Here is a 62,355-nt window from a genome sequence, read left to right as displayed (position 1 = left end):
TTTGGTGTCCCCAAAAATTACATTACAATTACAAATGACATGTCAGTTAAAAGATTAATACAGTAATCAGTTTCATTAGAAAAAAAATGTTTCTTTATTACCAGCAGTCAATAACCTTGCTAAGATTAAACTATGACCTTTAGTAGTATAAGGAAAATATAATGCTTTTTGGATAGGTATTAGTTCACTTTCTGTCCTTTGGGAAAGGAAGTTTAAATAGCAGTGTACTTCTGAAATTGCACACACATTTTTACCACCCAAGTATTATTAGCACCACTGTCTCCCAGCTAGTGCTAAGGGATTGTTAAAGCACAATTAACCCTTAAATAGAACGTGAAATACGAATACAGACAACTCAGAGTCTTGAAGCCAAAGTCTAACTTTATTAGTACAACAAATAATATCTTAACAGTTTATATATTCAGACAGAGAAAAACATTCAGTACAATAATCTCACCCAATCCCAGATGGTACTTTGCTCAACAGAAAAGATAGTCAATCAGTTCCTGGAAGTAAAGGGTATATTGTGGTCTGGGACATGTTGAAGGCTGGATTTATGACGTCAACAACTTTTCTTGCTACCCCCTTACGTGCTTTGCTTCAGCTTCACTCCTTTGATGACTCTTTGCATAGGCAATGCGTGGGGGGGGGCACAGGGAGGAATGTGTGCCCCCTGAGACTGGCCGCCGCTGGTGCGACAGCCAGCCTCTGCAGGCAGTCACTGCTTCCCTTGCACAGTTGACGCAGCTGCTGCTAGCTGCAGGCAGTCCCTGCTTGCAGCTGTCAGCAGTGCAGATGGTGGATGCGAGCAGTCCCCACTTGCTGCCATGGTGCCCCCTCAGTTGCAGGAGGCACCAGTCATTCATGACTCTTTGCCTTCAGATTGATCTCTCTGCAGTCAGCATACTGCCCATTTTTTATCTCATCAACATATTTCTTTGTCTAACAGACCCATCATAAGCACCCCTCTTAATTTGGGCTTTTTCCAGTGTCTTACTTTGGGCATTGTCCAGACGACCTCCTTTATCACCTTTCATTAATATATCCAATCCTTTCAGCCCCCTGATTCAGCTGATTATTGCCAAGTTCAGTTAATTGGAGCTGGTAACAAGGCCATTGCTATGTTATGTTAAAACAACTTCTCACAGTGATAAAAATAAAAGATATAATGAGCACTATGAATTCTACAAAAACAATTCAAAGGCAGCTAATAAGAGGTTAATACAGCTATATAAGACTTAAGCAATGAATAAATAATGTTAAATATAAATACAAGGCAGGCTAAATATAAAAAATATTATAAGCAGGTGCAGCTTCAAAGCATCAAACATAACACACTACCCTAACAGTACTAACAAAAATTCCCTGTATAAACAAAACTTTTCTTTGCGATTCTCCATTTGAGATTAGATCAGGGTGGGCAAGATACGGCCCATGGGCCAGATCTGGCCCTTGAGGCCATTCTGTCCGGCCCGCCGGGGCCCTAGAAATTTTTTTAAAAATTAATATTTATTTGCCTCTGGCTCCAGTCAAAAAAGTGACAGGAGCCAGGGACAGTAGGACCCAGCAGAAGCCAAAGCAGGCCCCTGGAAGAGCAGGGCCTGCCCTGCCCCCTTCCAACCAGAGGGGCCCCATGTTCCTGCATGTGCTGAAGTGGGAACCTCATTTAAGAGGGGGTTGGGGGGCATGCCAATCCTCATCTGGCCTCAGGGCTCGGATCGAAGGGGCAGATGGGAGCCAGCACTGGCAGGGCCCAGAGCAGGGTGGCTCCCCTCTCTCCCTGCTGGGGCAGCCCAGCCCAGCTCCACAGAGCCCAGGCAGATGCACCCCGGGCTCCTGCCACCCTGCTCTGAATCCCGCTGGCACTGGCCCCGGGGCACTGCCTGGTTGTTGCTGGCTGCCAACCCTGCTGTCCAGCCCTGGAGGCAGCACAGGAGGTGCCTGAGGCTGCTGGAGGTGGCATGACTCAGTGGGGATGTGGCACGGAACTTCCATCCTGTGCCTGAGGCTTGGGGCAGCAATTACTCATCTGCTCCCCCCATGGGATGCTCCAGTGGGTGCTGCCACCCTGGACAGAAAAGCCTCGTCTCCCCACCCCACAAGGGCCCAGTGGCAGCTCACTTCCTGGCCCCAGGACAGGCAGGGAGGCTGCACCAGGAGCAGGAGTGGATCCGCAGCCATTTTTCTGCTCCAGAAGTTCCTGTGGCCACGAGGAACCCAAGGGCCCTGGGGAAGCTGCTGGCCAGCCCCAGGGGTAGCACAGGTCACCTCCCAAGGCTGCTGGGGGTGGCTCAATCTGGCAGGGTTCCAGCCTAGGGCACAGGAGGCTTGGGGAGGCCACAGGAACTTTCAGAAGAAAAAAGCAGCCATGCCTCCACTCTGGCTCCTGGCACAGCCTCCTGTCTATTCTGGGGCTGGGGAAGCAAGCTGCCACCAGGATGCTGCAGGGTAGGAGGGGCAGGCCTTCCCCCCTGGGTGATGGCACCCTCTGGGTATGCCCATGGGGTTGGGCAGCCAGGCTGTTGCCATCCTAAGCCTCAGGATGCAACTTCCATGCTACATCCCTGGACTTCCTGCATCCCAGGCCACATGCCACCCCCAGCATCCTCAGATATCACCCCACACTGCCCCCAGGTTTGGCAAGTCCCAAGGGCTCCCAGCTTCCTGGAAGCTTCAGGAGCTTCTAAAGCAGAAAACAACCACAGCTCTGCTCTGGCTGCTGGTGCAGCCACCCTTCCTGTCCCAGGGCCGAGGTGGGGGGTAAGCTTCTGTCAGGATGCTGGGCCCTGTGGGTTGGGGGGACTGGGTCATCCCCCCAGGGTGGTGGCAGCCCCCAGGCCACCTGTAGATGGGGGCAGCCAATCCTTCGCTACCCCAAGCCTCAGGCATGTGATGCAAGTTTTGCACCATCTCCTTGGGCTTGCAGTATCCCAGGCCATGTCCCCACCAACTTGTACCACCCCCAGTGGCTTCAGGAGCCCCTCACACTGCCCCCCAAGCCTGACAGGCCCTTCCCTGGAAGCCCCCAGCCTCCTGGCAGCAGGAGCCACCAGAGCACAAACACGGCCATGAGACTTGGGGGCAGCAAGTGCCCAGCTGGCTCCCCCCCCGCAACCCTTCCTGTGAACCCCACAGCCACAATCACACATCCCACAAATACCACACACACACACACCTCCCCACAAACCCCACATCCACCCACCCACCCACTTTACAAGAGTAAGACTACATTTTCAGCTATTGTGCAATCACTTCTACATATAAAGCATGAACACACAGGTAGCAGGACAAAAATATATTCTGCAATTGAATTTAAATATAATATTATGGATATTTGATTTTTAGTACATAATTTCCACCCCCCTCAGTTCTAAGATAGCAAAAACCCTCTGCTCCAAAGTACTACTTCCAGGGGCAAGGGGAGGGACTTCCAGTGGCAAGTGTCAGAGGTCAGGGGCAGGACTTCCAGTCCCAAGATGGCAACCAGGAGGCAGGGCACCTGTCAAGGGGCAGGGATAGCCAGGCGGCCCTCAACAGCTTGCCGAAACTTGCTAAGCAGCCCTCTGCCCAAAGTAATTGCCTGCCCCTGGATTAGATACATATTGGTTAATACAGTATATTACTTATTGTGAGAGTATATATTTGTAAGTTTGAAAGAGAGCCTGTACAGTGGTCCTAATGTCTGAGAATTAAAATGACATCCTACCAAATAACTGGAGTACTTCTAGAATGGAAAGCTGTAAGGAAAATATATATCTCCATTACCTTTAAAAAGCAAAAACATTGTTTTTAGATAATTACAGTAATCTGTAATTAAATAATTACATAATCAATTACATTGTTGGATGATCCAGCCTGACCTGAACAGGATCAGCAAATGGGCAGATGAGAACCTGATGGTGTTTAACACCGAAAAATGCAAGGTTCTTCACCTTGGGAAGAAACACCTGCAGCATGCTTATAGGCTCGGCAATGCTACGCTGGCTAGCACTACGGAAGAAAAACATCAGATTGGACACCTCATAGTGGATGAAATTTAAACCTTGACCGCTATATTATTGACTGCTTCAGGGAAAGAACAAATAATGAAATAATCAATGGACACCACCATAACACTCTCTCCATCTCAGAGAGAAGGGCCATAGAATCTCTAAGATCCAACCACCAAATAGTAATAAAACCAGCAGGTAAGAGGAGGAACTATAGCTATCCTTAACCTTGAAGGATGCATAAAAGAAGCCAACTCTGACACCACCTAGTATGAAAAACTAGAGGAAAATCCAACTCCCCTTTTACCTTAGAACTCAAAACCACCATCACATCATTTCCATCTGAACTACAAGACTACAAAACGTGACCTGCCCACTACGCCATCCAGGGACTTTTTACATGCTCCTTAAAATCCACAAACAAGCAAACCCAGGCAGACCTATACTATCTAAACATGGAATCTTGAGGAAATATCAGGTTTCATTGAATTCCAAACCTACTGAATCAAACTCTAAACTCATTAATTAGCAAGGATTAACACCTACAAAACCACAGACTAAGGGTGGGTAGGAAAAATAGAGCCCTGGGGCTGGAGTCAGTGGCTGACTTTTCCCAGCCATAGGGCTGCACAGATAATTGTACGTAAGTTCCATTCACTGGTCTAACCTAGGTCGATTCAGTTTGAGTATACATCAATTCAGTTCAATCTTAGCTGTGTTCTACTATTTTTAGCCCAGCCTATGTGATCAGAACTTCTGTAGAGTTAAGGGTTTAGATTAATTTCTGGTCCCTGAGCTGGGGTCTAAGTGAAAGGTCTGCAAACTAAGTTAGATTGAGTGGCCATTTACAATGTGATTTAACCTTCACTTAACCCCCACAAATGTTTGTACTTAGCCTATGAATCTGATCCAAATTGAAAGCAGAATAGTTTTCACAAGCTCCCTTTCCCAGGCATCTTTTGCTCCCTAATAAGATGCACATCACTAAAATTAAGCTTAATGGGGCATACAGACTGAATTAGGAAGGCTACCACTTATCTCAAGAGGCCAGTTCACCAAAGTAAATGGCTACTAGGTAAGCATAACACAAATAATTGAGCAAGGCAACTGAGCAAGGCAGTAAAAATGAATAAAAAAAAAAAACAGTGAAGTGTGAAATTAGAAGCCCAGCTAATAGATACTGCTTTTTTCTCATAGGATAGGTCACCAGCTTCAACAAGACAGTCTTGATTCCTGAAGCATCCAAATATCATTGCCTTTAGAAGCCAAGGCATAAGCTTTCACCTTTCGTAGAAATAAACAGAAAGAGTGAGATTCACAAAAAGGCTTAGTACCGAGTGTGCCTAGGACTAGAGGTTAGGTGTCCACTCTAGAGGTAGAATGCATAAATCCTAGTTAGCATAGGAGTTCCTCATTATTAAAGTGGGGTTAATTAGTTGTCTAGCATTGGCTTTCAATCCAGCCAAAGCAAATGCTAAAGAAAAGGGGTGCCTCTGAAATCCGATATCCATCTGGGGCTCGGATACTTACCTGACATATCAATTTAGTTAGGCGCATGTGAAAATACAATTCACAACCCAACACCTCCACTTAGACCCCACGTGGTCTCTCTATATATAGTTAACCAATTCATTCTTTTATCTTAAAATGCAGCCAGAGGAGGAGAGTCTGTGGTGCTATTTTATATAATAGTTTACCAATAAGAGCACTTCCCCAGGAAGTGAAAGACTGGTGTTTCTTCTTCTTCAGTCTGAGGTCATTCAAATTTACATCTTCCAGGGAAGTAACCTGACCACTAAGCCTTAGGGACTCTTCTCCCCTTGTACTGAAGCTGGGACACTGAAGCCTGAAGAGGAACCACAGATGGACATGGGGACACAGAGCAAGGAAGAGGAGAGTATAGGTTATGGGTCCTTGTCCCTGCTCAACACTGTTTAAGAGTCATTGAATAAAATGCATGGAAAATACCTAGCTCAGCTAACAAAGGTGCTTCTGGACACATTTAGTACCTAAACGTGAGGCACTCATCTAGTTTTCTGACCTTCAAGGTGATTGAGGTTTCTGTGAATCACTCGTGTACTTAAGCAAATGAAATCTGCCCTAAGTTCCATTAGGAAACTTACTCACAAACAACAGATTAGTTCCCTAATGTCAGGATTGGCTCAAAACAGCTCTAATAGTGGTTTCTCTATCCCTTGTGTGCACATGCATATATGGACATAGATCAGTCTTGTGAGAAATATTTCCAGTCCCTCTGCTCCTGGCTTTCAAACAACCCTCTAACCTTCTGCATCTCATCATTAGAAACACATTCTCCACTTCCCACTTCAAGTGGGACATAAACATTTTTTGCTAAGACAAGGCTAAGTTGTCAATATGTTTAAGTTGTCACTGTTGCTGCAGTCAGCACCCCACATAACAATACCGTCAGAATCCATGGTTCTTCCCAAATGTGGTATATCTGATCCAATGCACTGGACTCCCTTGTGGCAACTACATGGGTGAAATTAAATAGTAATTATGAACCAGAATGACATCTCCCAGAAATAAAGGACAAAGCCATATACTTTCCACAGAACACCTACTCCCACTGATCTCTCTATGTTCATGTTCTAGGGAAACTTACCTACTATCTTTAAAAAGGCAAATTTGGGAACAAAAGTGTGGGTTTTTAAACCCAAAAGCTTGCTGAGAATTCCCCCCCCCCAACTATTTAAGTTGGTCAAATAAAAAGATATCAGATTCACCCAAAGAACCTCATCTGTCCATGAACTGTCTTGATATTAAAAACCAAGGACTTAACACAGATATTGATTTTATGGCACATTAATACATATTTGATTCCTGAATTCCACCCATACCTGAGAGGTGATAAAGACCTTTCCCGCTTTTGATAGCCCCCTGTTACACAGACCAAGGCCTTTCTCAGGCCTGTTTCACCTGTTTCTGGGCTAACTGCCTGCCTTCTCGCCCACCACGCTTTGTTGGTAATTAATTAATAGATGTCAATTAAGCAGGAGGCTGTCCATTTCTTGCCCTGTTGCCAGGGGGAGCTATCTGTGGCTCCATTTCTCCCCCACACTGCAGCCCAAGCTTTGCAGATGGCATTCAGACAGTCTCACAATCACTAGCCCCATGCTGGGCCACATAATCCTGGTGTGGAACCCCTCTGTGATCCCTCCATTCCAGCAGCCTAATCTGCCTTCATCCTGGACAGCACAGCTCCCTGAACTGCTTCCTCTTCTGGATGTGGTCCCCCCAGGACTTTTGGCTCACTAGCCCACCTCCAAGCCAGTTGGAACCCCAGGCCCGCAGCTCTTGGGCATTCCTCACAATGAGCCCCTGGCCCTTCGACCCATCTAGTCCTGGCCCAAGCATTGACTAGGCAGGGGAAGTCCAGACAGGTGTAAGCCTCACTCTCTTTCTCTGGGGCTCCAGCCTCCAGACCCTACAAAGGGGTAACCCACCCAGTTATGGGTGCTATGGGTTAGGGCACCCCAACCCACCTTTCACCAGGGTGGTAACTGGCCTGGTATTTCCTGGGGGCTCCCATGCCACTGGGAGCCCTACCAGGCCACCCACTCCCAGCAGGGTGCAGTTTTAGGTCATACCCAGGACCAGGGGCCTCCTGACCATCCCCTACAGCTCCTCCCTTACCTCCAGATGATACCTGCAGTCAGGCAATATTGTTACCTGGCCTCCATCAATAAAACTGCCCTGTTTATCTGGGCAGCTCTAGGTTCAAAATGGCTGCCCTCATCAGGCACCTGGCTGCTAGCTCCAGGCCGTTAAAGTGGCAGGCACAAACAGTGCCCTGCCCTAGTCTCCCAGTAGTTAACCTCCTTTCTTCTGTTAATTGTTTGTCTGCTACTCCTGGGAATTTCTCTCCTCCCTCTTCCAACTGGTTTTAATATGCTGTGCTAGCTTTTTAAGCTACTCAACATGAGAATGATCATACATTTCACTTACACTATGAACTCCTTTGAAATTTGAAATTTTTTTCAGATTGGTTTCCTTGTTTTTGACAATTTATATACCTATAGGTCTGTGCTTCTGGGTTCTTGCATAGTTCAAATGCCAAGTGAGTGCGGGAAGGAGCATTCTTCTAAGACAGTGAACACTACGCACAAGCCATTCTCTCCTTGGGGAAACTGTGATAAATAGCATGTCTTTCTGTATTTGGATAGAAGGATGTCATAGGACTATAATCAGTGCAGAGTAAGCAGAACTGTAGAAGCTGAGTTGTTAGGAGTGCTCAATTTATTTCCAGTATGGCCAGAAGTAAAACAATATATCTTACAACCATTACAATCTTACAATAATCTTACAATCATTCTCAGTAGATTTCCATGCTTATTTTGCAGTGAAATGCCCAGATAATTCCAATAAGTTTTAAAAATATGAGTGGCTAGGAAGCTGATAATCACTGCTTTTTTTAATAATTATAATCATTTCACCTTGTGCTTTGTAATCTTTTTATTGTAACTGCATGATCCTGCAAAGAGTTAGGTCCCTGCTTATTTCTGTGTAAAAGGATGGATCATAATGTGTAAAGTTAAGCATCTCTATGTCTTCATAGCACTGGAAACTAAGATTGTAAATTCTAAGACAGAGGCTGATTTTTGCTCTGTGTGTATGCACTGTGTGTACATGTCTTGGCACCTATATACATAGCTATAGGCCTATATGCTAATGCATTTCAAATAATGAACTATAATGACCCAAACCAAAGTCAGAGTCCTGAATCAAATTCCAAACTTACTGAATTTAATGTATTTGACAGCTAGCCACTTTAAAGCTATCTATGGTCATTGTTCAGTGAGCACATTTTATAAGCCTAACTAATGTTCGCTTCAAGAGGAGACCTTGGTTCAGTTCCTGGCTGCCAGAGCCTCATGGTTTGCCAAAAGCATATCTGAAACTTCTACTGTCTCATTGTCTCAGGTTATAAATTTCAGATAATGATATTCAGCATTCTCTGAAATCCTAGATGAAAATGCTAAATATTAATCCGAGGAAACCTTTAATACACATCATCATGTAACACAGAAATGAAAAATCATATTATTAATCCCATGGAAAGATCACAAGGGAGTAATTGTAGCAGGAGGCTGTAAGGTTCATTGGAAGTCTCAGAAAAGCAAGTGCTCTTTAGAAGTTAGTTCTAAATCAAAATGATTTAAAGTCTGGGGTTTTTTTAACACAGAAGTTCTAAACAGGAACTGCAAACATCAGTTAGAACTGTTCATATGTTAGAAGGAGAATAACAATTAATGTAATTGATTATTAATTTATTAATTTTATTTTGTCATTGTTGTTGCACATAAGGAGATGTGTTTAGGGGCCAAATTTTTTATAACATCCTTGCACTTCCTTTTCTGATAATATGCTGCAAAGTATAAAGGTCAAATTTAATGGAGGTCAAATTTGATGAAGAGGCAAATCTGTGCAGCTTCCAAGGAATCCTGTCATGCATGAGGAAAAAAAATCTTTCAGTCTAATTTTTTTTAAAGATGTTGAAGAGGATTTAACCCCACATTTAATTAATATTTATATCGTAGTTTTTAGAAATAAATTGTAACCAAAAGGGGCAACCAGCTGAAAAATAAAACACAGTAAGTTACATTTGTCCAGGAAACAGAAGCAAATATATTTAAAAACAAATACTTGGGGATTTTTTGCAAATGTATTTTTGAAGAAAAATATGAAAAATATCATTTATACCTGGAAAAGATAGAATGAATACACTAAACAATCAAGTAATTGCTTTTAACTGACCTAGGTTGATTGTACAGGCTGAGGATATGACCCTTTGGCTTTTACAAAAAAACCCTTGCTTTGTTTTATGAATGAAGCTTCCTATTCCTCATCAACAAATTGTTCACAAAGGGCAATTCTATCAGTTTTTGCTGCTTATTGCTAGGCCACAGAATAATCAATTAATTGATTCACTGACAATGACAGACCAGAGAATCAGGTACACCTTGTGGCATCTGCCTCACTCTTTGAATCTGCAACCTGAGTTATAGCTTCTCTTTGGTAAAAGAAAAAATATAATTTTATGTTTTTTCTGTTTCTTTCCCCTTCCACAGCTTGAATAGTTTACTTACAAGAATTGGTATAGGGAATATTTTTGAATTAGACGTGCAATTTCTATGGGGAAGGTGGTTAAGACTGGAAAAACTATATTTCTTCCTCCACTCATGCGTGTCAACCAGTACTGTGCCTTTGGCATAAAATCAAGCATCAATACACCCACAAAAGGCACTCATGGCCAAATGCAGAGTTAAAAAATCATGAAACTTTTCATTAATAATGGCTGATTCTTCATATCTACCAGAGATATTCCCAGAAACACCCATCCTAGTCTTCAAACAAGCACTGAACCTCACTAACCTCATCACCAGAAGCAAACTTCCTCAGGCCCAAAACACACCAAATGGATCCAGACCATGCCATGACAAGAAATGTAAAACCTGCCAAGATAGCTACACCACCCCCACAATTAATACACCCCAGAAGAGAACCACCAGAATTCTTGGATATTACTGCTGCACCTCCACAAATGTAATATATCTCATCCAGTGCACCAAATGTTCTGACAAAAAATACATCGGAAAGACCAAACAACAACTGTGCATTAGAATGGACACACTCCGGAAATCTTTCAAAGACAAGAAGACACAATTACCTGTGGGGGCACATTTCTCACAAGAAAACCACTCTGTCTCCAATCTCTCAGGTCTAATCCTCAAAGGGAATTTACAAAACACCTTTCACAGATGAGTCCATGAACTTCACTTCATCAACCTCCTAGATACTAAAAGCCATGCATTAAATATAGACATTGGATTTATGACACATTATAACCTGCTTAACATCTGACTCCCCAGGTACCTCACCAATATTTACTGGCTACATTCATTCCATTTCCCTCCCTTCCACCCCGACCTGTCTCTCACTCACTGACTCCTCTATTTCCATCTTCACTGACTGCTTTCTTGCATGCATACCAGCCTCTGGCTTCTTTATTATTCATTCCATCCAGGAAGAGCGCACACACAAACTGCAGATGCTTCCTCAGCCTGATAAAGGGTATTTATACCCAAAAGTTTGCTAGAAGAATTTTTCCAACTATTTGAGTTGGTCTAACAAAAGATTTCAAATTTACCCAAAGAACCTTGTCTACCAGAATTAATGGAGTTTTTTTTGTATAAAATCTGTACTTTTAAACCAACATACACTGTACACAAGTACTTTACATTTTGGGAATTTTACTGAGGAGTGCAATAATTAAATTGATGGTTTTATCCTTAGGATGGAATGCTTGAATCATATACAAGTCTAGTTGGATGCTCAACTAATTTACTTTGGAGAAGAGGTCTTTAACTACAAAATTCCCAGTGTCTTGCTAAGAATATTTTTAGTCTTTGGCCAGCATTCAGAGCATAATCCTAAAACACTTTTCTTAAATGATGCAGACAATTACAATTTGATAAGGATATTATCACTGTTGTTTTAATAGTTTTAAGTCTTCTGAAATGCATGAAAAGTTTCACATCATTATCAAAATCAAACTAAAAATTAACATTTGATGACCCAGCTAATTTCAGTATTAAATTGCTTGCATATCAGGGCTCAGATACACAAAATGGTTTATATCAGCTTTGAACCAATATAAAAAAGGAGTGGACACACTATGTGGTACTGTATATCAGTGTAACTTCCTAGAATTTCCCAGTTACTCTGGGAAAAAAAAAAGCAAGAAGAAATATCATGGTAGATGTTATGTGGTTGTAGTTTTCCTGGAATAGCTGTTTGCTCAATGCAAATATGGCATTTACTTGCTCCCTGGTTACTAAAAGAAAGGTGTGGTGCTATCTCAGAATAACTTGCTGTCTGAATGTCAAGTTTAGATATTATGGCCATATCACAGGCAGTCCCTGCACTCGCACATCATGGGAGGGAGGCCCCAGGCATAGGAGCCAGCTGCCTTTCCAGCCCCAGCCAACTCCAGTGCCTTGGGCTTCCCTCCCATGCTGTGCAAATGCAGGGAGTGCCCATGATACAGATGGCCAGGCAGGGGCTGTGTTTCCCTCTACAATATGTAGCACTGGCCCACTGCCCAGGGCCATGCACCAGCATCAAGCATGAGTGTCCCACATGCTGCTGCTGCCCTCTCTGCCTACCAGGGTTGCGCACTATGGTGGGAGTGTGTGTGTGTGTGAGGGGTCCCCCACACCACCCCCCCCACACCCTGCCCAGCTGAGCTTTGTACTGCCCCTGCCCCCTGGGCATGGGCTCTGCACTGCTGCCAGCCCTAGCCCCATGCTCCATGCTCCTGCCCAGCTGCAGCCCTGCCCCTTGCTTCCCTACCTGATGCCTGGAGGGAGAGGGACACTGGGGAAGCTTGCAGAAGCAGCCTCAGCTGTGCTAGTGGGGACAGGTTCTTCCACCCACAAAGGGGGAAGCAAGGATGTAGGCACCTCACTCCCACCCTCATGGGCAGAAGGGCTGGGTGGGGCATAAGTCTTTGTGGGGGTGCAGTGGCCCAAAGAAAGTGACTGGCAGGCCAGATCCAGCCCATGGGCTGTATTTTGCCCACCCCAGTCTATTTTCACCAGTTCATTAGAGACAGGTTCATTGCCATATCCGGTTATCAAGTTTAAATCACTGACACATTATGCAATAATCACAGATTATCTGTGTGTGCAATCTGTATACAGGCGCATTTTTCTTGTAATGCTTCCACTTTTAAATTCTAACCCAACACCGAGTAGAAGGGAAAAAAAAAAAGAAAATTCTAGAAGATATAACAGAAATAAAGCAAATGGGAATGGTTTGAAAGGATGAGGCCCCTAGTTGTTCGCCCTGCTTACTTTTCCTCAGTGATAAACAGGAAATAGTTTTAGTTGAAAGTGACACATCTTTCATCTCAGAAGAGTGGTCTCTGGCACTGTTACAGGCAGTAGTTTCATATCTGAAGCTACAGAGGAAATTGAGCTGCAGCTCAAGAGAGAAATAATTTTGTATGTCTGGCTTCTTGTTTATGGTTGAAGCAACAAAGACACAATCGGTCCATGCATGGTCACTGATCCATATATTGTTCTCTTAAGACAAAAAACAAATATACAGCAGATTACAATGTCTTTACCATAATAAATATCTCCACATGCTTTCTTTATCATATATTCTTATTTTTAACAATTGAAAACAGGTGATTAAAGAATGGCTTTCTCTGAGTTTTTCTCCATTCTCCACCAGTATACCATACAGTAACTATTTTTCATTATTTTTATATATATGCATACACAATATATTCCTTTAGAAATGTCCTTACCACAGTAAAGAAATGCCACCAAAAACTCTTAATAGAAGGAAACTACGAGTTTGCACAGTTAGTTATCCTGAGAAAGCCCCACAAAACAATCCTGAGAAGGTGAAAGTAGACTATTAGAGAAATAGAACAGAGAGAGAAAATAAATCAGTTCATAAGGGAAGATAAAGATGTAGCATGATCATGCTAAAGAAAAGCCAGTAAAAATACCAGAAAATTCAATTTCACTTAGGTTACTTAATTTTACTTATTCTTAAAAAAAGTGTGTATGTGCAGAACTCAATGTTAAAGTCTTAAAGAGCATTGAAATTATTTTAGGAGCCCTTTTCCACTTCAGAGCTTTTGAATACCCAAGGCCTATTAGGATTAATTTAAGCAAGATAGGGTGAGTCTACATGTGCAATTAATATGCACAAATAAACTTTGAAGCTTATTGTTCTAGAGATTTTTACTCCTGGGTGCACCATTTGGATGTACGTCTAAGAGCACAAAACTCCAAAACATATTTATGAGTTTATTTGTGTGCAGCACATGGAATCTGGCCAGAGCAGCCTGGGCTGGCAGGGGACCCAGAGGGTCAGCCTACCAGTCCAGAACTTCTCTGACTGGGCCCCATGTGCAGTAGCTGACTGAGGCATGAAGGTGCTTCAGCATAGGGGCTGCACACTTGTGCCCAAACCAGCCCCTGTGCAGCACACTGAGCCAGGTCAGAGAAGCCCCAGGCTGAAAAACTCCTTTGGAGGCTGGTGCAGAGCAGCCCTGGGTCCCCTGCCAGCCCAGGGCTGCTCCAACTGGATTTCATATGCTGCAGGGGGACTGGCAGAGGTATGAGGGTGCCCTAGTGTGGGGCTAGCTGGCAGGCAGCACAAACACCCTTGTGCCCAAGCCAGCCCTGTCATCACTGTCTACATGTGTGCGGTGGCTCATAAAACAATGTTGCCACAGGCATAGGGTTACCATATTTCTAGGATCAAAAAAGAGGACACCTGTGGGGGGGGGAGGGAGTGGGGAGCTGGGGGAAAGAGGGGGAAGGGTATGTTTGTGGGGGGGAAGTGATATGCCAGTGCCCTGCCTCTGCCCCTCACTCCAGACCCACATCCCCCTACCCCTCCAGCACTGCTGGTGCCCTTCGCTACCCATCCAGAGATCCCTGTCCCTCCAGCCTTGCTACCCATGCAGCTCCTGTGTGCACACACATGCACACACACTTTTGCCAGGCTCATGTGCAGAGCACATGACCCCTGACAGCCAATCACCTTGCCCGCTGCTCCCAGCCCCAAGCATCCAAGCTGCTTCTGCCCAGAAAAAGCAGAAGAAAAGCAAAAACCTGGACATTTGCTTGCATTTTAAAAACCTGCCCAGACACTAGGACAGGGGGCCAAAAAAGAGGAGATGTCCAGGAAAACCCAGATGTATGGGACTCCTGGGCTCCTTAGGAGGCAGCAGTTCTCTCCCCTTGTTCTAGTAACACATGTCTCACATGGAAGGACAAAGGAGAATGCCAGTGCAGACACTACCACTCCTGCATCTTTTTCCATCCTGTGACCCCTAGGTCAGGCAGGCCCATTCTTGCTAAAGGCCTGAGAATGAGTATGAGGGGTTTCACTGGAGCCCCTTCCTGGCCTGGGGAAGGATGGGAAACACTCCTGAAGCTAGATGTGCAGGAAGAACAGCAGAGAGCAGAAACTGGACTTCCTGGAACAGGCCTCAGCAGCCCACAGGCTGTGGCTTACACTAGAACATCATTGTGGAGAATCTGTGTCCTCAGGCAGGCACTGAAAGCTACTGGTGGAAGCAGGCATCAGAGTTCCCTGTTCTGCCCATATGGCAGCCAGCATCCTAGAAACTGTCCCCACTTGGCAGCGGGGAGTTCAAAAAGAAAGAACTTAAAGAAATCATGGATGCCTATACAAATGCTTGGTGGGGGGGGAGGGCATTTTAATTAGAGCAGTCCTGGGCAGCCACTCTAATTAAAATGCCTCACCATCATGTGTATTAAGCCCACGCATGTTTAAAAATGGTTGCAGGATGCTTTATCTAAACTTCAATGCTGCAGCATTCTAATTAGAACATGAAGCAGACTTGATTAATTGTGTCTGCTCCAACACATTTTAACTAGAACACCAATGAACACATGTATAGGCTGCCCATGTTAAAGAAATCAGCGGAGATGCATAGGTAAACACCTGTTGCACCCCTGGGAGCTGAAGACCTGAACACCACACAGACATCAAAGACCCCCCCAGTGCAGAGCCAGGAGATAAAGGAACCAGGGCAAGGAGAGGGTGGGCGAGCGCAGGAGTGCTCTGAAGGTGAGGGTGTGAGCATGAACATGTGTGCATGCATATGTGCATGCAAACATGTGAGCATGTGAAGGCTGCATTGGGTGGGATGCGCTGGCTGGCCAGGACCAGGGAGGGGAACGCTCCCTCCCCTGGGTCCCTACTTAGCTGAGGCCCCCAGGGAGCCCTGTGACTGGAGCCCCCTGAACAGAGCATGTAAACAGGCATGGCTCTGTTTTGGTGTGGCAGTTAGTGTGGGAGTTCATGTGGAGGGATGCATGGAAGGCACCCGGAGGGCTGGGCTGAGTGAGAAGCCCAAGGCCTGAAGGCCAAAGGGAAGCTGCTGGGACTGGGTAGGGATGTGGACTCACTCTCAGCCATGGTTGAGACTTGCTGTGCCTGCCAAGGTCTTCACCCCTGAGGAGGCTCTGATGGAGACACTGGAGGAGGAGGTGGGTAGTCAGCCAACTGCCACCCCCAAGAGGAGATGCAAGGTGGTGGTGGTGGGGGACTCCCTCCTGTTGGGCACCATGGGACCCATCTGCCATCTGGACCCCCTAGCCCATAAGGTCTGCTGCCTCCCTGACACCCACATCTGGGATGTTGCAGAGAGGATCCCTAGGCTCATTTGGCTCTCTAACCACTACACCATGTTCCTCATTCACATGGGCGTGAATGACATGGCCAGGAGTAATCTGGACCACATCATGAGTGACTACAGGGTTCTGGGTGTTGGGCTCAAGACACTGGGGCACAGGTAGTCTTTTCCTCTGTGCTCCCAGTTGCTGACCATGGACATAGGATGGAAGGATGTGTCAAAGAAATAAACTGATGAATCTGGCAGTAGTGCTACCAAGACAGCTTCAGTTTCTTCAACCACAGTGCACACTTTAGGGAGAGAGGACTCCTGGGAAAGGATGGCATCCACCTCACATGGAGAGGTAAGTCGCTGTTCTCTGCCAGGTTGACCGATCTTCTAGATAGGGCTTTAAACTAAGATCCCCAGGCGGCGGGGAAACACTGCTTGGAGCATGTCTGGGGACTGGCACACAAGAAAGTTCTGTTGTTGGGGACATTAGGATAACCAGTATTGCAAGAGCTGAGGGAATAGTTCTCCCTCAGTGTGAAAGGAAATAGAGGGTCTCAGCTGGAAGACTCAGGTGCCTGCACACTAATGCCAGGAGCATGGGGAACAAGCAGGAGAGCTAGCCCTCCTACTCTCCAGTAGGCATTATGATCTAGTAAGGATCATGGAGACCTGGTGGGACCCCTCAGATGAATGGAATGTAGTCATAGAGGGCTACACCCTGCACAGAAGGAACTGAGTAGAGAAGAAAGGTGGAGGTGTAGCTCTCTGTGTGAGGGAGCAGTACACCTTCTTGGAAACTGACATTGACTCCAAAGAAGAGCGGCTCGAAACCCTCTGGGTCAAACTATGGGGGAGTGGGAGGGATGCAGTGAAAGAGACCTAACTGTAGGTGTATACTACAGACCACCAAAGCAGGGGGAGGATGTCAATCTACAGTTCTCTCAAGAACTGGCAGGAGCCGCATGTACATGGGATATGATCATCATAAATGACTTCAATTACCCAGATATTGCCTGGTAGGAACACTTGGCTAAATCAGATCTGTTGTGCAGCTTCCTGACTTGTATTAAAGAGCTCTACCTGACTCAGGAAGTGCATGGGCCAATCAAAGGTAACACTTTCCTAGACTTGGTCTTCTAGCAGGGTTGAAGTTTTTGACTTTTAAAAAGCAAATTTCAACAGGCTCAGGGCAATAGTAGGGGAAGTGCTGTAGGACCAGGGCCAAAGGTAAAAGGAGTGCATGAAGAGTGGTCATTCCTCAAGGAAAATCCTCAAAGCACAAACAAAGACCATTCCTGTGTGGAGAAAAGGTAGCAGAAGGGCTGGTAAGCCCTCTTGGCTAAATAAGGATATCAGGGTCATCTTCAAAAAGAAGATAGAGGCATACAGGCAATGGAAGCTTGGGACAATCCCCAAGGAAGACTATACAACAATGGCCTGCACTTGTAGGGAGAAGATTAGAAAGGGTAAAGCAGCGACTGAATTTAAGCTAGCAGTGGGAATAAAGGACAATAAAAAGTCTTTCTTTAGGTATGTAGCGAACAGGAGGAAAACAAATGGAAACATAGAGCTACTGCTTAACTACTCAGGACAGCTGGTTACCGACACTCAGGAGAAAACTGAATTCCTGAGTGACTACTTTGCTTTTGTATTTCACCCAACTAAGAGGAAAATCATACTAGATATGGTTCAGAATGGACATGGTGGGAAAAGAAAAGTTAGATATTTCTAAGTCAGCAGGACCGGATGAATTTCACCTGAGTGTGCTGAAGGACCTTGCTGAAGTCATCATAGAACCTCTGGTGAAACTCTTTCAAGTCTCATGGTGCTTGGGGGAGGGCCCTGAAGACTGGAAGCAGACCAATGTTGTGCCCATAAGCAAGAAGGGGAGGAGAGAGGACCCAGGCAACTATAGGCCAATTAAATTAACTTCTATCCCAGCAAAAATCCTGGAAAAAATCATCAAGGAGTCTATATGCAATACACTTGCAGAAGGTAGAATAGTGAATGACAGCTGGCACGGCTTCATTGCAGGCAGGTCTTGTCTTACCAATCTCATCTCCTTCTATGACTGGGTAAGTTGCCACCTGGATAAGAGAAAGTCAACATTATATACTTAGACTTCCAAAAGGCCTTGAATATGGTATCCCATCATAACCTCAGTGGAAAATAGGAGGATTGTGGGCTTAACTGCTTGACAGTTAGGTGGGCAGGAAGCTTGATGCAGGGTAGGACCCAGAGAGTTCTAATGAATGCATCCGTGTTGTCCTGGTGAGAAGTGGCCAGTGGTGTCCCTCAGCGGTCCATGCTTGGTCCAGTGATCAAGATCTTTGTCAATGATTTGGATGGGGGTGAAGAGCTCATTGGCCAAGCTCACAGACAACACCAAGTTATGGGGGAGTGTGGTCATGCTAGACAATAGGCTTCAGATACAGGCAAACCTAGACAGGCTGGCAAGTTGGGCAGATCAGAACCAAATGAAGCTCAACATTGAGAAGTGTAAAGTGCTCCACCTGGGGATGAACTATCCCCAACATACTTACAGGTTTGGTAGTGCCAATTTGACTAGCACCATGACGGAAAGGGACCTGGTGTAATAACAGACTATAGTATGAACATAGTATGAGCATGAGCGTGATGTTGTAGCCAGCAGGTCAAACAATACTCTGGCATGCATCATACGATGCATCTCAGGTAAAACCAAGGATGTGATTCTTTTGTTTTACTCAGCATTGTTGAGACTGCAGCTGGCTAGTTAAGCAGTAGCTCTATGCTTCCATTTGTTTTCCTCCTGTTCACTACATACCTAAAGAAAGACTTTTTATTGTCCTTTATTCCCACTGCTAGCTTAAATTCAGTCGCTGCTTTACCCTTTCTAATCTTCTCCCTACAAGTGCAGGCCATTGTTGTATAGTCTTCCTTGGGGATTGTCCCAAGCTTCCATTGCCTGTATGCCTCACACTTCAACAAGGACATAGAAAAACTTCTGAGAGTCCAGAGAAAAGCCACCCATATGATCAGAGACTTGCAAAGCAAGCCATACAAGGAAAGGCTGAGGGACTTGGGTCTCCTCAGCCTAAAAAAGAGAAGGCTGAGAGGGGACTTGGTAGCAGCTTATCACCACTACACCAGGGGAATACATCGAGGGCTCAGGAAACAAGTGTTCACCAGGGCACCCTCGGGGAAAACCTGTATTAATGGCCACAAACTCCTGGAAGACTGTTTCAAGCTTACCTCTAGGAAAAACGTTTTTAACAGTCAGGGTGTCTGCATTATGGAATAAACTGCCTCCAGCCATAGTGAAATCACCTATGCTGGAAATCATCAAAAGGTGATTGGATGGTCACCTTGCTGGAGTCAGCTGACCCCAGTTGTCTTTCCTGCCTAGGGCAGGGGGCTGGACTTGATGATCTTGTGAGGTCCCTTCCAGCCCCTTACAATCAATGAATCTATGAATCAATCTATGAAAAAATCTTCATTATTTGTGGGCCATCCCTAACTTGGGGGTCCTTCCTCCCTGAGGTTTGAATTTTGGGGATAGGCAGCAGTGACCTTGGCAGTACTCCCTCCCCCAGCACCAGAGTAATTCCAGGCTTGACAGAAAAGTAACACAAATTAGAGATGGGTCAGAAATTATTCAGGCCCTCATAGGAGTGAGTCTGAAGGCTTCCCCAGTGGCCCTGAGCTCCTAAGGGGAAGCAAGGGTAAGGAACAGCATCAGTCCCTTCACCTCAGTCCAGACTGGTTCTCAGTCTTGAGCGTTTGCTCCCCTTAGGCAGCTATGCCATGCTGCTCTTCTGCTTACAGAGCTTGGATTAAACCCCAGTCACTGTAACTAAAGACTCAGAAAATTGTTCCTTCTACTGGAGCTGAGAATGATGTGTCAGCACCTGTGATTCTAGGGGCCTTCTGATGACCCTGAGATTCCAGGTGGAGAATGCTGCCATCTCCAAATGGCATTATCTGCTGGCTTTAGCTCCCCTCTCTTGCTAGGTGGCATCTCCAAGTTATCTCAAGGACTAGGGACAGACATTACACATAAATCAAGGGTCCTGGACAGACATTACACATAAATCACATAAAACAGATGTTCAGTGCACATAAACCAGTTTGAAAATGGATGAAACCAGTTTGAGATAAACCTGGATGAATGTAGTATCAGACACAACTGATTTGGGTCAAACCAGATTATGCAAGGTCTGCCCCAGACCCCTTGCTGGTTTAAGCTAAACCAGATACCCCCAGCATCCTGGCATGCTCTCTGAACTGGGTGGGTCTCTCTGCTCCACAGCAGGCTGGCCCCTCCCCTCTGCTCCCTGGGCAGGACTCTGGTGGAGACTTCTAGGCACAGCAGGGTCTGCTGGCTTCCCTATGCCCTCCTCCCTCCTTTTCACTACTTGCTGCTTAAGCAGAGATCCTTTCCTCCTCTCTCCCACAGCACAGACTGTAGCCAGCACATGGTATGCTAGCTAATGCTATGTAAGGCAGATAGAACAATGTCTGCTTAGGACTTTTTGGAAGTAATCAACAGCTCAAATGGTAATGCCCCTGCATTCCTTCCTTTGGAAAAAAGCTGTGTAAGAAGAGCTTTTAATGAGCAAGATTTTGTTTTCTGACGGGGTATTAAATCCTAATAACAGCTAATAAATGCTTTGTTATCAAGTAGGGGACCCCACCCTAATCACAGCATCCTGCTGGGGCCTGGGCAAGTCCTACTCAGGTCAGCCCTGTGCAAGGGAGGGATGCCATAGCACCCCCTGGCTTCTAGCCTGAGCCACTGCAGGCATGCAGCTGCATTTCTGGGATGTCTGTTTGGTTACAAAACTGATTTAGCCTTCCCAGGTTAGACTAACCTGCACAGATTGAATCAATTCAGGCTCAGGCTTTCTGAGTGTCTGTCCTTAGACAAGGAGTTCTTTGGCCCTTTGTGGAACTAACTGCTGGTTGGGCTGGCTTCTGACCTCTCTCTCCAACACCCCTCCTGGGGCACAGCCAGCTACTTGGGAGTGCACATTAACTCCTGAATAATGCATCTTAAAACGAGCCTCCCTCCTCCCTGTGAAGTAGGCCTCCTGTTTACCTTTTCTGTCTGCCCTCTTTCTTGAGTTTAACTACATGAGAATCAACTTGCAAGTGATCACAAAGTACAATTAGCAGTCTCCACCAGAACACATTTCTTTCTAACTCTATATTTTTCATATTTTTCCTAAAACAATTTAACATGTAAGTATAATCTCTTGTGCAACTTTATGACATTTCCTGTGGTACAGTAGGCAACTTAAGAGAAGAGTGTGCACTCTGGACAGAGCATTCAGTATCTTCTTAAAAAAGGAAGATCGTTTTTCTGGAACTCTGCCAGCAGCTGCTGTGGAGAAAAGAAAGCAGTCACTTAATATGGAAGAATAAAGCAAGGCTCTCCAGAGGTCATTTAGAAAATGTCCTCTCTCAACAAACAAGCCTCTCTTGGTGACAGCATTTGATTTTGTATAGGGAAACAACTTTGGATTTCCAGTCCAGGCTTGTAATCATTAAGCCGTTGCACTTAGCCAAAATGGAGTCTACAAGCAAGGTGAATAAGCCATGTGTACTATGAAGATGTGTGTTAGGGTGGGACACTGATAACCAGCTGGTCTGTGTCCTCTGCTATGGCCATTTCATGCTTGAAATCAGGAACTACCCATCTCTTTCCTGCTGTGCTGCATGTGAGATGGTAGGTAGAGCAGCAATGATGGTCTCTGGGTAAGTCAATGAATGTGGATTCACAAGGCCTAGAGTCACTTCCTAGATTAGCTACAGACTTCCCGAGTGACCTTGAGTACATCACCTAACTTAGCCAGTGTCAGTTCCCCATAAATACCTGTATCAACCCCCATTTCTTCTGGTATGGGAGGATCTTTCTTTCCAGCATCTTCAGACAGTGTTTCCAACTGTTCCATGGAAAGAGTGATAAAAAAAAAAGAGCCAGGCAGGGTTCTGTTTGATCTGTGATCCTCAGGATCACACAGCTGCAGAATTACGGGTGGTGGGGACTGGGGCTGTTCTCCCAGCCACGGTTCCTGGTAGTGCCATGCATGACCAGGTGAAGCCCAAGTCCAGGAACCAGCCAACCTGAGCAGAGGAAAGACACAGAACAGGTATCCTTCATCTACACTACTGGGCATCCGGAAAGCAATTCACACAAGAATCTCTAGGAATGAGCAAAGTAGCTAGGGGTTAACAGCATGGGCACTGTTGCAAAGAGGTGTGGATGCCAGGAAAACTTCTCATCTAGAATGAGGGAGGGGAGAGCAATTCTAGTGCCCAGTATGTAAGAAGATGACAGAAGAGCTAGAGAAAGTACAGAGAAGGACTATTCAAAGGATGGAAAGGAGAGATGAGGCACAAAGGCCTCAAATGTACAAAGTATTCATAGATTTGAAGGGTGGAGAGGGAAGCAGAGTGATCACCTAGTCTGATTCCCCACTGAAACTGCCTCCTGAACTTCAGCAAGTGCTATCAGCATCGAGCCAAATAATTTCAGATGATGCTCCCCCCTGTCTTTTACAAAGACCCAGCCTTCATTTCAGGACTTCACGTGAGGGACAATTAATCATACCCCTGGTTAAGTTGTTCCTGTAGTTAATGACCTGTTGTGTAACAAGAAAATAGTGTGCATCATATTCCTAGAATGAATCTCCTCACTTCATAAAGGATATGGAAAAGCTTGAGAGAGTCCAGAGGAAAGTCATGCACATAATTAGAGGTCAAGAGAACAAGCCTTAAGAGAGGTTGAGAGTGACGGGACTCTTTAGTCTGGAGAAGCAAAGGTTCAGGGGTGACTTGTTGGCAGATTATAAGTACACAAGGGGTGTGCATCAGGACCTGGGACAATGTCTGTTCACCAGGGCACACCAAGGGAAGACAAGGTCTAATGATCACAAACTGCTGGAAGAACATTTTAGATGGACATAAGGAAAAACTTATTTACTGTCCGAGTCTCTGGAGTCTGGAATACACTCCCCGCAAAAGTGGTGCAGACACATACTCTGGATACCTTTGAGAAATGCTTGGGTGCTTATCTTGCTGGGGTGATCTGACCTCAGGTGACTTCCTGTTCATTGGGCAGAGGGCTGAACCCAATGATCTCACAAGGTCCCTTACAGCCCTAATGTCTAGGAAATCTATTAAATCTGTCCAGTTACAGGGTGGGTAGGTTGGTCTAAGGACATAGGCAGACAAGGTTCTTTGGGTGAATCTGATATCTTTTATTAGACCAACTTAAATAGGGGAAGACAGTCCTAAGTCTTGCTCTCTGTCAGAGTTGTATCACAGACAGAAGCTGAGAAATCAAAGGTATGACCTTCTGTAGCCTGCATGTCAGGCCCAGTACTGCTCCAATGACAACGCTGCTAGTGATGTCCTTGTGTGCTGGGAGAGATGCACCCAGGAAATCTCTCCTTCTGACAGCTGGAAACATTCAGTGCTTCAGACTAAACAGTTGGAAGCCACTGAAAATATTGGAGGGGCCATGACCAGGCCCCCAGCCTCACAGGTCTTTAGAACTTGGACTTTTGGGCAAAGCCTGCCCTCAGGTCCGCCAAAGTCTTATGGAGGGAGAAAGCATTGAGATCCTTTGTCTGCAGCCCAGCAGCAAGGCAGAATTGTGTATGTGGGGCCTGGTTCTCCAGCTTGGGACAGACTTTATGCACCGTTTCCATAGCGCAGTGGTTCTCACCCTTGTTAGGCTCAAGGCACCTCTTGGAAAATGCAACTCTTAGGCTTCACTTGTTTGAGTACAGAAAAATATTAGAACAATCCTTCTGGTGCAAAGAACTTTGAAGGGCTGCAGTAGGGCAGTGTGGTTTTAACCACTCTGGATTTCTATTGGAAATCTCTGGGTTTATTTTGTGAATCATGTTTGTACTCCTACAAGTGCTAACATTGTGTGGTACCCTGTGGTACCCCTGAAAGGATCTCAAGACACTCCACAGTGCTGTGGTACCCAGTTTGAGAATGTTATCCTAGTGGATTGTGGATGTACAGCAGGAGTAGCTGACAGAGATGCCCTGGCTCTAATGCCCCTCTGCTGAACATGTCCTCCCATCAGCTGTGGTTGTGTAGATTGATCTGGGAATGGGAAGGAAGCATGTATCATGTTAGCAGAATAAATTAGTAAATTGTATGGAAGCTCAGATTCATTGGCACAGTCTGGTCCCACTGTGTTGCAACAGTGAATAGGTCTGGTTACAAGCAAGCAGAGAGTTGGACAGTGTCCTGAGCACCTTCATGCTGAACCTAGTCTAACATAGGGACAGCTTTGTCTGGAGACCCCAGATGATCCCACTCCATCACAGCTCCCATTTTTGCTGTACCACCAGAAAAGTTACCTTAATTGTTCACTGTCCATGGATGAAGCCAATGGGCTCCCCAAATGCAGAGAGGATTCAACTTGAATGCTCTCCTCTATCTGCTGCAGCTCCTATTCTTCCTCCCACTGTTCCTTTGCTTCAAGCTTTTCCTCTATCTTCTCCTCTCCATTCTCATTCTCAGTGTAGTGGGCTGCCAGCTGTGCAAGGGGGTCCACCCTGGGTTGAAGAGCTTTCAGCATGTTCCACACAGACTTCAGCACCTTCTCAGATAAGGTCCAGCTGAAGGCCTGAAATCAAAGAGAAAGCTTTTGAAGAGGACACCGCCTCAGAATCCTTTCTAAACCAGCTTTTCCTACAGGTCACTAATGAGAGTAAACTAAACCAAGCCTCTCTGAGATTTGCATTCAGATCCATCCTATGAACTTCAGCTAAGCACACAGAAAAATCAGGACCGTGCAAAGTTTTGGCAAAGGAAAACTGCTTTGTCCATCTATTACATTTCAACTTTTTGTTTGAAAACATATCAGAAACAAAAACTAAGGAGCCACTATTCATGTCAACTATTAAGACCAAATACTTCTTCTAGGCCCCAGTTCAGGAAGGTTTTTAAATGTACTTTTTAAAGCAAGTACCATTAGTTCCAATTGGTCACTAGCTCAGGCTTCAAGTTATGCAAATACTGAGATTCTTTGTCCTAGGTCCAAACACTGCAAATCACTGAAGCCTGTAAGCACTTCTATTGACTTTGGTTGGATTCCTGTACTTAAGTCTTTTCCTGGATCAGGGCTCTAGTAAGGTCACAAATGAAGTTTTTATTTCATTTTATTTTATTTTTAAATCAACCCACACATGAACCTGTCTGTTTCACAAAATGGTTAGTTCCCACCTTCTAAATAAACACTCTGGTGTTGTGATGAGACCAAACTACTGAATCCCATGGGTTGCTAAATAGACTGAGTCTGGGTTACCTGTCACTGTTTTCTCATCTAGGTTATCTTCACTCATTGCCTGGTTTACACTCCATGTCTAATATCCTTATTTTGGGCAGCAGGACTCAGCAGTAGGATCTTGGAACCATTGTCTAAATCATGCAAAGCTCAGAAATTGGGCTCCGCAAAATAATTTCTTTTGGATAACAGTTGCAGCTCTATGGAGAACTAGCTCCTGAAACCATCCTTATCACTCTGGACACGCATACCACAGCCCCCATATTTATCAGTCTCTAGTTTTGACCCAAACCTTTCAGGGGAGGCAAAGCCCTTCATACTGCCATATGTAGTCTTCTCTTCCTAGTGATCAAATAGCCCTTTTGGCTTGAAGAGCAGCTACCTTTGAACCAGTCTCTGCCATCAGTAAGCAAAGCAGAGAGCTGTAGCTGTCTTGTCCATATGCTTAACCCAAGGGATTCCAGCCCTCTTCTTCTCCTCAGACAGATTTATTGAAAGGATAGTAGATTCAAGATTAGTAAATTAACTGACCGCTAATCTAGAATCCCAGCTAGCGAGGCTCCACCACATTGATGGCCCACTGCAAGCTGTCTAGGAGATGCTCCACCACCTTCATAAGGGCCTTCGACATTCATAGTAGATGGGCTTTCAATGCCACACGAACATCTTAACAAAAGATCTAGTTGAAAGCAAAATAGCATTTTGCTCCTGCCTTATTCTTTCCACTTACACCCCCAGCCTTACAACTGGTTATCCTTTGCTAGCCAGAGAGAAATGATTGTCTTCTTTTCTCTGTGCCTCAGATCTCAAATGTTCATCTTCAAGACACTTCTCAGCCAGCGATGCTCTTAGGTCTCTTAGGCCATCCCCAGTTTGAGCAATGAATGCTTCTTGCACTTTCTCAAGAGATTCTGTTTTTATGGGAATGTCTCATAAATGATCAGACACCAAGTCTGGAGGAATGTGTACATGCTTGATTCTAATACAAGGGATTATTTTTACAGGCAGCTCCTCTGTCTCTCTTTTGGGGTCTCGCTTGCACTTGAACCTGGGATTGCCTCCTCAGAACTCCGTTTTGGGCTCTGCACTAGAGACACTTGGGAAAGAACTTTGTCAGCAATTCTGTCTGGGTTCATCTCACTCTGGCTCAGTGTTGGTGGACTGTCACTAACCGCCTGTAAAAGGGGACAATCAGATAGTCCCTTAATTATTACAGTAACCACTTAATGAAAAAGTGTATCAAAACCAGTTACATCATCATAAAGGTCTTGCTCAGATCCAGAATATTCCTAAAAATAGAAAGAACAACTCAATTAACTGCTTCTTCCTGTTCTGGATGTAGATGTTGTTCTTCATCTGTAGCTGCCACAAGGCTGATTTTATGTTTGAACAGGCCTTGCTCCATGGCCTGTTTAAGGATCTCAGCAATTTCATTCACTTCAGCTCTTGATAAATGTTTTCTGTAATTTGGGCTTCTGCCATCAGTTGAACTTAAGACTTTTGACAGGAAACTACTTAATATTTCTTTCACAAATGTCATGTGTACCACAGGAATATGTGGGTTTAAAGCTGGTTTTGGAATCTTCTTTATCATGCCAAGATCAGTAGGGAGTTTTTCAACAATCCTAACACTTTCTGTTGTTGAAGATGAAGTAGGCAATGTGTTCTCCTCTGAATTGGCTTGACATTTAGGTTTGGCAACTTCTTTTGCTACTGAAGCTGCTATCCTGTGAGCTAAAATATCTTTCTGTTTGTTAGGACTCTGCAAACAAAATGTCAGAATCAGAATGTCCTACAGTGCTTGTGCAAGCCAAATGGAACAAGTCTCCCATAGCCCAGCTGTCTTCAGTATGTAAAAATTCTCTTTCACTGATATGTCCATTCATGTTCATCTGATGTTTTGACAGAAGTACTTGAAAAGCATGTAGTATTTTTCTAGTTGCACTGTTCAGTAACAAAGTCTTTTCTGCATCCAAATCTGCAATGGGAAAGAGGGAAGAAAATGTTGACAAAAGATGTGCTGCTAGTTTTTCTATGATAAGAGGAACTATTTTACCAAGTTCTGATGATAAACTTTCTGGGTAATCTGAAGGCTCAGTTAGTGTATTTTCAACAATATTGTCAGCTTCAGCATAGTGGTGAAGTGGTAATTCTCCAGAAAGAGAGCTCTGCAATGGATTCCCAGAAAACCAAATCACAAAGAGCTTCAGAAATAATCATGTACCCACTTCTTAAATACAGCTGAATGTTGAATTTAGACTGAAACTGTATCAAAAGCTTGTTATAGACTGACTCAGCAATTGTTTGAATCATATCATCCTCCCTGGAATGCAGATGTTCGATATGCTAGCTGGAAGAGTTCTTATCTGTAGAGATTTTTGCCATAACTGTACTGATGACCTTCATGTGAATCAAGTCAAATTCTGCAAGTTCCATTTTCTTTTCTGTCAAGGAAGATGTGCTGGGGGTGGCAGGGAGAATGTTAGATAAAAGTCTGCTGATTATATCTTCCAAAAATCTGTGGCATACCCCCAGAGTAGAGGACGTGGGCCTTTGGCATTGGGTGTTGATTTTGGTAACATTTTCTAAAAGCTTCTTTTCAATTTCCCCAGACTCTAGAGGTTTATACAGAGCTGAAGAGGGTGCTTTTACTATGGGTTCTTCCTATTGGTAATCAGTAATTTCTCTCCTTATCAAAACACCTATGCTTTTTGTTGACACATTTTGTTGTTTTTCATGTCTGAATAAACCAAAACTTTGGAAGCACTTTCTTGCAGAAGATCAGATAAACTGGAGTGAATAATTTTGGCCATCAATGGCAGGGGAGAGACCTTGGTCGTCAGAAGGCTGCAGGTCTGTGGCCTGAAATATGAAAAGTTTGTTTAACACTGAATCAACTACATTTGTACTGATATATGAAGGATCACTTCCAGTGATTGTGCTGTCCTGAACATGGAAGTATTGTGAAGGGACCAATTTGCTCATTAGTTCATCACATATTTCTTTCAAAAAAGTATTAGCATAAATACTGGTCAGTGACTGCAAGGGCTGAGGCTCAATTGCATATGTTGGCAGCGGCTTGCTGCAAGCTCCCTGCACTGCCTTTTGTGGTATTTCCTCTTTGGGAAATATCTTTCTGCATGATGAAAAGAAGGGCTTTCTGGTAAACTGCCTGCCAATCTGGGGTAGTTACTCAGAAGCAGATTGCCCTTGGCTTGACTAGTGTGTCCAGAGGGGATGTAGAAGGTTTGAGCCCCAGAGCTCCTGTGCAGTAACTCAGCTTCCTGATGTGGGTTGTACAAGCTCAGGGACTTGACACTGCCTTGGAATTTGCCCTTCCCTTTATACCTGTTCCTCAGAACATAGCACTCTTCCCTGGACATTGATCCGTGACAAGAATTTTCTAAACATGCCTGTTGTAGGGTGACCACGTTTGAAGTCAGAAGAAATATCTTCCCTAATGAGACAGTTTTATAATTTGCCATCATTTCTTGGTGCTTTGTATTTATTTAAAGTAAGCTTGGCTATGAGGAAATTTCTCAGCTTTGATAGTCTGCGTGGGATGCTCAAGCAGAGCTTCCCTGCACAAACTAGAAATATTGTCAATCTGATGAGGAGATACCACTGCTGGTTCAGCCTCTGGAAAATTTTCTTTCAAAAACTCTCTGCCTAGAGACAGTGCCCTGCCTCTTGTTGGAGACAGGCCAGGTGACTTGAGAAAACAGTGGGATTAGTTTCCCTCTACTCCCTCTCTTTACACATTCAGGTGATCTGCTGGGTGGTCTCTTTCTGCTTGTGAAAGCAAACTTTTTGGCATTGGCCTCCTCATCTCTCATGTCTCTCTCAGCTATTTTTCTCTCTTCATATTGTATTATTGCTGGATATATGACGTCTGTTACCTCAGCCACAAACCATGTCATTATATTTGTAATTCCATCAGTCATTTCTTTGGTCTTCTTTTTCTGTAGCAGGAACAAATGAAAAAAGACAATAAATGTATTAAGTAATTCCTTCATTCTCCCTTCTGTATATGGCAACAGCTGTCTACAGCGATTCAAACTTTTAGGATAAACAATAACAGCCCCTCTTGAAAAGTGACAAGCATCACCAGAGCCCTTTGCATAGGGCGGGATATAAATCTGTTATATAAATATAACAGAATAGATATAGGAAATAAACAGCCAGTTCAGGAAAGGTCAGTGAAGGACAAACTAGGACAAGCATTGCTTTTCCCTGAATTGGTTTCTGAAGGGCCGACATGCAATATGAAGAACGTGGAAAAAAATTATGACCATCTTGAAGCCTAGAGGAGGTTTGTCACTGATTTCAGGAGGGCCAGGGCTCCCCGACATGAGCCTAGAGATAATCTAATTTTGCCAGGTTACCCTATTACAAGTATCAGGGTGGTGAGGAATCTGATACACCTTTGGACACTGTGTAGAATGGACTCTGTGTTCAGAGACTCTGCAACATGCTGAGTGGAAAATGGCAGGAAATCTTACTTCGCGTTAGGGCTGACATTGGGACTGTCTCTACCTCACTCCCCACCACCCCAAGAAAACACTTATCAACTAGCTTACTTCGCCTTATGGAAAAGAATCAATTACTTTTCAGACACTTTCTCCATCTCTCACCAAAATTCAAAAGCTGTGTTCTTCCGAGGCAGTGCTGCTCCTTGCTGTCTCTCAGGATGAGGCATTTAAAGACTCTGTCTGCTATGGAGCTTTTGTTTTTCAAGGATTGTGCAGGCTTTTGCTAATTAACACCCTAGCCCCTAGTGTAGGAAGTAAAGAGTTTTCCCCCCATTTTATACATAGAAGAACTGGGTCAATACTAATCTATGACCACGGGGCTGTGTTGCCTTCTACAGTTTTGTCACCCTGTTGTTTCCCTTGGGCAAGGGACAGAGGGACAGACATTACGCACAAACAGGTTTAAATGATTAGAAACTGGTTTAAACCTGTAACAAAACAGATCTTCAGTGCACATAAACCAGTTTGAAAATATCTCAAACCAGTTTCAGCCAAACCTGGTTGAATGTAGTATCAGACTTAACTGATTTGGGTCAAACCAGTTTATGCGATGTCTGTCCCAAACCCCTTGTTGGTTTAAGTTAAATCAGAGTCCCCCAGCATCCCAGCATGCTCTCTGGGCTGGGCAGGGCTCTCTGCTCCACAGCTGGGCTGCCCCCTCCTAGCTGCAGCTCCAGCAGAGACTTGCTTGGCTTCCTCCTGCTCTCCCCTTCCCTCACCACTCCCTGCTAAGCAGGGATCCCCTCTCCCCTGTGCCTTACACAGACACGCAGCATTAGCTAGCAGATCAGATGGTGGATATGGTCCATGCTGTGGCAGACATCAGCATCTGCTTAGGGATTTTTGGAGCTAACTAACAGCTCAGCTGGTAATGTCCCCCCTCCATTACTTCTTTGTTTAAGAAGAGCTTGAACTAATGAGAGAGGCTGTTTGTTTTCTGATGGGGTGATAAATGCTGATAATAGAGCTGATAAATGCTCTGCTATCAAGGAAAGGAGGGAACCCCTCCCTAATCCTGCGCATACCAGGCCATGCCCCACTCATCTCTGCCCTGTGGAAGGGAAGGTAGGGCTGATCTAGTGCCCCCCACCTCCAGTTCCTATGTATGTGCCTGTATATCTGGGATGTCTGTATGATTAGGAACTGATTTAGCCTAGCCAGGTTAGACTAACCTGCAAAGATTGAATCAATTCAGGCTTAGGTTTTTTGAATGTCTATCCCTAGCCTCGGAGACTCTGTCACACAATCAACCACATCTTCTAGCATGATATCCTGTTCACTTGTTTCCAAAAAGAATGTGTAAGATTGTGTGGAACAATGTCATTTGGTCATGTCAGTGCAACAGTACATGTCATGGCAGGGTGCACTTTGTCTTTCAGTTCTGACATCATCAGATTCCATTTCTGACATCTCCCATGCCCTGACTTGATAGCTTTCATAAGTTTTCCCCAAAGGTGCCCTGGTGTACAGTTGTTTGCTAAGCCCTTGATGCATTCCCCAGATGTAGGGGTAAGCTGATGCAATAAATGAAGCATTGCTATAGTTGTCTGGTGTTTTAATAACTAGTACTTTTTCTCCCATATGAAAAATTACTATAGTAGTCTAAGAGAAGAGATACTGTTCATATCTCAGGGACCTTTCACATGTACTTCTGTATCACCCTATCATTGTGCATAATTTATGTTTTTGGACAAAGATGTCAGTGGCATATATCAGCTGATCTCTATATAAAGAAGACCACCAAAGAAAAGAAAAAAGTGTACCACTGAGTTATATTCCCTAAAACCTGAAAGATCTACAAACCATTATTTGTTCTGAATTTTCGTGCAGACAGTAACAGATTTGATACAGCTGCTCAGACTCAGTTAGACCGCAGTCATGATATAAGGCAATTAAAGAATCATGTGTACATACAGCAGTGTCACAAATAGAAAGCAAAGGGTTAAGCACCATCAAAAACCTGAGATTTTGAAAAAAAAAAAACCAAAAATCCTTCTCCAGGTTTCTACTTGATGCCTATTAGTCTCCTCACCTGGTTTGTGTACACAAATATGTGACAAATAAGGGAAACTGTGCTCCACCTCTCTTTTCTATTAGATCTAAGTCACTTTCTCCATTCATTTTATAGTGAGGCCTTGCAGTGGGATGTTAGATATCCAACTGAGTGCTTGGCAAGGAGCAAGAATGAGTAAAAATGGGACTGGGACAAGGCGAAGTTGGAGGGGAGGCAAAAGTAGAGGTCAGGCTTGTTGGGGAGAAAAAAAAAAAAATGGGCACAGGACCCTAGGGTCACTAGAGTGCACTCCTGTCCAGATCCTGGGATAGATCTGAATATCCATGAGTCTCCCCACTCTTCTTTTGTCAGCAAATTTCTGTGAGCTTCTGCCCTCTCTCTCGGTGGACAACTCATTTTTGCTGTCAGTTCCTGAGGCAACTCAGATGGCAGAACTCAATCCTCCTAACTTGTATCAAGCACCATTTATTAGCCCCTTTTCTCTTTGCCATGTACTACAGCTTGGTCATTATTTGCTGGCTTCCCTTTCTTTCTGAATGCCTAGAGGCTTAGAGACAAAGATTTCTTTTTCTTGAATGTGGAGTCATGGCTCTCTAGCCAGATGGTGAACTATTCCCCTAGGATTCTTCGCTTCCATTTGTATTTTTTGTAATGCTTTTCTCCTATCAGTTGTATTCCTTATTGTCTTCAATTTGGGGGGATTAAATGATTAGAAACAATGATCACATGATGTAATCTCACAGGCATATAATTACAGGTTTAATCTCTCCCCTCTTTGGCAGCATGGAATGTAATTGAATCACACTTACCTGGCAATAAGCAACCACCTGGCCATCATCTCCTAGCATGAAATGCTTTGCCCCATGATTGGTATATTTGTCTCATTTGATTAAAGGCCATATTCTTCCTCCCAGTAGGGTTGGAGTACTGTTGTAGCCATGATGCTCTGGGAAATATGCAAGGATCAAGGTGATTTTAGGGACATTTTTTCTTGGACCAACCATATAGGTGGGAAAGAATTCCCCACTTCAATTTCTATTTTTTTGGTCATGTTTCTCCCAGTCAATCATTTTGCTTAGTTGGATAAGTTTATGGGCACCATGTTGCCCTTCCTTTGTGTCCTTGTCTAACATGGCTCCCAATTTTACACCTGGTCCAATAAAAGACATCCCCAAAAGTCCCCCCCACACACACAGACTCCCACCCTGCTTCTCACTTCCATTGCCTTTGCCAGTCACAGAGACACAGAGTCCCTAGCCCCATGCTTGAATTTCCCAAGCCAGCTCTTCCTGCCCCATATTCTCTCTCCTTCCTGACCCCGAGTCACTGCCACCCACCTGAGAGCTCCCTGGAAGGATCCTGAGGAGAATTCCAGTTCTTTACTGCTTCCTCCCAGATCCTTTTAGGCACAGCTCAGCTACTCTGCAGAAACAGATATAGGAATAGGGAAATGGCAGGAGAAGGGAAGGAGAACTAGAGCAGGGAAGAAAGACCTTGAGCAGGACAGAGGAGTGGTGGGAGTTGTTCTTGTTGGGTCTGCATCTGTCTGTGATTAATCCCCAGTGGCTGAGACTTGGAGCAGCCACTGTTTTCAGTGCAGCAAGTCAGAGTGACAGACAGCTGGAGTGACAGAGCTCCAAAAGAATATGGGGATCAGAGCTTCCCATCCATCAAAATGGTACAACTGGGTATTTTGTCCTGAACCCAAACACTCCAGGGGCCTGAATTGGCTGATATTTGGCAGAGCTCACAATTGGATTTTACACCAAAGTTACTATAACATGCTGTTGCATGCTAGGGGCCTGTGACCTGGGCCTAAATTAGTGACTGAGAAAGACCACAACCCTGAACTCATTAATCACAAGGAAGGGTTGGGGACCAGGCAGACAGAGGGGCACAACTCCACCAATTGTTCCAAACCTCAGAGTTTCTGGGGGTGGCACCTGTGGGGCAGGAGGGGTGGAGAGATGGGAGGAGGCCCTTGGACCAGAAATAGGAATCAGATTGTCCCTCACCTGAATCAGCTTCATCCAGAGAGACCTGTAACTATGAAGGCCTCTGGCCTGGGGTTCTGGAACTTGCCCTACAGACTTCTCATCCCTCTATGAGGTCACTGTCAGCGCCCGAGGCTGGAGATAACAGAACAAGAGAAACCCATCCTGTACAATGGGGGGGGGGGGGGGAGGACTAATCTGGTCAGAGAGAGAACAGTTCTGTCTGATTGGGATGACTCCTGACATCTCTCCAGCACCCCTCCTGTGCCACTGCCAACTGCTTGGGAGTACACCTTAACTCCTGAATGATGCATCTTAAAAAGGAGCCTCCCTCCTCCCTGTGGAGTAGGCCTCCTGTGTGCCCTCTTGGTTGAATTTAACTACATAAGAATGAAGTTACATATAATCACAAAGTACAATTAGCAGCCTCCACCATACCACATATTTTCCAACCTCTATTTTTATTTTTTTTAAGGGAAAAAAAAAATTATATATATAAAAAAATTAAATATAGGTATAATTTCTGGTACAACTTTCCAAAATTTCCTGTGACATGATAGGCAACTTGGAAGAAGAGAGTGCACTCTGGACAGAGCATTCAGTATCTTCTTAAAAAAAGGAACACCGTTTTTTTTTGGAATGCTAGCAGCAACTGCTGTGGAGAAAAGAAAACAGTCACCTAATATAGAAGAATAAAGCAAAGCTATCCAAAGAACATTTAGAAAATCTCCTTCCTCAAGAAACACGCCTCTCCTATGGACAGGATTTGTCCAGGGAAACACCTTTAAATTTCCAGTCCAGTCTCCTAATTACTCAGCCATTGCATTTAGCCAAAATGGAGTCTACAAGCAGAGTGAATAAGCCATGTGTGGTATGAAGGTTAGGGTGCACTGATAACCACCTTATTTGCATCCTTTGCTGTGGCCAATCTCTGCAGAATTTCATGCTTGAAGGTCAGGAACTAATTATCACTTTTCTGCAGTGCTGCATGTGATATGGTAGGTAGGGCAGCAATGATGGTCTCTTGGTAGGTCAATGAATGTGGATTCAGGAAGCTTAGAGTCACTTTCTGGCTCAGCTACAGATTTCATTGTTAGTAGGGTTGGAAGGGACCTGAGCAGATCATCAAGTCTGACCCCCTGCCTTGGCAGGAAAGAGTACTGGGGTCAGACAACCTAAGCAAGGTGTTTGTCTAGCCTCCTCTTAAAGACCCCCAGGGTAGGAGCCAGCACCACTTCACTTGGAAGTTGGTTCCAGGTCCTAGCCACCCTGACAGTGAAGTAGCGCCTCCTGATGTCTAATCTGACCCTACCCTCTGCCAGCTTGTGACTATTATGTCTAGTCACTCCTGGTAGTGACCGGGGAAACAGGGAGTTCCCCAGCCTGTAGGTATGGTGCTGGTTCTTCCTTCCCAGGTGTATCCCCATGCACTTTTCAGTGTTGAATCCCATCCTATTCTCATCCTCCCACCCCGTAACCTGTCTAGGTCTGATTGTAGCCTATTCCATCCTTCTAACATGCCCACATCCCCCCACATCTTGGTGTCATCAGCAAATTTGAACAGGGTGCTTTTTACCTCCTCATCCAAGTCACTGATGAAGATGTTGAACAGTGCAGGACCAAGGACTGAGCCCTGCAGAACCCCACTGCCCACATCCCTCCAGGTCAAAAATGACCCATCCACCACTACTTTGGGTGCAGCCCTCCAGCCAGTTGGTGACCCAATTGACTGTGTAGGTGTTGACACAGTCCCTCAGTTTCTTAATGAGAATGGGGTGAGAGACAGTGTCGAAGGCCTTCTGGAAGTCCAGAAAGACTATGTCCACTGCTACCCCTGCATCCAAGGATCTGGTTACCTGGTCATAGAAGGCCACCAGGTTGGTCTGACAGGACCTGCCTCTAATGAACCCATGTTGATTGCCCCTAAGCATGATCTCCCCTGCTGGCCCCTCATGGACATGTGCCAAAATAATTCTCTCAAAAAGCTTACCCAGGATCAGGGTAAGACTAAGTGGCCATAATGGTTTATAGATCTTCTAGTTTTTAGGGAATATGATAACTCAGTAGTACACTTTTTTCTTTGGTGGTATTCTTTATATAGAAGATCAGGTGATATTTGCCACTGACATCTTTTAAAAACATAAGATATGCACAATGATAGGCTGGTATAGAAGTACATGTGAAGGTCCCTGAGATATGAACAATCTCTTCTCTTAGATAATATTATAGTAATCTTTAGTATGAGAGAAAAAAAATACTAGTTATTAAAGACACCAAATAACTATAGCAATGTTTCACTGAATCATATGTTGCATCAGCTTACTGCTATCAGGGGAATGCATCAAGGGCTCAGCAAACAAGTGTTCACCAGGATGCCCACTGGGAAACCCAGGAGTAGTGGCCTCAAACTCCTGGAAGACTGTTTCAGGCTTAACACTAGGAAAAACTTCTTCATAGTCAGGGTATCCAGACTGGAATAAACTGCCTCCAAAAATGTTTCCACCTACCCTGGAAATCTTCAAGAGGAGACTGGACAGTCATCTCACCCCAGTTGTCTTTCCTGATTAGTGCAGAAGGGCTGGACCCGATGAACTTGTGGTCCCTCCTAGCCCCTTACAATCTATGAATCTATTATCAGTGTTGCTTCTAAAAGAGAAGAAAATTCTGATGATTCCTTCCATACAGATTATGGCACTCTGATGGAACAAGATCTGACTTTAATTTTGACTTCTGGAATTACTACAAAATACAAAGAACAAAATCTATGTGTAATTTAATGATTTTCCATTTCACTGCCAGAAAGTCACTAAAATTAAGCACTCACCAAAAAAAACAAAAACAAAACAAAAAACCCCCCAAAAAACCACACGAGATGGAATTTACAAACTTTTTAGTGACATATCAGAAAATGAAAACCAAGTATTTGGAACTGGGAGAAGAAAAACTGTTATACAACATTCAGCACGACAGAAAGATAATGCAGATATATTGTGGATCACATCTACTAAATAAACTTTTTGGGTTGCTTTGGCTTGTCTTGTTATTTAAAGGAAGCATCAGATGTAAAGTTTCAGTCCAGATTAATTTTGACTTGGGTTTCTGTTTGTGGCTGGAATCTAAGGTTAAGTAGAGATGTTCAAAAAGTCCCTGGTTGAAAGCACTTTAACTACTGAACATTACTTGAAGTGCTATAAATTAGAACACACATCAACCAGATACGCATTGTCCTGGGGGGCGGGGGGAGTGGGGAGAAGAGTGGGAACTTAGTGCCTGCCTGCGGTGTCCAAGGCCAGCAGGTGGGGGACACTCCCACATGCCCCCCAGGAGGCTGCTAGAGTGACGGTGGCAGCAACAGCAGAAAAAGCAGCCCAGCCCAGTGTTTCCTCATCCTGGGATCTGGGGCTAGCGGGGATAGAGCCCTCCGCCTTGAGGACCCAGCCTGTCCCCACAAAGACTCCAGCTAGCAAGCTATGGGTGGGGGCAGGGAGCTCTTAGTGGGGTTTATCTTTCGCCCACCCCAGCCTCTTGAGAGTAGTAGCCAACAGCTGCACAACTACCCAGCTCTGCATTTCTGTGCCAGAAATTGGAGTTGAAGGATGGAAAAGGCAGTCCTGGTGCTAAACAGACCCAGGTCAATCCTTCAACCCCTGAGTCAACAAGCTGTGGGGAGTTCCTTGTGGTGGTGTGGCTTCCTTTCCCCTCCCTCACCACAGCCACAGTTCCTGAAACAGGGAAAAGCTGGAGCAGCCCTGCTCCACAGCTTCTGGCTGCAGCTGCCAGGTCCCTCAGGTGGGGGGGGGAGGAGAATGAAGTCCCCCAGTTATGTAAAGCTAACCTGGCAGCCCCCAAGGGGTCAGTCTTGTGTTCAGGCAGAGCCTTGGGCTACAGTGCAGGCTTTGAAATTAATGCTGAAACAGAAAGCTAAACACTTCCAAAAATCTTTATACATGGAAATGGCAATAAACCAGGACCAAGTTTTGAAAAAACAAAGTGCCTTCATTTATAGGTATACAGGTTGCAATTTAGTTCAGGTAACAAATACTTGGTTTCCTTAGCTGATTACAGCAATTAGTTATTACTAATATTAACTTAGGAGGTTAAGTAAAAAACAAGAATGAAGGCTGTAATTAAAAAAAAGTCTTAAAATCTGGTTCCATGCAGTTCTATACTTCACACAACCAATATTTATATGGTGTCACAGGATGGGGTCCCCAAGGATCTTCATATTACCACTAGGGCCCCTCAACCGTGCCAGTTTGGCCCAATGGGCACCCTCTAGTCTCATTCACTATGTCTTGATGTAATTATAATAAATACAGAGGCTGCCTTTAAGTCTACTTGGACATGGTTCTGATAGACCCCACTGAACCCCAGGGGTTCCTGGACCCCTTGTAGGTCTCATTTTGTAATGGACATCCCAGCCTTATGAGCTATGTGTGCCTCCAAAACACCTCTTTACCATACCCCAAGCCTCACAGATGGCATTGACACAGTGTCCCCCCAAGGCCTTGGTTTCACTTGGCCCTCGGGTCATCACAGGGCTCTCCGTTGCCTAGTCTCAGTCTCTGTGTCCACACTGGTGCCAGGGCCTGTGCACCCCAAATACTGCACCCCCTCTAGTGCCAGGGTCCCCACACTGTAGTGGGCTCCTAACGAGGCCGCCTCCATCCCCAATAGCCTCTGCCCAAACCACCAGAGTTATAAACAAGAGTAAAAAATGCAAGCCCCTAGGCTATACCATAACTTAAGCTGCACAAGGTGTGCTCTGCCCCTTAACATTACCAGGAGAAGAACTTACAGTCAGACCTCTTCCCTTCACTTCCTCAAGGAGGACTCCTTCCCCCCAGGCCACTGGCAGAGAACTACCTTTCTGGTCCCAGCCCTGGGGTTTATATATATGCCAGGTCCTGCCCCTTCTGGTCAGTTGACCAGGCGCGAGTGCAGACTAATTTGCTCGCTAGCCTGTTGCCCCTAGTAACCTGCACCTGGGCTTCTGTCTGTCTCTTTGGGCTCTCCCCAGGCAGTTTCTGCTCTTCTAGGAGCAGGCACCTGAGTGCCGTGTGACATATGGAAGAGGGTAATAAAATTTTTTGATTTTTGATATCTCAATTGCATCCTCAGTCCTTACTTAATGTTCAACCTTGAAGAAAATTAACCATGAATTCCAGGCTATGAATCAGTTGGCATAGTGCATTCCAAAAGCTAAAAGTGGATTCAAAGTGCAAAACATCCAACAGTTTTTTTCCTTTCATTATACAGTACTTACCTACATGTGTGATATTATGTATGCACATTTGCATGAAATATACATACATACTTGAGAAAATGTATTTTCAAAGAAGTGATTATACATGGGTAGTCTTTACTTTTTTTTTGCAATTAGAAAGTTCACAAAAGTATTGTGAATGTCACTTGAAACAAGTTGTGCTAGTCCTGATACTCTAGCAACACAAATGTGTTTATATATGGCAAGTATTGTCTGTCCCCACCCCTCCACCCCCCAATAATCCCAAACTTCAAGAATATGGAGAGCAGCTTTTACACAATTTATTAGGACTTTTTTATTTTCCTTCTACCAATGATCACTAGCATAAAGGAATTAGAGAAAAATAAATACTATAATTAATTATGCATGGAATGAATTTTCGGTCAGTTTAAAGATTCTAAAATGTATTAGTGAAGATTTATCCTTTCTGTCTCCATATCATGATAGTATTTAAGGCACTGTTGCATGTGAGAAGGGGAAAAAATAGTGCCAAAGAAAATATAAAATCTCAGTGCTCTACATAATGGTGTAGAGTGATATAAATATTAGAATAAAGTGAAGGTTTTTCATTAGGAAAATAAAAGCCATAAGGCAAAGCTTTTTCTTTGGCTAAATGAAAGGCATGATTTTAACCACAGGGATTTACCCTAGTAGCGCTGAACCTTTCGGCATGCTGTGGCCCTTGTTACAACAAGAAAGAGCGTCGTGCCTCATTCTTTCATTTAGTCATAACAGAAATGGAGGGTGGTTACAACACCGTGAAACTATTTATGAATACAGAGGGAGGTCAGGATTCTGAGGTTGAGAATCTGTGACTTATCTTTTCATTTTTAAGCTGCTCAATATGTGCTTAAATCTCAGTGGAAACATGACTGAACATTTACTGGGAAGCTTAGAAATCTTACAAAATCAGGCAGTTTTCCCTCAATAACAAGACACTTCTCCACCGAGAAAAAACATTGGGTAGAGCTGTAATAAATGAGGGCTGCTTGAAACCAGGATCATTACAAGATTTAGAATAAAGACTGCATGAGTTAATAATGAATTCCGTACACTAATTAAAACATAAGGAAAGACTAGCTCATAATAGCTCTAGACTGCCAAAGCGGGAACAATGAAACAGCTGAATATTGAAAAATCCCACTACAGGTATTAAAGAAATGTGTTATTGGAAGAATATTTTCCCTGTAAAACCTCAAAGGTTTGACTTTATTGAATATTCATCAAATGAACAAATTCTAATATAAACACGATGGTGATCCAAAACAAGTTTCAGACTTATGCCGTAGTGCCAGGAAGTAAAAAAAGGGATAAAAGCAAATGAGGCAAAAGGAAAAAAAAAAGAACTACTAATAATGGAAGAGGGGGAGGGGCTGGAGTTTAGCTTGAAATAAAGTGTAAGAGTCAAATAAAACACTAGAAGAACTACTTATAAGTTGGAACCTCTCCAAATCAAAACCTCTTTATAATTTTTTAATTTTTTGTGCAACTTTATTTTTGACAATTTCAGCAGGGTCCGGAAGTCAAAATACAAATGCTGCTGCAATAGCATTGGGAGATTCTGCAGTTCTAATGAAACTAGGACTTTTGCTCAGTTGAAACAAAAACCTGATGCACATACCTAATGTTAATTGACCCAAAAGCCACAGAGAATTAGTACAGCAGAATTCTTGCTGCTGTTCTCTAAACTCTGATTGATTCTAAACTCCCAGCAACTTTTTGGTAATGAAAAGCCACAAATTGCCATTGGAGCCTTATAGAAAAGAAATATTAGCTTTCTTTCCTGTGATATGTCTCTATGTATGGAGAAAAAGAAACCACAGTTTGTTTCCCAACCTCTCCCCCCCACAATTGTACATTGTAAACTCTTACATCTTGAATGTCCCCATTGGACTTTGGGTGTTAATACTGCTATCCACGTTCCCCCATCCCCCCTCCCTCCATTATTTATCTAATGGTAGAAAAAGCAAATGTGGTGCATGCTCCCTGCAAATGCAGAGGGGAAAAGTTTAATCCCATGTTTAAAGCTGTCTGTGTCTATAATAGGGGACAGTTTTATGAATTTTACTGTGGTGAAAAACATACGTGGATACATCAGTTAATTGGAATAACTGATACCCAGAGCACTGCTTCAGAAACCTTCAAAGACATCAATCAGCTCCAAAATACAGTGGTTCAGTTCATGTACTTCTGTTCTCAGAATCCTTAAGCTTTATGTGCAGCCTAAAATAAAAATTAAATTGAAAGAATAAACTCAAAATAATACCCATTCAGAACATGAATATAGTTTTAAAAGATCAAAACAAATACAAATGCTAGAATTGCCTTAATCTTTTATCTCTAAATTGTTTTTCTTTTTGCCTTTTATGTCAGCAATATTGTGCTTTAGTTTTTCTTTCACACCAGTCCTCCTTGTGTCAGCAATTCAACAGTATTAGCAGGCAAAGTAGAAGACTCAAAAAGAGAACCAGCTTACTACTCAGACATGATGAGACTGTATAAGATCTAACATTTATTTAACACAAGGATTAGACTCTGAATATGCTCACTGGGAGACATACATAAAGGCTGAGTACAAATGTTCAGAAAGCCCATGGAAGAAGTGCTCTAATTATCATGCTTTACTTAAATTGCTCTAAATTAGAACATGTTTGACTTGAACAGATGTTCACTTTTCAGTGGGGGGCAGGTGGGAAGCTCACACTGCCTGAGGACAGAAGATAAAGGGACCACTTTCACACCTCCCAGTATGCCTGAGTGCAGCCATAAAGGCAAGCTATCCCTGATTGACTGCCTGCTGCTGCCTCCTTCTCCTCCCCCTGACTGCTCTGTCAGTGACAGGAATCAGAGAATCACAGCAAAGCAGGGTTGGAAGGGATCCAGGTAGGGAAGGCCATTTGACAAGTGCTGGTGGGGGCAGGTTGCCTATTTGCATCTCTTCAGAGCTGTGATAGGGGCTAGTGCACCTGTCCACCTGGATCTGCCATGGATTAGGGGAGGGGACAGTAGAAGTGCAGGGCATGATCACTCGGGGGCCAGGCTGCACATGGACACAGACACAGACATGGACACCCATAAGCCCTGCACCCTGCCAAATGCCAGCAACAGTGGCAATTACAGCAGAAACAGCTCCACTCCCTGCCCCATTCCCATATGGGGTCAATCTGAAGACCCACACACAAGTGCATACACCAGAAACACACACGCACATACACACAAGACCCATGCCTCACTGCATGCCATTGCCACAACAGCAGCTGCCACAGCAGTAGCAACTACAACAGCAGCTCCACTCCTCACCCCACATCACCATGGCCCCACTTGGGACCCCATCCACACTTGCACACCCCCCCCAGCCTCATTCCCCACACTGAACCATCCAAAGCAGCAGTGTGAGGCTGCGCCATTTTTTGCTGCACTGGGAACTCTGGCAGGGGGTGAAAAAGAGGCCAAGGCCTGAACCAGGAAGCTGGGGGGAAGGTCCACCTGGCAGGGGGCTCTTTTCCCCAAGCTGCAGCCAGGAGTGGCAGCATGGGGCTGCGCTCTTTTTTGGTGTGCCAGGAACTCTGCTGGGGGGGAGGGGGATGGAAAAAGAGCTCCTCAGTTCCCTGTCTCAAGTCTTTGTGGGGGACAGGATAGGCTCACCCAGTGGGGGGGTATTCATTTCCACCACCCTCCTCCACCATAATTCCTGGCACAATGAAAAGCCATGCAACCCTTCGCTGCTGCTCCTGGCTGAAGCTGGGGGAAAGAGCCCCAACTTCTGCAGGAGGACCAGCCCAGCTCAACCCAGCCCTCACCAAAACCCAAGCTGGGAAGCTGGGGAGGGGGGCATCCACCTCCTCCTGCTAAAGTTCCTGGGGTGGCAAAAATGTGGCTCCTATCTGCAGCTGTGGGAAAGGAGTCTCCTTGGCTGGGCTGCAGCATGCCGTGGGGCTAGGCAGCTATGTGTTAGGCAGCTGTGACAAATCTCACTACCCCAAGGCTGGGAATTTGGGGGAAGCTCTGGGCACTGACCTCTGGTCTCTGTACTCTGCCACCCCTGTTGACATTTTGACAGCAATGCTATCCACAAAAGGTGATGGCTCTACTTAGAACCCTTAGCAGTGTATGTGCAGATGCACTTCTGTCCAGAGACAATTGTGAGTCAGTTCCAATTAGTGACATTCTTGGTATATTACAAATATTACATTTGTCTTCATCCTTTTCATACATGTCTTGAGCCATGAAACATCCCACATCCCTGAACAGCTCTATCACTGCAAAAAGACAATCAAAGAAGGTTATTTCCCCACTGCACAAAAAAACCCCTTGGGTAGTGTAGGGATGCAACCTCTATTCAGAGCACTGGCAAAAGAAAGAGACAAGCTAGCTAAGGGGAAATAGCACACTTAGTTTTTGCTTCTGGAATGAATCCTTGAAACTGTAGGCAACCATTTCCAGCCCACCCAAGCCCCGAGGCTGGTCTTTGGCATGCTAGGGTTCAGCCTTCAAACCCATCATTCCCAAAATTGTGACACTACAAAAATGGGCTAAGGCATTTTTGCCTAACACATTGACCATTAAAGCTAACAGGACTTTTGCTGTTGACTTAAAATTAAAGCATTTGAGCTCTAAGACATCAATAAAATATACCTTTTACAACTTAAACATAGGATTTGGGATGTGAATCACACACTATTTCCTCTTACTGTTCGTTGATCTTATGAACAGCTTTCCTTTTCTATTGTTTATTCCAAGTCCTTGACACAAATTTTGAACAGGGCAAGTCTATTAAAGTGTACTTTTTAGCTTCCCCACTGCTGTCACAGCAGAACAATTTCCAGGGACAAATAATTTAATAAAACAATAGAGTTTATAACCAGAGGGACAATTTTGATCATCTAGTTTAACCTCTGGCATAAATCACACTATAGAATTTTGGTCACAAATTCCCATATGAAGCCTATACCTTCTGGGTGAGTTATATTTTTAAAACTGAATTAAAGCCTTACCATGTCCCTTGGTCAGTTGTTCCAATGGTTAGCCACACTGTTAAAACCCCACTTTAATTTCAGAGTGAAATTGTTCTACTTTCAGCTCCTACCCACTAGATCTGATTATGACTTTTACTACATGAAATATAAGTACTTATAGGTCAGTACTTTTTTACTGGTATAAGCAATTGGAAACCAGGCTATACCCATTACAGAAGTTTGGTGCACACAGACTGGTTTTAAAATGGCAGAAGTGGCCCTAAGATTTATCTCCTCCAACCCCACCAAGGGGTGAATATGTGTCCTGTTTCCTACCAATCTAAACTGCGCTGCTTACAGAAAACAGCATAACTTGTATTGATTCTACCTTGATCTTTTTGAATATCTGTAGCTAGCCATAGACTATCACCATGCACCTTCTGGGAGCTTAATTTTTATCATTGTACAATAACTTGTGTTCCATTTCTCATTTATTTCTCCCACTTCCTCCCCCTTCTATTCTCTGCATAAGTTAAATGATTGCAATTAGTATTTCCTAGACTTGGGGTTGGCAACATGTGACCCATAGGCTAGATCGGGGTCATCAACCCCCGGCATGCATGCGGAGTGTGGCACACAAGGCCATGTTGCTCAGCACACCACTGCCAGCCCAGTCTCTAAGTAGCTGCTGCCAGCCACAGAGCCCAGGCTGCTCCCAGCAGGCAGCTGGGAGGCTGCAAGCTCTACTGCAAGCAGGCCAGACTCTTGGGCCAGCTGCAGCTGGGAGGCTGCGAACAGCTGCTGTGGGCTCTGGCATGTTGGCACTCTGGCACCTTCCAAGGTAGACATTGTGTTTTTTTCGGCACTTCAGCCAAAAAACATTACCTAACCCTGGGCTACATCCTGCCCACAGAGCCACTGGAAATGGCCCGTGTTGGGGCCAGGCAACTTCCATCTGCATTCATACTGTAGCTGGGGGGAGGGATAGGGGAGTGGTAGCAGTGAGACCACAGCTTTCAGCTGCTTGGCCTTGCCTCAGTTTCTCACCAGCTGGAAGCTGTGCTCAGGCTTTAGCCAGAGAGTGAAGGATGGGCAGAGTGGTGGCACAGGTGCAGCATCCAGGCAGCTGACCCCAGCATGGACACAGGCAAGTCCCATTCCCTTCCACAACCTACTGCTGACATACCACTGAAGCCACCTGGCCCATGCCAGAATGGGGCTGGGTTGTTCTGGCCTATGGCTTATAAAGGTTGCCAGTCCCCACCTTAGAGCCATGTTAGAGTTTTGCCAGTCTTATTGCAAGCCTTTTCAGGCTTGTTATCTTCTAGAAAAAAATACAGGAAAGGGAGAGAAAGAGAGGGGAAAAAAGTATTCAAGGGTTATAGAGTAGGATTTTACTGCATACTTCTTACTCCTCTTCATACAAATCTCCTGCTGAAGTCAACTGCCTCATTAGTAGAGCGGCTTTACCATGAATTTGAGCTCAGTTTATTTGCTTGTCCTAATCTAACGAGTATCTCTTGATGACTATTTAGTTGGCTTTGTGAAAGTATGGGGCAAATTTTGTCTTTGATGCATGTAAGAAGGTACCTGTAGTATCATCACAAAATGAGACTGAATACTACTATTTTGGTTTGAGGGGGGAGTATAACATTTAAGTTACATTCACAAGTGCTGAAGAAAAGATGGTAAGATAAATTCTCCCCTTTTCCCATCTTCCTTTTGGGCACAATATAACCAAAATCTGGCTTGAAAAGCCATGAGAGAGACCAGCCTAAAATCAGTGTTTCATATTGATTTATAGAGGTCTGTGCTTATAGGACATTAATGCTTTATTTGTCACAATTTTGGTTAGCATACTAGCTTCATCTTCAAAGTTGCAGTTCACTGTAATGAGTGAATAGAAATAAAGCTATAGTCACAAACATAAGATATACATCTGTGAAAATGAAAGCTTACATAGAGCAGCATTCACATTCTGTTTTCATGAAGCAAGATAAAATCTCTATGTGGGTGCTCTGTATTATATTCTTATTAATTCTGGACTTGATTAATGTATCTTTAGCTAAAACTAACAATTTTTTGCAAGGCTATTACATCATGTCTACCTAAAGATTCACAACCTGGATGTGGGAGGAAAAAAATACTTTAAGTATGCATGTGCCCCAGAAATTTAAATGATTTAAATTTTTTCCATCAAACATTTTTTATTATTGGAATACTCCTTCAAAACCCAGTATTACATGGAAAAGTAGCAATGTTGATGACATTTCTGTTACATTTTCAGTTCCAAAGTTCTATTTTCAATGTTGTCAACAATTCGATCATCCTCTGAGATTGAGAGGTATTCATGATTATAGCACTCACCTCAGAGGGGAGGGAATGCTACAGTAGAGTTTTTAATGCAAGTCTACCATCTCCCATGGGAATGCCCTAATTACTAGGCTACTGGATATTTTCAACACTTTTTTGTGGGGGGGAACAAAAAAAAAATATTTTGAACAGTTTTGATTTCCTTTTGCTTTAGAAAGAGAATTTTTATTCATTTTTTTTTTAAATATTGACATTCTTCAAATTGCTGTTTAAAGTCTGCTAACAAGAAAATCCTTTTCTTATCTCAAAATTTTGCAGACAATAATGTCATAGAAAAGTAGGGCTGAAAGGGGCCTCCAGAGGTCTAATCCAGGCCTCTGCTGAAGGCAGGATCATCCTGACTAAAATATCCCAGTCAAGTCTGAGGCCCCTGACACACCTGGCATTTGTGGCATGAGTAGTGTGTTATTTGCATGATAAAATTCAACATGCCACTCCTTCATTGTATTTATCATACCACAAAATGGCAAACCAGCCACAGACATTGCCCCCAAAATGTGGAACATCTTTCTGGCTGGTTTACACAGCACCATAAATTGCATGTGTGGCATGCTCCGTCACCCGAATGCCAACAATCAAATGATTGTCAGCATCAGGACCTGGGCAACCCCTGGGCTGAGGCCTGGCTGGGTGGGTTCTCTGGTTCTAATGTTGACAATTGCTGAGTCTCAGAATTAGGATGCAGGCTTGCCAGGACCTGGTATGCTAAAGGTCCTTGCCCTACAACCCCTACTTCTTAAGAATCTTTAAGGTGCTGACTCCTGGTGAGCCTCAGAGCATGGGGCAGCACTGGGGGCATAACCCTCCCTCCTGATCTCCAGGATCAGACAGCAGACACCCCAGGGTTCAAACTGAAATTGGGGCTCCCTGGTGGGGGGCACATGTCAGTGGAAGGGGGTGAGCAATGGCTGCATTAACCCCTTCATCCCCATTTGCCCCGCTGCCACGAGTCCAGGCTGGCCTGCCAAGGGGAGTAATTTTGACACCCTTACTATTAGAAGATTTATCTGTCTCTTATAGTTGTATAGTGTAAGCATCAGGAGGAAGAGTGGAACTGGCCAGTGCATATTGCTGCTGCAAATACCTTGCTTCCATTAATTGTTTTTTGTTGCTGCTATTTACTGTGTGTCCCAGATATGCAGAATAACCTTTCCTCCCCTATACCTGTTACCAAGTCTGAGCATCTCAGGATAGGCAGACAGTCAGCACTTTTCATACTGCTTGTCTAATTTCATTATACAATTCTGTAACTGGTATAGGAGTTTGCTGGCTGAAATCTGTGATAGATAGCAACCTATCCCGCTCCCACAACTGCACCGCTCTGCACACAGGTGTGTTGCAGCCTCTTCTCTCCTGCTGTCAAATGTAGGGCTGTTCCCTCCTTGCCAGCCTCTCTAGCTAAAGCATGGATTCTGAATATATATACCCATTCCAGATACTGCAGACTTTTAATATTCCTTCTTTGCATATAAGTACTTCATCCTTTTTTGAAGTTCTTTCCCTGAGTAACCAGCTGCCTGCCCTATCACAGAGTTCAATAGATATTTAATTCTTTATCCCCCTATATTTGCTTTGATTTCTATTTTCTTTTAATTCTAAAAGCTACCCCCTTTGTTTCTCTGTTACATGAATGTACCAGGCGGGGGAAACGTCCTAGGATTGCCGTGCTCTCCCCTAGCGCCCCCTGCCATGCCAAGTTTGCATTAACGTACCCTCGTTCTCGCCCACCATGACTTGATCTTAGGAAAGTTAAAGGGAGGCTGCCTCTCGTCTTCCTAGTCACGGTTCCTACTACCCCGATCCTTGTTTATACAATGGGGTCCTGAACACCCCAGCCTTATGGGCTATGCGTGGCTCCAACCACCCCTGTACCATGTCCCAAGCCTCGCAGATCTACCAGACGTTGTTCGGTCTTAGCCGCAGCCCTCGTCACTCACGGTGCCCTCTGGCGTTTGGGCTTCCTGCGGCCCTTGTCAGTCTTGGTTCCCCCTTTGCTCTGGGACTTCTCACGCTGCCCACACTCGGGGCTTCTCGCTGCCCACGCTCAGGGCTGGGGCTCCCACTCTATCATGGTTCCCCTATGAGGCCTCCTCCATACCCTTCTAGCCTCACCCAGTCCTCCAGTTTTACAACAACAACTTAACAATAGCACAAGCCTCTGAGCTATAACACAAAACTAAACCGCTCAGCTAACGTCCTTTGAGTCGCCCTCCGCGGGTGCTCCATCATTCATTAGCACAACCAACTGCTCACAATCAGGCCTTTCCCTTTTGCTTAGTTAGGCAGCATTCTTTCTCCTTGGCTGCCAGCTGAGAGCCCACTCTTGGCCTCCAGCCTGTGCTTTACAGAAGTCAGCCCTGCCCCTTCCGGTCAGCTGACTCTACAGGTGTGGGCCCTTAGTTCCTCCTGGTTGCCCTGGCAACCGGCACCTGGTGGCCATTCCTGCTCTTGAAGTAGCAGGCACCTTAGTGCCCTGCTACAGTGAAAAATGACCTTCTAACATTAGTTTATATACTTTTACTATGCTATTTTGCATGCTTCTCTTATCTAAATTAAATATATATATATATATCATTCTAAAGAGATCTTCCCATGTCTAATCTAATAGATTGCCCTTTTCAAGATGGGCTGTGCATTCTGGGCATTGTATTTAAAATGATGGTTTACCAGAATTTTGCATAATAATATTGCAATTCAACCATGACTACTATATTAAAACCTGTATTTTTTGTTTAATATGTGTTTTAGCTTTCATATACCCTGGAAATTGTTTTTGCAAAGCAACAATTCAAATCATGTTTTCTGATTTATAGTTTGGGACTCTTATTATGCTTTGGAGTAGCTCAAAAAGGGCACAAGAAATGCTCCAAGGAAGTCAATTATAGTCTGACATTATGGACTGTAAATGAAGAGTTGATCTAGGGAAACTTGTTTCCATAGCCTGAAACAATATACATTAATTAAATATTGATAACATTTTCAGAATGAGCAAAATACATTAGATTTCCCAGCTAATATATAATGTTCATTAAGCAAATACATTCTTTTATATTTAAAGGTATTTGTAAACTACTAACTTTCCCCTACTTCATCAGTAATAAGTCTATCTCCATTTCTTCTACGTAACATGCCTTATTGGTCTGTCTTCAACTGTATAGCATTGGAGTTGAAGGGCCTCCATTTGCCTTAATTTAGAGTCAAGCCCTAAGACAGGGTTAGTATCAATCACCAGTAGGGACCTATCTAAGTTTCAGAGAGACAAAGGATTTTTCATGGCTCACTCGCAGCATGCAGAGCTGATTTTGCAGGCATTTTGTGGGTACCCCACCCTTCACTGCTAATTGGCAAAGGGTACCTTCACTCGGTCTACATCACTACCACTTTTTTTCCTGGTTTTTGCTTTCAGTGTGGCAGCCAATGTGGATTTTCCAGTGATTGCAGCAATCAGGGATAATGCTGTTTTTCGTGTTTCTACAAAATTGGTGAAACCATGATTTAGGTAGGTCTCTAATCATCAGGAATTTCTTAGAAAACACAAAACTATTTGTCATGCAAACTATAAAATTCCTAAGAGCAATGTGAAGTTTGAACTATCAGTCGATGTTGTGTATGTGAGAGCACCAACAGCTCCAGACATGGATACGATCCAGTTCCCCATCTCACCAGAGAAGAGAAAAGAGTTATCTAGTTATAAATCTCTCTCACTTCCTTAACTCCCAAGCATTTCTTTTCTCTCCCTAGGCAACTTGTATCTTTTTGAAAAGGATTAAAATATTCATATAAGTTAGGAAATAAATCTAAGAAACTAGCTGAAAGGGCACCAGCACCAAGCCCTTTAAAGGAAACAGTGCTATTGAAAAAGGCCCTTTCATGGTCTTCTAAATTCCTTTTGCCCTCTCTGTCTTCTAAACAGTATAGTCACTCTCACAGTGTGCCCACCATGGCAGCTCTGCTTCCTGGAGAGGAGCTTTTTTTGTAGATAAGCCTGACAGACATCAGAGTTACCATAAACCATAAAATGCCAAGACAGACAAAGTGGTCCCTTAATTAGGAAATATTTCTGCCAAATTGTCTCTCTTTAGCAAAGCAGCAGCATATTTTATACATCCAGCACTGCTGTATTAGTCTATGAAATATTCTAGCTTACCAGAAAAGAAATGCTATATAATCAGTTGTCCAGGAACCTCATCTCATTTTGAAAATTGTTTATTCTGCAATCTTCTCTATACAAAGACAAGATCCTATGAAAGAGAGTGACAAAAAGCAAGGAAAGCAAAGTATCCATTTTTAAATGTACTTTAAAATTTCCTATCCAGTAATATAAAGACAAAACTCTATTTTTGCATGCTTTTTAAGTAAAGTTTTGTATTGCAGGCTGGGATACGTAAATGAAAGCTGGGACTCTCGTACAGCAGCAGGATTGTTTTATAGGTGTCTGCTTTCTTACCTGAAGGGAAAGGGTGGATAGAACAACATTTTGTTTGTCTACAGAATATCTCCCTAAAACCTTGATTATAATATTGCTAAGTAAAATGTTAATTATCCATATCTATCATGTCCACCTCCATTATGAGGTGCATAAACCAGGACCAGTTAAGGTGAAGGTTGCTTGTGACTATTTATGATCACCAATAATGCCAGTTCAGATGAATATACCTTTCTTTCCTGTTTCCTTATCTTTTTTCCCACTTATCCATCATGTGCATTTTATTGTAATCTTCGACTAGAAGTTCCCTGGAAAAAGAATGCTTTATTTTTACCAAGGAGTTAAGTACTCTGCAGATAAGTTATGGACCCCATCGCTGATGATTCATTTTACTTAAAATCACAGAAAAAAATATTCATTTTCTTACGGGTCAAAAGAAATTGTTTACACTTTTCAGAAGAAAAGAAATAGCCACAAAAATCAATGTCTTTTTATGGTGCAGAGGAATTTATGTTGGGTACAGCTATCAGACACCAGACATATCACTATATGCTATATTCTTGATTTTATGTAGTTCTGTGAGAAACTATACTCCCAAAACATGGTATGACTCAATTTGAGAAATCTCTTTTCTTTGTCATATCATTTGAAAGAGATTATAAATGTTTTTGGAAAAGGCAGAAGTGTTGAGTCTGTTTAGTAGCGAGCTTTAAAAATAAAATACAGAAAAAAACTAGTTTCCTTTGATGAATTTCATTTCCAGATATCCAGTTTCAGATATGTTTTTGTTAAAATATCACAGAGTTTTGCTAAAGGGCAGAAAAATGAATCTAATTCTCTTTATGTTTGCTTACTTTGAGATGTTTCATTTTGATTGACTCTAAAGGGCTTTTACCAGCCATTTATCAAATCAATATTAAGATTCTTGAATGACCTCATACTGTGGCTAGGTATAAACAGAAAAAAAAAAAGTTGGTTGTTCATGAAAGATGGAAGATTTTCAAATGTAATTAAGAAAACATTTTTAAAATTTCCGGTCCTACAGGGAGCAAACCAGGAAAGCCAAGGCTGCAACTTCCAACTAGCTTCAAGCATCAAGGACAACAAAAAGTCCTTTTTCAGATATGTGGGGAGCTGGAGGAAAAGCAAGGGCAATGTTGGACCCCTGCTAAACCAGATGGGGCAACTGACAATTGACGCCCAGGAAAAAGCCAACCTATTAAATAGGTACTTTGCGTCAGTCTTTCATCAGTCACACGGGATGCCCATGCCTGCTATGGGACAGGGAAATCTGGGTGAGGGGGATCTCCTACCCTCCATCAATGCTGACCTCATGAAGGAACACCTTGAGAAGCTGGATACCTTCAAGTCAGCTGGCCCTGACAATCTGCACCCCAGGGTACTCAAGGAGCTGGCGAGCGTCATAGCCCAGCCCCTGGCACGGATCTTTGAAAACTCCTGGCGCTCTGGTGTAGTGCCCGAAGACTGGAAGAAGGCCAATGTGGTGCCGATCTTCAAGAAAGGGAGGAGAGTGGATCCGGCTAACTACAGGCCCATTAGCCTGACTTCTATCCTGGGGAAGATCCTAGAAAAGTTTATTAAGGAGGCCATCCTTGATGGACTGGCCCAGGCTAACATCCTAAGGGACAGCCAGCACGGGTTTGTTGCGAGTAGGTCTTGTTTGACCAATCTCATTTCATTCTATGACCAGGTGACCTATCATCTGGACAAGGGAGAAGAGATTGATGTCATATATCTTGACTTCAAAAAAGCTTTTGATCTGGTATCCCATGATCACCTCTTGGCCAAACTGGCCAGTTGTGGCCTTGGCTCCACCACGATCCGCTGGCTGGGAAACTGGCTCTGTGGTCGGACCCAGAGGGTTGTAATTGATGGCACTCGCTCATCGTGGTGCCCTGTGACCAGTGGGGTCCCTCAAGGCTCTGTCCTGGGACCCATACTGTTCAACATCTTCATTAATGATGTGGACATTGGAGTCAGGAGTGGACTGGCCAAGTCCGCCGATGACACCAAACTTTGGGGCAAAGCATCCATGCCAGAAGATAGGTGAATGATCCAGGCTGACCTGGACAAGCTCAGCAAATGGGCAGATGAGAACCTGATGGTGTTTAACACCAAAAAATGCAAGGTTCTCCACCTTGGGAGGAAAAACCTGCAGCATCTTTGTAGGCTTGGCAGTGCTACGTTGGATAGCACTACAGAAGAAAGAGACTTGGGGGTCCTCATTGACCACAAGATGAACATGAGCCTGCAATGCGATGCTGCTGCTAGTAAAGCGACCAAAACACTGGCTTGCATCCATAGATGCTTCTCGAACAAATCCCGGGACGTCATTCTCCCCTTGTACTCGGCTTTGGTGAGGCCGCAGCTGGAGTACTGCGTCCAGTTTTGGGCTCCACAATTCAAAAAGGATGTGGAGAAGCTTGAGAAAGTCCAGAGGAGAGCCACGTGCATGATCAGAGGTCAGGAAAACAGATCTTACGATGACAGGCTGAGAGCCATGGGACTCTTTAGCCTGGAAAAGCGTAGGCTCGGGGTGATCTGATGGCTACCTATAAGTTTATCAGGGGTGACCACCAGGATCTGGGGGAACGTTTGTTCACCAGCGCGCCCCAAGGGATGACGAGGTCGAATGGTCACAAACTCCTGCAAGAGTGTTTCAGGCTGGACATAAGGAAGAATTTCTTTACTGTCCGAGCCCCCAAGGTCTGGAACAGTCTGCCAGCGGAGGTGGTTCAAGCACCTACATTGAACACCTTCAAGAGTAAATTGGATGCTTATCTTGCTGGGATCCTATGACCCCAGCTGACTTCCTGCCCTTTGGGCAGGGGGCTGGACTCGATGATCTCCCGAGGTCCCTTCCAGCCCTGATGTCTATGAAATCTATGAAATCTATGAAAATGTATTTTTAAAAATTAATTTCCAGCCCAGTAGTAAGTATGTATGCCTTTGATATGAGATAGTATAATTTATCATCATCATTATTAATATTCATAATAGTGATAGTACAGAAAATGAGGCATGAGATCAGCTTTTAGAATTATAGCCAGCCAACACATTGATATATCACATAACAAAAATACATGTAATAGGTAGGAAAACCTTGGATTTTTGGTTATGGTACCCCAGAGGTAAATAGGAATTGCATAGAAGTTTTTTTTATTATTGTGGTACATAAACCCTGCAATAAGGACAGCAGCAACAGTTTATCCAGAGCATGAAAACTGAGTCTAATCTACCAAGGACAGAGAACACAGTCATACAGTTGTTCTTTAACATCATTAGTAACCGTTAACATGCCACTCTGTGGCTAACACAAAAGCAAATCATCATATCAGTAGCTATTTCTTAAGCACTGATAGTATGCTGAGTGTTGGACAACACATGGGGCAAGTCCCCACAACCGGAAACATTTCTCCAAGAACAAATGCTTCCCCAAGAACAAGTATTTCCCCAACAACAAATAGCAGTGGCACATATTTGTGCCACTGCTAGTTGTCCCTGGGCATGCCCCTGCATGTGTGCTCTGGCACGTGGCAGATTGCCCCATGTGGGGTAAGGGAGGCTGGGGCCAGCACCTGGGCTGGCCCCAGAAACCTTACCTGGAGTCCTGGAGGCCTCCTGAGGCTACAGCAACAGTGATCTGGATGCGTGGAGCCTTGCCAGCACCTGGAGTGTGGCTTTGGTCAGCCAGGCTCTGGTTTCAGGCAGCGCAGCACACCGAAGCCACATGTGCTGCGTTGCCTTTATTTTTTGGTCCTTTTTTTTTTTTTTGACATGGGGATTTTCCAGTTTCAAAAAAAATATGTGCATATGTGCATGTGCTGTTTGCAGTGCTGTAGATGGGTTTGTGATGCTACAAGCTGCATGTGCATGCTCATGGGGATGCACCCAAGGAGATTATTTAACCAAACTCAGAATAGGCAGGATGTTTAAAGCAAAGAAAACTAAACTATTATAGCATAGGAAATACAGTATTGCAACAATAGCTTGATCTCCCATCATCCTGTCCCCAAATGAGTCTTCAGGAAGAATATTAATTAAGATGATTGCTGAGTAATGCAGATAAGAAGCTATTACTCTAGTGTAGTCCTATTCAAAAATTTTAAAAAGGTCTAATAAAACATACTGGTAACATCCAATGGGCTTCACGTGCTTCCAGGTTTCTTGTGTAAGTACTAATTGAGTGGTACCTCAAATTCAGAGCGAGACAGCAGGATGACTCCCAGATTTCACATGTAAAGAATCTTGTTCATTTTTCTTCTAAGAAGGCATACTTTTGTGGTAAGTTGTGTGGTCATATTCAGCAGTTTTGTAACTTTTTTCTTACCACAACAAATAATGATTATATAAACATGATCTGAGGAAAAAGTACTCAGCATAGTATTAACTGTAAAATAACTTTTCCAATTCGCAAAAACACAAATATGCAAAGTTAAGTGAATTTAAGCACTCCAAGATCTATGGCTGGTAAGTGTTATGTGCTGTGCAAGAATTATTGATACGTGACTCTGGCTTCTCTGAGTTAAGTATTATGTCTGCTATTTTTTAACAGGTATTATTAACTGGACACTTCAGGAGATGTTTAATTTCACTTGGTCCACAGCCATGTACCTGCCCAGTCTGTGAGCTGCTTGCTATGAATTCTCAGTACCCATGTGGATGTTTGCCTGTCCACACAGCACATGGAATTGCTCATGGCTTGTGAACCATGAGTAATTGCCAAATACAGTGCTGAAATAAAAATGTTGCCCTTTATGCATAGCCAAATAGCAGAAAATAAGCATATGTTGTAGAAGAGATTGTACAGTGGCAGGGAGGCTGTTGAGTCGATGTTTCACACACAGATCTAAGTGGAATTCTTGACTGATGAGGTTTTTTTCCATTTATAAACACTGTCTAGAAAGCCAGCAATACAGTCATATGCCACCTTTGCTATATTTATGCATAGACACAGATCTCTGCACTACAAAGTAAATTGCACTTTTGGTTTACAGATGGGATTAGTGTTAGTCAGCTGAATAGAGAAAATGTCCAAACATAGCAAGAACCTGCTGCTTTGATGTGACAGGCACAGAAACATTGCCTGTACAGTGAATATTTTTCACTTAGATACTGAACTATGAATATTAGTTGTTAATATAAGTTGTTTATCAGTGAGAAAAGAAATCTAAAAATCCTTTCTTTGGTCCTTCGTCAGAAACATACATATTTGCGTAGCTTCCTGCCTCTCTACTCCATCTACGTTATGCTGTATTAGCATCTCAGAGCAGACAGAGAGCTAATTTAACTGACCTGAAATATGGGATTAGGTGGAACTGTTATAATTGAAGGGAATTTGGGGTTATTATGCTATAGAGATCTTGTTGGAACAACGGGCACCTATACACGTGATGGACATCTGCTCCAATGCATGCTAATTAGCATGTATCAGATGGGACACAATTACTAGAGTTTGCTGCAAGACTCCTGGAGCATGCCAATTAGCACGCTCCAGCACCTTCCACAACATGTGTATTCAGTGCCCATGCATTTCAAAAAGCATTGAACGAGCTTTAGATAAAGCACCCCTGCCACTATTTTGAAGTGCAGGATACTAAATACACAAGATGCTGCGGGCATGGCTGATCCATGTCAATGGGCAAAACATGGCGCTTTTGTCCTGCTTGTCGATCCTACAGAACACCAGGCGATGTGTTCCCTGCTTGCAGGGGCATGTCCAGAAATTCCCTGGGGCATGTCTCTGCAAGTAGGAAATGTTGGTTTCCTCCCCTCCTCCCCACCCTCTCCCACACACACACTTACAAAGGTGGGCCTGAGACTGCCTAGGGCACATCTCTGCAAGAGGGGAAAGTTGGGCAGGTACTTCTTGGGCTTGAGGGGCCAGATCCTGTACTACACTTTCCAGGGCACTTAGGATCAGGCTTCTTAAGCCCGAGGAGCACTCACCCACACTAAAGGAGAGCTGCCCACACTCTTCCACCCTAAAACTAGTAGAAGTCTGTTGCAATAAAGCAACAGAAACTATTACCGCCTTCTGTGGTTGACACAAATTTCCTAAACTCTATCATCTCATGGTTACACTGCCCAAGTTGCCATTTACTAGTACTTTACCCACTAATTCAACCTTGCTTGTGAGCAGCAGGTCAGGAAAAGCATGGCCTTTAGTAGGCTGCACCAGCACTTGCACCAGGAAGTTGCCCCCTACACTCTCCAAAAACTTCCTGGATTGCCCTACCAGCAGATGTCAGGGTGATTGGAGTCCCCCATAAGAACAAGGGCCTGTGATTGGGAAACTGCCACTAGCTGTTTGAAGAAAGCCTCAGCCATCACTTCCTCCTGGTCTGGTGGTCTATAGCAGACACCCACCACAACATCACCCTTGCTGCTCTCCCCTCTGACCGTAACCCAGAGACTCTCAATGGGCAGATCTCCAGCTTCATACCGGAACTCTGAGCAATCATATGGCTCTTTTACCTAAGTGCAACTCCCCCTCCTCCTCTTCTCCCCTGCCTGTCCTTCCTAAACAGTTTGTACCCATCCATGATGGTGCTCCAGTCATGTGAACTATCCCACCAAGTCTCTGTTATTCCAATCATTCCAGTTATTCCAATACTTCCATGACTGCGCAAGGGCTTCCAGTTTCTCCTGCTTATTTCTCAGGCTCCATGCATTTGTGTACAGCCACCTGTGGTGACTAGTTGATTGCCCTGATTGCTCAAGAAGTATGAGAGCACCTCCCCTATTGCCCCTTCCTGCTTGCTCTTCCTCTAGGTTTCCCATTTTCCCACTTACCTCTGTTTGCTTTTCCTTTGTGTTGCCATAATAATTGTTATGGCTGCACAAAGGCAATGTCTGTCTGCACCCAATGTCTTCCTAAGTCTTCCTGAGACTATTAACTTACAACAGTGCCAAGGCAGCTAGAGGTAGATGCATCAGCAAATTTTTCTCTTACATTCAAGATTAATGATTTCCACTTTTAACTTTGCTTTTGAAAGCAAATATTACACTAGGCTCAACTAAATATAATGATGCCTGCTAAGAACAAACCGGTACTTATACTCTATACTCACCTGTTGCAACGAAACTAATTCAAACACCATGGGAGACAGAAAATTTTAACTTCTGGAAATTCATTCAGATAAATCACAACTGTTGTTTCTACTTTAAATTAAATATCCTGGAAAATTTAGAATTGTAGCTTAGTTGATTTGACTTGTATCTTAAAACCAGCTATGTTTTATGTGGTTTCATTTATGGTTCTGCTATATATTTTGAACAGCTCAGCTATGATATCCATTTGATAATAAAAAAAAAACTTGTTTAAAATGTAAATCAATCACTCAGCACATTATCTTTCATAACATCATAAAATGTGGGTAGTAACTGTTATAGGCACACATTTCCTATGCAATGAATGTATTAATTTATTTTCATTAGTTACTTCCTATCTGAGACCTTATGCAACTTGAGTTTTCTTATCCTGCTTATTGGAAGGGCCAGTAATTTCATTGCTTCTTCCAAATGTCAAGATATGTTGTCATCCTACATAAATATGAATACCAAATCACATTTATATTAGATACAGTCATATGTGCATAGTAGGAGAATATGAATTTTGTATTTTTATCACAAAAAAACACATTTTGAAAAGTATAGCCAGTCTCTTTCTGCTGACTAAAGGAGAAATTTCTGCTATGGAACACTGCATATTTCCACCAATAAGTCATGATCTATACAACAAGGGCTAGAATACATTACAGTCTAATGCTATTTTCAAAATTGCACTTGAAAGTTTTCCTGATAGCACTTCACTTGTAATATAGCCTGCGCCTGGGAAAGAAGTGTGTTGTTAGAATTAGATGGTGTAGGAAGTGAATAGACAGTTTAAAATACTCGGTTTATCTCAGCAGCAGTACGAGTAGTATGGATTTTCATATAAATAGACTGTATTTGAAAATCATATTTGCAGACCTGCATATATTTCCTTTAAATCTCGGTAGGTGGTGCTCAACGTTAAGAATTTTTTTTTAAGTATCTGTATGCAGTTTCTAGCAAAGCTAACAATAGTGTCCTTTATACATAACTGCCTTATGAATAACACTGGATGTATCAGGATATATTTGTGTTTTTCCTCCATATCCCTCAAGTATTCATTGTAGTGAATTTTCTCATGTTATCATTTCTTATGCTTGTTTCCAATATTCAAGTCCTGAAGGACTAGTTTATTTTAATTGTTAAGAGTTAGTCAACAATTACCAAAAGTACTGTGAAATTATATCTATGATATGTATAGGGAAAACTGTAATAGACACATTTTTGCAAAAGTCTCCCTTGTGAGATTAGAGATTCATCCTGCTGATTATAAATTTGCCAAAAAACATAGATTATGATGATGTCATTTATCAATGACAGCTCTCAGGACAGCAGCCTACACAGCTGAAATGGAGCAGAACTGACTAGCAGCATCACAAAATGCATTACAGAAAATAATAAAATCCTTACCAGGCACAATCAACATCTGGCAACATCATAATCAACACCAGATGTATCCACAGAGTCCCCATAATAAAATATATTTCCTATTAGCAGTTATTTATGGTAAACACTGGTGTAATTATAATTATGAATAAATGTTAAGGTAAAAATAATAAATCATTAACAGTGAGTTTCAGCCAATTACTGAAATCCAGGGACTTTACCATTAATTTATAATGGTACTCTATACAGACTTCTGAATTTCTGTGCCATTAACAGATTTTTAAAAATGAAAACAAAACCAAAATAAATATTCTAGGATCCTGTAGATCAATAAGCATGGTTCAAGTTAAAAAAATTAAAACACACAGATTATTATAATATTTAGACATTTTGTTTATTGACAATAAAATGTCAGAAAAGAAAATCAATATGCATGGTGCAATGTTAAAAAGATTCTACAGAACTTCTTGGTATTAATAAAAGCAGGATCTTACATTATGTTTTGTTACATTTTCAGGTTACTTATTCAAGCTTTTTCCAAGTGCAAAGTTGATAAGCTACTTCAAAGGAAAGGAAATACACAGGAAAAAAAGAGATTACAAGTACTGAAGGTCTTCACATAATCATGTAAGCCACTTTTTGACTTCAAGTTATAAAAGAAAAGAAAGAACCGACTACACGTATTTTATTTCCCGATATGTTAACCACCTCACAGCTAAATTTAGAAAGTAATATTTAGTGTAACCATTACATGACAAAGATATAGTAAAGCAGCAGGCACATATTTGTTTAAAAAGGAATATGAGTTCTATTAATAATCTGATATGTATTATTAATGTAACTAGCTCTGAAAATTCTTGAAGATATGCATAAAAAGGTCTAGTCTTAGGACCTGGAAAAAGAAAACCAAAACCCCCCCCAAAACATTAACTTTAGCAAAGTCATTACATTGCAAAAATATGTAAAAAATGTAAGTATTAATAACAAATAAGCGGTTTCTGTTTTTGGAATACTTAAACTAATCTGTTTAGCTATCTTGGGCTATAAACAGACCTTGTCCTTGGGGTAGGTTCAGCTGTGCCAGGATGTGTCCCATCACAGCGAATCCACTTCATTGGGCAACACAGATGTTGCCTGCTATCCCCCAGGATTGAGCTCCTGCCATTTCCAAGGCTTCAGGAGCCCAATGCAGGAACTGACTTGAGGCACAGTTCTGCAAATGAAGGAGCCCCAGGATCTGGGTGCAGCAGCACAATACAGGCTCCTGGGGAATCCCTTGTTGAGGATTACTGGAACATGCTTCTGAAAGCAGGAGAACCCACCCCGGTGCTCTTGGGATTTCAGGGGCTTGATCCTGGGCACCCTGGGAATACCCCTGCTGGGGAATTCTCAGGACATGCAGGATTGAGCCCTTGCTGCCCCAAGAGTGCCTGACTGCAATGGCTGGAGAGTGTGGGCAGCTTCAGGCTTCCCATGTTCTCCTACTGTAAAGCAAACAGATGTCTGCTACAAAAAAATTGCCACTAATTTTTACTACCTATTGTCATAGTCACAATTTTAGTCATTTGTATAGCAACAAGGTGCATGGCCATCTATTTGCTTGGCCTTTGAGGAGCCATAAAATGTTTACAGCACCACAAAAGCAATGTCTGCTTCTGGCCTTGATGTATTTCTTCTGGAAAAGGGGTCTGTTTCCTGCTCACATATTTCCTAAGACACCTGCTACATATAAAAGGGAACTGAAAACATTTTGTTGTAGGGTCTCCTTCAGTGTTTCCGTGGCTTCTACAGTGCACACTACAACTCTAGATCTTACAACACCTGACTATTTTGTCAAAGCTCCCTTCCCTGAGACATGCCAGGAGCTATGAGGTACAGCAATAAGTTGCACTGAAAAAAATGCCCCTTTCACTTCTTCATCCTAAAAGCCTTTGATTCGTGGAGTTGTGCTGTGTGCCATGTCATAAGTTCAAATATTTGGGCTTCAGAAGACACATCTACATAAGATGTTTACTGTGGAGCTGGCTAATTAGCTCTGCAATAAAACCTCAGGATTTACATGTGCGGCCCTATTAGGCCACAGTAAACAACTAAAGCCGCAGTAGGATAGTACTGCCCAACACAACATATCCTGCAGCAACATTCTTTATTGCACTGCAACGCATGTGTAGATGCTGATGGAGCTAGCTGGGGCACGAGGGTGCTTTAGTCCGGGGGCTGCCTGCCAGATAGCCCCATAATGGAGCACCCTTGTGCCCCAGCCAGCTCCTCTGCAGCACACTGAGCCAGGTTGGAGCAGCACCATGCTGACAGGCTGCCCCCACGGCTCCCTGCCAGCTGGGGCTGTTCTGACCTGACCCAATGTACTGCAGTTTCAGGCACATTCAAATGCAGCGCCCAGGAGCAATAAACTCTGGCATGAACTGAGTTTATTTAGGAGAATTAACTGCATGTGTAGAGTTTCCCAGAAAGAAGATAAATTTACACTGATAGAGAAAGCTTAGGGTAGCTTTGAGAAAAAAAAAAAATCATGGCAAAGAAGAAAGAGGCAGTGAGCCACAGCATATACCATACCTTGGAACTACTATAGTCATCCTTTGGTAGAATTTTCATATTTTTTTGCTGATACTATCATCCTGCAGGTAGCTTCCTTCTATAGGGTTGAATAACCACTGGACATCATAGTGTTCTTTAAAAGCCGTCTATGAGCAGGTGTCCTGAATCTATCAGAAAGACGGTGCATTGAGTCAGAGCCTTCTTCCCCTTTGCATTTGTCCTTGCCTGCCATGACTGGATGGGAG

At 43.6% G+C, this 62,355-nt stretch overlaps 2 pseudogenes; both read right to left on the bottom strand.

Annotated features, from left to right (window-relative positions):
• Positions 1 to 26,242: 26,242 nt before the first annotated feature.
• LOC149867376 (fibrous sheath-interacting protein 2-like) lies at positions 26,243 to 27,164 on the bottom strand (annotated as a pseudogene).
• An 82-nt stretch (positions 27,165 to 27,246) lies between these two features.
• On the bottom strand, positions 27,247 to 29,436 carry LOC149867375 (fibrous sheath-interacting protein 2-like; annotated as a pseudogene).
• Positions 29,437 to 62,355: the final 32,919 nt, after the last annotated feature.

The sequence above is a fragment of the Crocodylus siamensis genome, chromosome 4 (assembly GCF_052110815.1).
Source record: "Crocodylus siamensis isolate JL-2025a chromosome 4, ASM5211081v1, whole genome shotgun sequence".
NCBI classification, from domain to species: domain Eukaryota; kingdom Metazoa; phylum Chordata; order Crocodylia; family Crocodylidae; genus Crocodylus; species Crocodylus siamensis.
Note: the sequence above shows the minus strand (reverse complement) of the source record. Positions and strands in the feature narration are given on the sequence as shown.